The sequence below is a fragment of the Staurois parvus genome, unplaced genomic scaffold, assembly GCF_062004578.1.
Source record: "Staurois parvus isolate SC_StPar_1 unplaced genomic scaffold, SC_StPar_1.0 ptg000726l, whole genome shotgun sequence".
Classification (NCBI taxonomy): Eukaryota; Metazoa; Chordata; class Amphibia; order Anura; family Ranidae; genus Staurois; species Staurois parvus.
In genome coordinates, this window is record NW_028318522.1 from 792,825 (window position 1) to 864,913 (window position 72,089).

General features: G+C 44.3%; 2 protein-coding genes across 2 annotated transcripts; both read right to left on the reverse strand.

Moving 5' to 3' along the window:
- Positions 1-7,875: 7,875 nt before the first annotated feature.
- Positions 7,876-53,427, reverse strand: LOC149445356 (uncharacterized). The gene is made up of 6 exons (XM_089653885.1): positions 53,372-53,427; positions 29,948-30,036; positions 25,569-25,637; positions 20,307-20,582; positions 11,900-12,086; positions 7,876-8,042 (listed from the first exon to the last, which is right to left on the reverse strand). Exons 1-6 carry the CDS (start codon positions 53,425-53,427, stop codon positions 8,024-8,026), a joined length of 696 nt encoding a protein of 231 aa, XP_089510011.1. The 3' UTR covers positions 7,876-8,023.
- A 13,287-nt stretch (positions 53,428-66,714) lies between these two features.
- On the reverse strand, positions 66,715-71,133 carry LOC149445357 (uncharacterized). Its single transcript, XM_089653898.1, has one exon. It carries the CDS (start codon positions 70,990-70,992, stop codon positions 68,890-68,892), a length of 2,103 nt encoding a protein of 700 aa, XP_089510024.1. The 5' UTR covers positions 70,993-71,133; the 3' UTR covers positions 66,715-68,889.
- Positions 71,134-72,089: the final 956 nt, after the last annotated feature.

Sequence of the window (72,089 nt, forward strand, 5' to 3'; positions counted from 1 at the left end):
AATCAGAAAAGAGTGCTAAAAAAAAACTCTCGAAAGTGCCCACGCCATCCGTGGCATCCAACTCACCAGATAAAATGGACTCTTAGCTGATATGACTTAAGAGTCAAACAGGTTTAAAGGTGGGGTATACCGGGCAAGGGCGGACTGACCATTTGGAAACTCGGGCACTGCCCGAGGGCCCGGGGTCAGTAGGGGGCCCCTGGTACCTTTTTCATAGGCTTTTTTGAGTTTGGGCAAGGACACAGGGGCCCCATGATCCCTTATTGCCCCAGGGGCCCCATGAGTTGTCAGTCCGCCCCTGATACCGGGCGATTCCGGGAAAAGACCTAAGGGACCTTTAAAACCACTGGCTCCTATGAGGGTACCGCTACATTCATGAAATCCCTTCTTCAGCTCTGTGTATACAAAGGAGCATGGGGGGGCTCTTGTCCATAATGGGGGGTGGTACTGACACAGCTCCAGATGATCCACATTGGCTCACAATTGATCTGATCCAGAAATATTTATATTCAAATGTTTTTTATTGAAAAAAAAAAAAAAATTTTCAACATACAAAAAGGTAAACATATTAACATGAAATTAGAAGGGTTCACTCGAAGGTCATAATGCATGAGTAGAGAAGTAGGAGTGGAAGATCCCCACCAATAGGCCGGGGATACTTTAGGTTCCAATTGTATACATGAGAGGTATGCTCATTGTCATGTGAACCATTCTAGAGAACGAAAGATTATAAGTAGGGGGGGGGAGTAGAAAATGGGGAGGGAAAGGAAAAGAAGGGAGAGGGCACCAGTGGATGACGAGTTACGTGTAATACAATGGGTAGAATTAGTAATCATTTTACAGAGCAGTTTGGGTTTTTTAGCCATCGAGACCATTGGGTATTAAATTTGTGAGAAGTGGAGTTTTGAAAGGCAATCCTTCTTTCCATTTCACATTGGAGATTGAGATCGGAAAAGAGTCGAGACAAAGGGGGAGTGGTGGTAGAGCGCCATAGTCTGGTAATATTGGTTTTTGCAGCTGCTAAAGTATGAATAACAATGGTCCGTGTATTCGTAGGAAAATTATCTACCCCAATATGCAGGAGAGCTAAAGCGGGGTTTGGTGTTACTAACGTACCTGTAATTGAGGAAATTATTTGAAAAACTTTGTTCCAGTAAGACTTAATTGACCTACAATTCCAGAGTATATGTAAAAGTGTACCAGACTCTCCGCAATGTCTCCAGCAGGCTCGCGAGTGTTGTGGATAAAATAATGATAATTTAGTGGGAGTTAAGTACCATTCATGTAAGATTTTTAAATATGTTTCCCAGTGGGAGGAACATTTCGAGGCCTTGTACGTAATGGTAAATGTTTTTTCCCACATGCTTGGGGATATTGATTGGTGGAAATTTTTCTCCCAGTTAAGGTTAAGGAGGAGGTATATGTTGCAAATTGCCTTTCGGTTATAAGTGTGTAAAAGATAGAGATTCCTTTTTTTGGGTATTTGGTTCTATGAAAGAAATGATGCGCAGTTGCAGAAATTTCTGTTGTGTGCGGGATACTTGTTTTGTGGAGTGCATGGGCTATGCGCATATATGTAAATTGTTCATTGCCAGGAAGGTGAAATTTGCTTTGAGTGGTGTAGAAGGAGTCCAATTTGCTTGAGGTGAATATGTCTTGAATGTAAAGTATACCAAGGGCCGTCCACTTTGTTAAATTTAGATGAGGTATGATGTGATGCAAGGACGAAAGTGGGGTAGGGGTTTGAACATTGTTTTTCCCTAATTTATTGTAGTCAACAAAATCGTGCCATGCCGTTAAGGAGGCCTGTATGCATGGGTGTTTGTGAAGCGCTTGAATCTGAGCCCCTCGAGGTAGACATAGTATGTCCGTTATCGCGTATGGAAGGTACAAAGATGTTTCCAAGGTGGTCCATATTTTTTCCGGTGAGGGGTGCCACCAGAAGAAGAGCTGGTCTAATAGAACAGCTTGGTAGTAGGATTTCATATGTGGGAGGCCTGCTCCACCTCTGGAGGTAGGACGTATTAGGAGATTCGTGGTGCATCTGGGTTTTTTTGAGTTCCATAGGAATTTGTTTAATATGGCCTGGAGGTTAGTGAAGAAAGAGTATGGGACTGGGATAGGGAGTGTACGGAAAATGTATAGTATCTTAGGAAGAATACACATTTTTAGGGTTGCTATTCTACCTAATGTCGATAGAGTAGAGGTGCGAAAGCTCTTGAGATCCCGTCGGATAGTTTCAAGTAGCGATCTGTAATTAGTTGGGTAAAGCTGAGTAGTATTAGGGGTGAGTCTAATGCCCAAATAAGGAATGCTGTGTTTTTCCCAGGTAAAAGGGAACTGTTTAGAGAGTAAGTCCTGGGTAATAGAAGGCGTATATAAACGTAATATTGATGATTTGGATTCATTAAGTTTGTAATATGAGACCGCTGAGTAGTCTTGAATGTGCGTACGAATCGTCTGGAGTGATTTATATGGATTTGTAATCATCAGTATAATGTCGTCTGCGAAGAGACTGATTTTGTGTTCAGTGGTGAGGTATTTGACTCCCGTGAAGTTTGGGTCGTTTCTAAGGTTAGTCGCTAGTGGTTCTATAAGTAAGGCAAAAATTATGAGGGACAGGGGGCAACCTTGTCTGGTTCCATTGGATATACAAAAGGGCTGTGAGAGAGTGCCATTAGTTAAGACTCTAGCAGAGGAGTAAAGGGCGAGGATCGCCGACAAGATCCAATCCGTAATGCCAAACTTTTGTAGTGTTAGCGTCATAAATTTCCAGTGAATTCGGTCGAAAGCCTTTTCCGCGTCTAGTGATAAAAAAAGGGAGGGACGTTTGTCAGTTTCAAGGTGGTGAAGTAGATATATAATTCGCCTGGTGGTGTCAGGAGCCTGTCTACCAGGTATAAAACCCACTTGGTCTGGATGGATCAATGTAGGTAGGTATGGGAGTAATCTTTGGGCAATTATCTTGGCGTATATTTTTATGTCTGTATTAAGTAGCGAGATCGGTCTGTAATTTTGAGCGAGTTGGGGGTCTTTGCCCGGTTTCGGGATGGTTGTGATTATCGATTGTAGCATGTCAAGGGGGAATTCCCCGTCAGATGCCACGTGATTGTAGAGGGCAGATAGGTGTGACTTAAGGTCGGGTGTAAATGTTTTGTAGAATTCATTAGTGAAGCCATCATTCCCTGGTGATTTATTTAAAGGTAGGGTGGTTATGACTTTTTCAATTTCTAAGGTTGAGATTGGTACCGATAGAGATTCGAGTTGAGAAGGGGTGATGTGGGCGAGATTGGTGTTATGCAGGAAGCGTTCAATGGAGGGAATCGTTGGTTGGGTTGTATTAGAGTCGTCTTTTATGTTATATAGCTTCTGATAATATGTTGCAAAAGCGTTAGCAATATCTTGTGGATTTGTAAGAGGAGAGCGTGTGGTTGGGTGTTGGATCGTAGATATTTTGGTCTTAAGTCGTTTTTGTTTAATGCTCTTAGCAAGAAGAGAGCTTGCTTTATTACCAAGCGCATAGAATTTGGTCTTTGTTTTTTGGAGGTTGGTGTCACAAGAGTGGAGTAAAAGGGTGCGTAATTTGTTTCTATCTTGGTTTAGAATTGCTGAAATAGAAGGGTTAGGGTATTTTTTGTTAATTTCCTCATTTAGGTTAATGGAGGTTAGGAGTTGGTCAATTTGTTGAGAGCGCTGTCTATTTATACGGGAGTTTAATTGTATGAGGATACCTCTCATGTAGGCCTTGTAAGTTTGCCAAAGTGTAGTAATTGAGATATCCGGAGTGGTGTTGGTAGCAAAAAACAAGTTGTGGGCTTCTAAAATATGTTTCTGATTGTCTGGAAGTTTCAGGAGTGAGGAGTTGAGTCTCCAAATCGGTGGGAGCGCCGAACGTCGATCGTCATCCAAGGATATACTGATTGGTGCGTGGTCTGACCAGGAAATGGTTCCAATGTTAGAGGAAGTCACTTGTTGTAATGACCATTTGTCAGTGATAAACATATCTATTCTGGAGTATGAAAGATGTGCTGGGGAGTAGTAGGTATAGTCTCTCTCAGAGCCATGTTGGCATCTCCATATATCATACAAGTCGTGATCATGTAGAAATTGATTAAAGGTATATTTAGTGGGTGGCTTCTTAGAGGATGAGTCCACGAGTGGGTTGCTCATAACATTGAGGTCTCCGCCAATTATGAGTTTGCCTTGTTTATGCTCAGAGATGGTCTTATAGAGCATTCGATAAAATTGCATTTGGTTGTTGTTTGGGCCGTATACATTCACCAATGTGTGGGTTATGTCATTTATCTGGCAGATGAGGATATAAAAGCGTCCATGTGGGTCGGCCATTTTCGAGATGAGGTGGAAAGGGAGAGAGTCTTTAATGGCTATAATTACTCCGTTTTTCTTTTTGCGATTGGTTGCCATAAATATTTGTGAGAAATGGTGCAGGTGTAGCTTAGGCGTTTTTTCTGTGGCGAAGTGAGTCTCTTGTATAAAGGGAATGTCGGCTCGGGATTTCCGGGTTTCTTTAAGGAGCAGCGATCTCTTGAAAGGCGAGTTTAGGCCTCTAACGTTAAGAGATGTTATATTAATCATTTATATAAGTTTCTTCGTTGAAAATATAATGTCGGGTTGTTGTTTGAGATGGTCGAGACTCGGTAATCTCCTGGGAAAGGAAAGTCATAGCATAGTCATGGTACCAGTAAGGCTCGAGTGAAGGTTTAGAGGAAGTGGCCCATGTAGCCTCAAGGACAACACGATTGGAAGTAAGGAGGGGTAGCTGATGGTGCCGTAGGAAAAAATGAGAGGAAACGCAAGGGATACTAAAAATAGTTTTGCAAAAAATGCAAATAGGCCAAGTAGCCAACATCGCTACTTTAGAGCTGGGGGGTATAAACAGGCTTTGACCGCCGAGAGGGTCATGCCACACGTAAACTTGGAGAGCGAACTTCATTAAATGTAGGCCGATCGCCAGAAGTGTAAGCATTGAAAAATAACCCCGGGGGGGGGGAAGGAAAGATGTCAGCACCTGGAATGCTCTATGTAACAGCTTGAGATGTCTCCATGCGTTGGGCAGAGTTAGAGGTGGTGTCATGTGTATCTGCAGGGAGAATGTTCCATGTCCTGAGCAGGTCTAAGCCTGCTTCCAGGTTCCTGACGGTGTATATTTTGCCTTGCCGTCGCACTATTAATTTAGTTGGGAAGCCCCATTGGTAGGCTATGCCATGATTCCTTAGGGCCTTAGTGATGGAAATCATTTTTTTTCTATTAAGGAGCGTGGCTTTGGATAGGTCCGCATAGAGGCGGAGATTTGCATGTGATGGCGGGAGAGGTGGTGGGTTTCTAGCCGCAATCATAATTTTTTCTTTAACGTGGTAAAAATGCACCCGGATCAGTACATCTCTCGGAATAGATGCCGGCAGAAACGCCAGTTTGGGCAGTCGGTGGGCTCGATCAATCGCGAGCTCTAGATCTGGAAGTGTTGGTAGGAGTAGTTTGAAGTACTGCTGTATGTAGGGTAGCAGATTTTCGCTCGGCACTGATTCAGGGATCCCTCTGAATTTAATGTTGTTGCGACGCGAGCGATCTTCTAAGTCAGCTAATTTTAAATTGATTTGCTCGATATCAGATGAGTGATCTGTATGAGCGTCAATCAAGTCGTTATGCGCTGTTATGATGTCACCTAGACTGCTTTCAATATGGCAAATTCTACGTTCTTGGTGCTGTACCACATTAGTTATTTGGTTTAAAGACGCAAAAATGTCATTTTGCAGAGATTGACGGAGTGACGTCAGCAGGTGTTTCATGGACACCTCTGTTAGCGGCTGATCTGCTGCTGGGAATGCATCTATATCTGGCAGGTTTAAAGTAGCGGGTGGAGGCGTGATATTTAGGGCTTGGTAGGAAATGTTAGGGTCCTGGTCCAAACGTGGCCTGGCTTTGGCAGGGCTGCTAGTTGTGGGTGACAGAGGGGGTGATAACTCACCAGGGTCCCCCAAGGTTCAGCGTGATTAGTGTTGTACCCCAAGGTTCAGTGTTAGTGGGGTACCCCAAGGTTCAGTGTTATTAGTGGGGTACCCCAAGGTTCAGTGTTATTAGTGGTGTACCCCAAGGTTCAGTGTTATTAGTGGGGGACCCCAAGGTTCAGCGTGATTAGTGTTGTACCCCAAGGTTCAGTGTTAGTGGGGTACCCCAGGGTTCAGTGTTATTAGTGGTGTACCCCAGGGTTCAGTGTTATTAGTGGGGGACCCCAGGGTTCAGTGTCATTAGTGGTGTACCCCAGGGTTTCGTATGTTATTAGTGGGGGACCCCAAGGTTCAGTGTCATTAGAGGGGTACCCCAACGTTCAGTGTCATTAGTGGTGTACCCCAAGGTTCAGTGTTATTAGTGGGGGACCCCAAGGTTCAGTGTTATTAGTGGGGGACCCCAAGGTTCAGTGTTATTAGTGGGGTACTCCAAGCTTCAGTGTTGGGACCCTTACTTTTTAATATATTTATAAACAATATGGGGTGTGAGATTATAAATCCCATTCCAGTCTTTGCAGATGACACCAAGCTGTGCCGGGGAATAACGTCCTTACAGGATGTCTCCCACTTACAAGCCAACCTCAATGCTGTGTAATTGGGGGACTATGGGGCCAATGAGGGTTAATGTTGATAAATGTAATGTTCTTCACTTGGGGGGCTAAGAATATGCATCATACATACTAGGGGGGTACAACTGGGGGGTCAACGGTGGAGAAAATCTGGGGGGGGGTCATTGGTGAAGGATTTGGGAGTTCTGGTAGATTACAAGCTTAATAATGGCAGCAATGCCAAGCTGCGGGTTCTAAAGTGAGTAAAATCCTCTCTTGTATTAAAGGAGGTATAGACTCCAGAGAGAGAGATATCATTCCCCCCCCCCAGTACAAATCAAGGGGGGATATGCAGGTGGATCCTACGGATCCTACAGTGGATCCAGGATCCACTGGATCCAGAGGATTATAACTTTTTTTTTTTAATGGTTGAACTGGATGCCCCTCAATGGCTGGGCGATGGAGACATCTTGTGACCAAATGAGGGAATTACACTATTTCCAAAAGTATTGGGACAGCCCTCCAAATCATTGGATTCAGGTGTTGCAATCACGTCCATGGCCACAGGCAGGGCTGCTGTTAGAATCCATGGGGCCGCATACAGCCCCCCTTAAAAAAACCCACAATGTGAATTTCAGACCCCTCCATGAGTTCTAAGTGGGAGAACTTGCAAAATCGCAGGGGGTTCAAATACTTCTGTTCCTCACTGTAGATGTTTTTATCTATTTCACTAATAAAGCACCCGAAGATAATGCGCCCGTTTCTGTTTTTGCTGTTGTAGGATTGGATTTCCCCAATTCGAGGAAGGCTGCACCGTCTATCCTTTCACTTTGGGTTGTTTGACTTTGGCTCAGGGGCGGACTGACTACTCATGGGGCCCCCGGCCAATAGGGGATCATGGGGCCCCTGTGTCCTTGCCCAAACTCAAAAAAGCCTATGAAAAAGGTACCAGAGACATCTCATGGGGCCCCCTATTGACCCTGGGCCCTCGGGCAGTTTCCAAATGGTCAGTCCGCCCTGCTTTGGCTTCTCTTTGCAGTATAAGACGGGGGCCTCAACCATTTCAGTGCTAAAGTCTCAAGTCTTCACTCCATTTTTTTTTTTTTTACAGCTGATCACATGGTAAAGGGCTGCTGTGATTGGCTGATGACTGAGATCTGTGATTAGCTGTGTCCATAGGAAAGGGCTGCCAGGAAGGGGGAGGGGGGTGGCGTGAAGGGGTTAAACAGGCTCTACTACAACGTGGTTTTGCGCTGCCTGTAATGCGATCGGCATAAAGATACAAAACGCATTATAAGAAATAAGAGGAAAAGTGTTTTTTATTTGTAATTTGTATTCCTATCACTGTTTACATGTTTGATTTTTTGGGAGGCGGATGTCTTGATAGTCCCCTCATTTCCTGGCTGTTCCTCCTCTTGGGGTGTGGGGATCGAGACATTGTGGAGGACGTCAAGCTCTGCGGCTTTGCCTGTTGATAAGTAAGATATACAGAGTCAGACAACGGGAAATCCAACCCCATCCGTCGTGCAGATCATCCACCGGACACTGAAATAGGACATTATCATTATATCTGCTCCCCCCGGACCCGCATTCACTATATCCGCTCTCCCCGGACCCGCATTCACTATATCCGCTCTCCCCGGACCCCGCATTCACTATATCCGCTCTCCCCGGACCCCGCATTCACTATATCCGGTCTCCCCGGACCCTGCATTCACTATATCCGCTCTCCCCGGACCCTGCATTCACTATATCCGCTCTCCCCGGACCCCGCATTCACTATATCCGGTCTCCCCAGACCCTGCATTCACTATATCCGCTCTCCCCGGACCCTGCATTCACTATATCCGCTCTCCCCGGACCCCGCATTCACTATATCCGCTCTCCCCGGACCCCGCATTCACTATATCCGGTCTCCCCGGACCCTGCATTCACTATATCCGCTCTCCCCGGACCCTGCATTCACTATATCCGCTCTCCCCGGACCCCGCATTCACTATATCCGGTCTCCCCAGACCCTGCATTCACTATATCCGCTCTCCCCGGACCCTGCATTCACTATATCCGCTCTCCCCGGACCCCGCATTCACTATATCCGCTCTCCCCGGACCCCGCATTCACTATATCCGCTCTCCCCGGACCCCGCATTCACTATATCCGCTCTCCCCGGACCCCGCATTCCCTATATCTGCTCTCCCCGAACCCTGCATTCACTATATCCGGTCTCCCCGGACCCTGCATTCACTATATCCGGTCTCCCCGGACCCTGCATTCACTATATCCGCTCTCTCCAGACCCCGCATTCACTATATCCGCTCTCCCCGGACCCCGCATTCACTACATCCGCTCTCCCCGGACCCCGCATTCACTATATCCGCTCTCCCCGGACCCCGCATTCACTATATCCGCTCTCCCCGGACCCCGCATTCACTATATCCGCTCTCCCCGGACCCTGCATTCACTATATCCACTCTCCCCGGACCCGGCATTCACTATATCCGCTCTCCCCGGACCCCGCATTCACTATATCCGCTCTCCCCGGACCCGGCATTTACTATATCTGCTCTCCCCGGACCCTGCATTCACTATATCCGCTCTCCCCGGACCCTGCATTCACTATATCTGCTCTCCCCAGACCCCGCATTCACTATATCCGCTCTCCCCGGACCCCGCATTCACTATATCCGCTCTCCCCAGACCCTGCATTCACTATATCCGCTCTCCCCGGACCCCGCATTCACTATATCCACTCTCCCCGGACCCCGCATTCACTATATCTGCTCTCCCCAGACCCCGCATTCACTATATCCGGTCTCCCCAGACCCTGCATTCACTATATCCGGTCTCCCCGGACCCTGCATTCACTATATCTGCTCTCCCCGGACCCCGCATTCACTATATCTGGTCTCCCCAGACCCTGCATTCACTATATCCGGTCTCCCCGGACCCTGCATTCACTATATCTGGTCTCCCCAGACCCCGCATTCACTATATCCGCTCTCCCTGGACCCTGCATTCACTATATCCCCCCCAGGTTGAATGTAATTCTTCATACAGAACAAAGCGATTGAAAAAATACCACATTATGGCCAGTGAATGCAGCTGCACATAATGAATAGCGCCACCATTTTAAAAAAAATAATGACATCCCTAAGTGTGGAAAGAGCTTATCTTCTCCAAACCACAAGAATAAAAAAAAAAAAGTTGCATAATAATTCACCCAGTGAATGTTTTTCTGTGTGAATGTGGGCAAAATTGAATGTTATCGGACTGTTTTCTCTCCAGGTTGAATGTTATTCATTCCTAAAAAGAGGGTCATTTAGGAGAATACATCATTATGGCCAGTAGAGGGAGCTTCTGCTCATAGGATTCATTCATTAGTCACCGGTCACACCGCTGCGATTTAAAATCACTTGATTTGTGTGCAATTTCAAGGGCGATTTCTGAAGGCTTTATCGCTACTTGTGAAGATTTTCAACGATTTCTTGTGATTTGCAGTGCGATTTCTATTGTATTCTATGTATGTAAGTCGCAGGATTTCAGAGTCGGATCGGTGTGACCGGGAGTGTTTCCAGTGAAGTCGCAGGATTTCAAAGTCGAATCGGTGTGACCGGGGGTATTTCCAGTGAAGTCGCAGGATTTCAGAGTCGGATCGGTGTGTCCGGGGGTGTTTCCAGTGAAGTCGCAGGATTTCAAAGTCAGATCGGTGTGTCCGGGGGTTTTTCCAGTGAAGTCGCAGGATTTCAAAGTCGGATTAGTGTCACCCAGAGTATTTCCAGTGAAGTCGCAGGATTTCAAAGTCGGATTAGTGTCACCCAGAGTATTTCCAGTGAAGTTACAGGATTTCAAAGTCGGATCGGTGTGTCCGGGGGTGTTTCCAGTGAAGTCGCAGGATTTCAAAGTCGGATCGGTGTCACCCAGAGTATTTCCAGTGAAGTCACAGGATTTCAAAGTCGGATCGGTGTGTCCGGGGGTGTTTCCGGTGAAGTCGCAGGATTTCAAAGTCGGATTGCTGTGACCCGGGGTGTTTCCAGTGAAGTCGCACGATTTCAAAGTCGGATCGGTGTGACTGGGGGTGTTTCCAGTGAAGTCGCAGGATTTCAAAGTCGGATCGGTGTGACTCGGGGTGTTTCCAGTGAAGTCGCAGGATTTCAAAGTCGGATCGTTGTGACCCGGGGTGTTTCCAGTGAAGTCGCAGGATTTCAAAGTCGGATCGTTGTGACCCGGGGTGTTTCCAGTGAAGTCGCACGATTTCAAAGTCGGATCGGTGTGACCGGGGGTGTTTCCAGTGAAGTCGCAGGATTTCAAAGTCGGATCGTTGTGACCCGGGGTGTTTCCAGTGAAGTCGCAGGATTTCAAAGTCGGATCGTTGTGACCCGGGGTGTTTCCAGTGAAGTCGCAGGATTTCAAAGTCGGATCGTTGTGACCCGGGGTGTTTCCAGTGAAGTCGCAGGATTTCAAAGTCGGATCGGTGTGTCCGGGGGTATTTCCAGTGAAGTCGCATGATTTCAAAGTCGGATCGGTGTGTCCGGGGGTATTTCCAGTGAAGTCGCACGATTTCAAAGTCGGATCGGTGTGACCCGGGGTGTTTCCAGTGAAGTCGCAGGATTTTAAAGTCGGATCAGTGTCACCCAGAGTATTTCCAGTGAAGTCGCAGGATTTCAAAGTCGGATCAGTGTTTCAGGTGAAGTCGCACGATTTCAAAGTCGAATCGGTGGGACCCGGGGTGTTTCCAGTGAAGTCGCAGGTAGGGGCGGACTGACAACTCATGGGGCCCCTGGGCAATAGGGGATCATGGGGCCCCTGTGTCCTTGCCCAAACTCAAAAAAGCCTATGAAAAGGTACCAGGGGCATCTCATGGGGCCCCCTACTGACCCCGGGCCCTCGGGCAGTGCCCGAGTTTCCAAATGGTCAGTCCGCCCCTGGTCGCAGGATTTCAAAGTCGGATCGGTGTGACTGTCATTAGATTTCAGGTGTGATTTAAATTCCCAAACTGCCCCTAAAATCGCCCCGATATGGCACTAAAAAAAACAAAAACGAATGTTTTGGGAAATGACTGCACTATGGCCACTAGATGGAGCCAATGATCACATGAAATAAATATTTACCATGATGATCAGCTCCATCTAGTGGCCATAGTGCTGTATTTTCCAGAACCACTCTTTTTTTTTTTTTCCATGAAGGAATATTTATCCTGGAGAGAAAATAGCCGAATAACATTGGATTTTGCCCGCATTTGCACAGGACGAATGACGTTTCACACGACGAAGCGCTCTACTATTTATTATAAAGAAGCCCCTATTTGGTGTTTTTTTTTTAGCTTACCTCTTGTAAACTGCAAACATGAAAACCAAAAAAAATGTTCCAGCCAAAATCAAAAACCAGTGATGATGACGTGTGGCTGTGGGTGGGACTTCTGGCTGTGGGGTAGTTCCATCTGCGAGAGGGGGTGTGGCCTGAGGAGCCTCCTTGGTCACGTGTTTCGGGACCCAATCCAGAACTTTGGAATCTCCTAGAACATAAAATGTTGTCACACACAATTCAAAGTGTTCCTGAACCCCCAACAGTACAATCAGTCTGTAGATGCCGCAAAGCACGCTTGTTATACTCACTGTGGAACCTAAGGGGTTAATCCTCCGCATTGTGTAAAAAGGCTGTTTGATCCCGACTTCTCTGATCCTCCCCTTCTTTCAGTGTCTACTAAATATCTCCTCATAGAACAGAGGCTCTGGGGCAAGCTGCACATGCTCAGTCTGGTGTGTATTGCTTTTGTTTTTCTTGGGAGAGTGCATATGATTAGCACAGGGCCTATCAGCACTGTCCAGACAGAGGGTCAGGGGTTCTGCATCCTCCTAGAGCAAAATGAAAACTCCTTCTACAAGCTTTAATTAGTTTTATAAATCCCAGCACTATCCTTCTTTGCTTATAACACCCCACCAAGTCACTTTAACAGTCCTTCCCCTGAAGTACATACATAAATAAATCAATCTTAAAGCAAACTTGATTACAATAAACCTAAATTTAGTGTTTAAAGTCCCAAAATAAAGTCCACATCAAAGTCCAAAATAAAAGTCCCAAAAATAGTGTTAGTCTTTATCGGTGATTCCTCATCTTCGTGTTTCCAACCAGTATTATTAATATAATCCAAGAAAGATCTTCATATACCTCAAAGAAAAAAACTAAACATAGTGTATTATCCCAAATATTATCATAAAAAGTGCCACACGTGTTACATGCAAGCAAAGACTACCGTGCCACAGCAACCGTGAAAAAGAAGAAATTCCTATGCCTTAAAAGTCAATCCACTGCACACAAATATCAGGAGTGCATAATTACCCTCACAATGATATCATAGGGACCATCATATAGATGAGATTATTTCCAACCTTTTGTTTCAGCCTTTCCAGCCACTTCCCACAGACCTCATAAACAGACCAGGGATCAGTGTATATCATAAATAATAATAACACTTTATTATAGCAACTTACATTAAAATATGATGAGATCAGCTTCCATACAGAGAAAATAATTCCAAAATCGTGCCCCTCCTCAGTAGTATTTGGGTATCCTCACCATACCACTCTGGAGGAGGAATAAGTCATATGTGGAAGATTCCCCAGATAAGCTTAACCATATGTGGAGGATTCCAGGACAAACACAAACACAACCGCGTGTTCCAGGATTAAAGATGGCCGCTACGGCACTTCCGGAAGAGCGTCACTACGTCACCACGTCACGTGCCCCGCCACGTTTCGTCACATCCGGACTTTGTCAACAGGGATACGGACGTGTCTCCTCACTCTCTTTAAATACCACTGGCTAGGGAGGTAAAGCCACAGCCGCGGCCATATTACATTCTTGAAACCTGGATATCCATACCGATATCCAGGTACGGGATTGTTATCCCTGTTTTTTGTTGGCCCGGGCACACCCTGTGTATATCGGTATGGATATCCAGGTTTCAAGAATGTAAGATGGCCGCGGCTGTGGCTTTACCTCCCTAGCCAGTGGTATTTAAAGAGAGTGAGGAGACACGTCCGTATCCCTGTTGACAAAGTCCGGATGTGACGAAACGCGGCGGGGCACGTGACGTGGTGACGTAGTGACGCTCTTCCGGAAGTGCCGTAGCGGCCATCTTTAATCCTGGAACACGCGGTTGTGTTTGTGTTTGTCCTGGAATCCTCCACATATGGTTAAGCTTATCTGGGGAATCTTCCACATATGACTTATTCCTCCTCCAGAGTGGTATGGTGAGGATACCCAAATACTACTGAGGAGGGGCACGATTTTGGAATTATTTTCTCTGTATGGAAGCTGATCTCATCATATTTTAATGTAAGTTGCTATAATAAAGTGTTATTATTATTTATGATATACACTGATCCCTGGTCTGTTTATGAGGTCTGTGGGAAGTGGCTGGAAAGGCTGAAACAAAAGGTTGGAAATAATCTCATCTATATGATGGTCCCTATGATATCATTGTGAGGGTAATTATGCACTCCTGATATTTGTGTGCAGTGGATTGACTTTTAAGGCATAGGAATTTCTTCTTTTTCACGGTTGCTGTGGCACGGTAGTCTTTGCTTGCATGTAACACGTGTGGCACTTTTTATGATAATATTTGGGATAATACACTATGTTTAGTTTTTTTCTTTGAGGTATATGAAGATCTTTCTTGGATTATATTAATAATACTGGTTGGAAACACGAAGATGAGGAATCACCGATAAAGACTAACACAATTTTTTGGGACTTTTATTTTGGGACTTTAAACACTAAATTTAGGTTTATTGTAATCAAGTTTGCTTTAAGATTGATTTATTTAAGCTTTAACTAGTGCTCTGCTGGACACTGATAGAAGTCACAAGACTGCTATATATTGCTGATGAGAAAATGGATTTAGCAGTTTAAATTTGTTAAAATAATTGCATTTCCATGTTGGGTGTACTGTGGGAAACCAGATATAGTGAATGCAGGGTCTGGGGAGAGCAGATATAGTGAATGCAGGGTCTGGGGAGAGCGGATATAGTGAATGCAGGGTCCGGGGAGAGCGGATATAGTGAATGTGGGGTCTGGGGAGAGCGGATATAGTGAATGCGGGGTCCAGGGAGACCAGATATAGTGAATGCAGGGTCCGAGGAGAGCGGATATAGTGAATGCGGGGTCCGGGGAGAGCGGATATAGTGAATGCAGAGTCCAGGGAGAGCGGATATAGTGAATGCGGGGTCCAGGGAGACCAGATATAGTGAATGCAGGGTCCGAGGAGAGCGGATATAGTGAATGCGGGGTCCGGGGAGAGCGGATATAGTGAATGCAGAGTCCGGGGAGAGCGGATATAGTGAATGTGGGGTCTGGGGAGAGCGGATATAGTGAATGCGGGGTCCAGGGAGACCAGATATAGTGAATGCAGGGTCCGAGGAGAGCGGATATAGTGAATGCGGGGTCCGGGGAGAGCGGATATAGTGAATGCGGGGTCCGGGGAGACCAGATATAGTGAATGCAGGGTCCGGGGAGAGCACATATAGTGAATGCGGGGACCGGGGAGACCAGATATAGTGAATGCGGGGTCCAGGGAGACCGGATATAGTGAATGCAGGGTCGGGGGAGAGCGGATATAGTGAATGCGGGGTCCGGGGAGAGCGGATATAGTGAATGCAGGGTCCGGGGAGAGCAGATATAGTGAATGCGGGGACCGGGGAGACCAGATATAGTGAATGCGGTGTCCAGGGAGAGCGGATATAGTGAATGCGGGGTCCGGGGAGACCGGATATAGTGAATGCAGGGTCCGGGGAGAGCGGATATAGTGAATGCAGGGTCCGGGGAGAGCGGATATAGTGAATGCGGGGTCTGGGGAGAGCGGATATAGTGAATGCGGGGTCCGGGGAGAGCGGATATAGTGAATGCAGGGTGCGGGGAGAGCGGATATAGTGAATGCGGGGTCCTGGGAGAGCGGACATAGTGAATGCGGGGTCCGGGGAGAGCAGATATAGTGAATGCGGGGTCCGGGGAGAGCAGATATAGTGAATGCGGGGTCTGGGGAGAGCGGATATAGTGAATGCAGGGTCCGGGGAGACCGGATATAGTGAATGCGGGGTCCAGGGAGAGCGGATATAGTGAATGCAGGGTCTGGGTAGAGCGTTCCAGATGCATTCTGAAAGTGCATTTTTGACACATTTTTGACACATTCTAGTGTATTTTTGATGCATTCCAGTTTATTTTTTCTTCTCTTTTTTTCTTCAATTTAAATAGGGATATGTGTGTTCCGGTGCATTTTGGTGCGTTTTACCGCGTTCCAGTACAGTTCTGTGCAGGAAAAATGCCGCCTGTTCTACTTTTTTTCTGCACCCAGAATGCAGTGGAACTGCAAGCACTGATGTGAACTATGACACTGACAACCATGTCACCGACTTTCTGTGCATTTTGAATGCAGAAAAAAGCAACCAAAACCAATGTAGTGTAAACTGGCCCTAAGGGCTGGTTCACGCTATAGAAACACAGTCCAGATGCGTTACGAATGCGTTTTTGCATGCGTATTTTTGACGCATTTTTGGTGTGTTCTGTTTTATTTTTTATGCATTTTTTGACGCATTCCGTTGTGTTTTTGATGCGTTCCAGTATATTTTTTCCTCTCTCTTTTTCTTCAATTTAAATAGTGTGGTTGTGGTGCATTTTGGTGTGTTCCAGTGCATTTTTGATGCATTTTGGTGGAGGGGGGATTATGGTGTGGGATTGTTTTTCAGGGATTGGGCTTGGCCCCCTAGTTCCAGTGAAGGGAACTCTTAAAGCAACATTTTGGACATTTTCATGCTCCCAACTTTGTGGGAGGAGTTTGGGGGTGGCCCCTTCCTGTTCCAACATGACTGCACACCAGTGCACAAAGCAAGGTCCATAAAGACAGGGAGAAGCCAGTTTGGGGTGGAGGAACTTGACTGGCCTGCACAGAGTCCTGACCTCAACCCCATAGAACACCTTTGGGATGAATTAGAGCGGAGACTGCAAGCCAGGCCTCCTCCCCCGACATCAGTGCCTGACCTGACAAATGTGCTTCTGGAAGAATGGTCCAACCTTCCCATAGACACCCTCCTAAACCTTGTGGACGGCCTTCCCAGAAGAGATGGAGCTCTTATAGCTGCAAAGGGCGGGGCCAACTCAATTTTGAACCCTACAGACTAAGACTGGGGGGCCATTAAAGTTCATGTGCGTGGAAAGGCCGGCTGACCAATACTTGGGGCAATATAGTGTAGTTTGACTAGTTTAGTGTGGTGGAAACTCTAGTGGACTTGCAAGAAATTTTAGATCTACAGCATACCAAGATAAGTTGAGTACATTGTGGGCTCACAACCCTGCAGTAACAGTTTGGTGAAGACCCTTTTCTGTTCCAGCATGGCTGTGACCCTATGTACAAAGACAACTCCATAGAGACATGGTTTGACCAGTTTGGGGTGGAGGAACTGGAGTGCCCAGACCTTAACGCTACTGAACACCTTTCAAATGAGCTGGAAGGCTGATTGTGATCCAGGTCTTGTCCTCATAAAGACATGGTTTGACCAGTGTGGGATGGAGGAACTGGAGTGCCGAGACATCAACCCTACTGAACACATTTGGAATGAGCTGGAAGGCTGATTGTGAACCAGGTCTTGTCCTCCATAAAGACATGGATTGACCCGTTTGGGATGGAGGAACTGGAGTGCTCAGACCTCAACCCTACTGAACACCTTTGGAATGAGCTGGTGGAATGATTGGGAACCAGGCCTTGTCCTCCATAAAGACATGGTTTGACCAGTTTGGTTTGGAGGAACTGGAGTGCCCAGACCTCAACCCTACTGAACACCTTTTGAATGAGCTGGAAGGCTGATTGTGAACCAGGTCTTGTCCTCCATAAAGACATGGTTTGATCAGTTTGGGGTGGAGGAACTGGAGTGCCCAGACCTCAACCCTACTAAACACCTTTAGAATGAGCTGGAAGGCTGATTATGAACCAGGCCTTGTCTTCCATAAACACATGGTTTGACCAGTGTGGGGTGGAGGAACTGGAGTGCCGAGACATCAATCCTACTGAACACCTTTGGAATGAGCTGGAAGGCTGATTGTGAACCAGGTCTTGTCCTCCATAAAGACATGGTTTGACCAGTGTAGGGTGGAGGAACTGGAGTGCCCAGACCTCAACCCTACTAAACACCTTTAGAATGAGCTGGAAGGCTGATTACACTGTTCAACAGGTAAAAAGTTTTGGGCATAAAATTAGCTAATCTTATATAATTTTGGGGTGCTGAAAACGAAAATGACCCTAAAAAATGTTGATTGGCTCTAGTTTCCATGATATATTCACCCATCTAATGACGTAAGCCATTCAAAATTATGATGCAACTTCAGCTGCATATTGCGCAATTGATACTGGTGACCAATAGAAAATGTCATGTATACTGAGATGATGCAATATTAGCCTTTAATTGCATCACTTCACTGCATAAAAGCTGCAGTATCTGTAGCTGATTGGAGTTCGTCTTTACATTTCGTTTTCTGCTTATATAGGCTACTCAGTAATGCCTCGAACTTGTGTGAATAAAGCAGATAATTTCTGCTATATCTGCGGTGAAATAACTTTTATCTCACAAAAAAGGAGGATAACAGGAATGATTAAGAAAGCCTACAACTTGTATTTTGGCTGCAAGATAGGAGACCAGGACAAGAGCTGGGCACCACATATATGCTGCAATTCTTGTGGGACGGCACTGGAGCAATGGTTGAATGGAAAAAAGGCATCTATGCCTTTCGCTGTGCCAATGATTTGGAGAGAGCCAACAGATCATGTTAGTAATTGTTACTTTTGTATGGTGCCTCCAATTGTAAAAGGGCTAAATAAGAAGAAAAAGTTATCTGTGCACTATCCAAATATTCCATCGGCAATACGTCCAGTTCCTCATGGAGAGGGGCTACCAGTTCCTAAAGCATCAGAATCCTTCGTGGTTGAGTCAAGTGAGGAAGAACCTGAAGCGTGTAGTCATCAACCATCAACCTCACATGACCCAGACTTTCTTCCATCCACACCCACTGAACCACACCTCATTACACAAGTGGAATTGAGCGATCTTATCAGAGACCTGGATCTTCCGAAGAACAAGGCAGAGCTTTTGGGGTCAAGACTACAACAGTGGAATCTCCTAGCAAGTGATGTTCGTACGTCTTTCTACCGTCATCGTCAGAAAGATCTGATCCCATTCCTCGTCCAGGAAGGTGATATTGCTGTATGTAACAATGTTCATGGTTTAATCTCAGCCATCGGCGTATGCTATGATCCCGATGAGTGGAGGCTGTTCATTGATGCTTCAAAGGCGAGTCTTAAAGCTGTTTTGCTCCATAATGGCAATCAGCTGCCGTCAGTTCCAGTTGCTTACGCAGTTTCAATGAAAGAAACGTATGAAAACTTGAAAGAGCTTTTAAGGTGCATCAACTATGATGAACATCAATGGTCGATTTGTGGTGACCTGAAGGTGATTGCTATCCTACTTGGACTTCAAGGTGGATATACTAAGTACTGCTGCTTCCTCTGTGAGTGGGACAGTCGTGCGAGAGAAATGCACTATGCCAAAAGAGACTGGCCATTACGCCAGTCATTGCAGCCTGGAGAAAAAAATGTTAACTATCCAGCACTTGTAGACAGCAATAAGATCTTATTACCTCCATTACACATCAAGTTGGGATTAATGAAAAACTTTGTTAAGGCAATGGACAAGAATAAAGCAGGTTTCAAGTACCTGATTAGCAAATTTCCAGCACTTAGTGCTGCAAAAATAAATGAAGGAGTCTTTGTTGGGCCACAGATTCGTAAACTTATTCATGATGATGAGTTTCTTTCTCTGTTGCGTGGAAAGGAAAAGGCTGCCTGGACAGCATTTGTATCAGTGACATCAAATTTTCTTGGAAACAATAAAACACCAGACTACAAGAGAGTGGTAGAAAAACTCATCCAGACTTACAGAAATCTGGGTTGCAACATGTCTCTAAAAATTCATTATCTACATTCGCATCTGGATTTTTTCCCACCAAACTGTGGAGCAGTGAGTGATGAACACGGAGAGCGCTTCCATCAAGACATTGCAGCTATGGAAAGAAGATATCAAGGTAAATGGAGCCCATCAATGCTTGCTGACTATTGCTGGACAGTTGTAAGAGATAGCCCTTTCCTCCAATACAAGAGAAAAGCCAAGAGAAGCAAAACCGACACAAACTGAAGACAAAACTAGTGAGAATCCGAAGTATTAAAATGATTCAACTTAGCTTATGGCTATAATTTTTCTTGGTAATCCTATGCAATATATTATGCCATTTAGGCTTTGTTATGTAGTCAATATCACTTGCTTTATATTTGTGGAAAGACATCTATCTATATAATTATTGTGCATTATGTAGTCATTACACCTATAGTAGAAAACTTTCCGTTTACAGAAAAACTAGAGCCAATTGACAAATTTCATTGTTATATTTGAACTCAGAATGTGAAATTCATTAAGAAATGGATCCTTTTGTTTCCAAAACTGGCAAAAAATAAAAATTTGTTGAACAGTGTTATGAACCAGGTCTTGTCCTCCAACATCAGCACTTGACCTCATGCACGGGTCAAATTCCCACAGACACCTTTATGGAAAGCTGGAAGCTGAAGGCTCTTGTAGCTGCAAAGGAGGGGGAGGGGAGGGCACAACACCCATATTAATACAAAATGCCATCACTATACCTTCATATATTGCAGGTTGGTTTGTCCAGTTCCCGTTCTCCAAGAAGAATTGTGTGTCCTTCAATTCAGTGAGTAGGACCAGGTGGGTTTCGTTGAAGATGTAAACCTTTGATTCATTGTCAGTGCACATTGTAGGCTCCCTGCTGTAGTTTGTTGGTGCAATATCGCAGAAATCCTCCAAATCCTTCTTGACGGTTATCTGAACGTTGTAGAAGCTTTCGTTGGTGGTAAACCTGTACACTGACCATGGTTGTGGCATGTTGGTCACTGGAGAGGCTGAAAATAAAATTGTGTAAAGCTCAGAAGTCTGAGAAGAAGAACACTCTGAAGTAACTGAAACACGATTCCATTGACACTCAGCAACTGTTACATTGTTACTCCGTGAGGAATGTCGAATGCCGGTCCTAATATAGGTCTGCGAGGCCATGGTTTTCTCTGAGTCTTCTCTGTTTCAAGCACTCCTTCATGCATTGACATACCTTCTTTAGACCTTGGTCCATCCGGCCAGTATTGTCACCTGCTGAATAAGCAGTCTCCACAGACAGCTTAACTCTCCAATAAGACACGGCAGTTTCATCCAAAAGTAGTTTTACTTGTTAAAATGCAGAACATGGATGTTCACCAGTCGAATCAAAGTGTGTCCCAACTATGGCCCTCCAGCTGTTGAAGTACTACAAGTCCCATCATGCATCTGCCTCTGGGTGTCTTACCTGTGGTTGTCAAAGTCTTGCAAGGCCTCATGGGACTTGCAGTTCCTCAACACCTGGAGGGCCATAGTTTGGACACCCCTGGTGTAAATGATCAGGTCTTTTGACCACCATGAAGGCTGGAAACTAACGGAGGGAACGTGAGGAAGAAGAGAGGAGGTCTAGCTAAGGACTAAGGGCTAGTTCACATTGGATGCAGTCCAGTGCACTTTTTTTTCTGCATCAAAAATGCATGCACAGTGTTTTCCATGTATTCCATTGGCCCTAGTTCACACCAGTGCAGTCAGTTCCAGTGTGTTCCGGTGGCAGGAAAAAAAGTAGAACAAGCTGCATTTTTTCTGCACAGAATTGCAGTGGAACATAACAAACTGCATCAAAACTGCACCGGAACGGAGTGTGGTGTGAACTATAAGTAAAAACGTACCTGGAATGCGCCTGGAGTGCGTTTTTGTGATGTGAACGGGCACTATACCAACTAACTCATACGTGCGGGTAAACTGGAATGTACCATTTTACAGACATTACATTACAAGTTGCAGTTACACTGAATCTCCGCTAGATGGCAGTTCAAAGGTCCATGGCTGCATTACATGGTTATGAAGGCTGAAGGTGTTTTACCTTCATGGATTCTATGCATGAAGGTAACAAAAACCTTCTGTGTGCAGCATCCCCCCCCCCCCCCGGCTTAATACTCACCTAAGCCCCTTCTCGATCGAGCCATGTGCACTAGAGTCTCGGCTATCCTGGGACTCCCTCTCCTCATTGGCTGAAACAGCAACAGGAACCATTGGCTCCCGCTGCTGTCAATCACAGCCGGTGAGCCAATGAGAAGATAGAGGGGGCAGGGACGAGCCGCAGCTCCTTGTGTGACTGGACTGGAGCAGGTGCCCCTATAGCAAGCTGCTTGCTGTGGGGGGCACCTGACAGGAGGGAGGAGCCAGGAGCACCACTGGGGGACCCGAGAAGACAAGGATCTGGGCTGCTCTATCATAATGCTGCGCCATCACCCCTTATATAACATCATTCAACTCTGGCTCCAGTTCTTGTGAATCGGCTCCTCCCATTTACCGGTAGGCGAACCTAATATCTAGAGGGTGTGCTCTAAATGTTGAGTATTTTAGAGCACAGCATTATGAATAGGGTCTGAGGAAGAGGGGATTGCCCCTCGGAACGCGTCAAAACGCATCAGTAACTTTGAAGCATCATCTTGCTTTGTCGCTCATGATACGCCTGTGTACATTTGTTGTTTGTGAGTGTATTCCACAAGCAAGAGGATGCTTGAAAGTGGCTGACATGTTTCGAGGAGCGATCCCCTCTTCCTCCGAGCCTATTCATAATGCTGCGCAATCACCCCTTATATAACATCATTCAACTCTGGCCGCAGTTCTTGTGAATGGGCTCCTCCCATTTACCGTTGGGTGGACCTGATATCTAGAGGGTGTGCTCTAAATGTTGATTATTTTAGAGCACAGCATTATGAATAGGCTCTGAGGAAGAGGGGATTGCCCCTCGAAACGCGTCAGCCTTTCATGCATCCTCTTGCTTTGTGGGACTTGTGCACCATTTCAGACCATGGGGTGTTGTTGGCCATGATACACCTGTGTACATTGTTGTTTGTGAGTATATTCCACAAGCAAGAGGGTGCTTGAAAGTGGCTGACGTGTTTCGAGGAGCGATCCCCTCTTCCTCAGAGCCTATTCGTAATGCTGCGCAATCACCCCTTATATAACATCATTTGACTCTGGCCACAGTTCTTGTGAATGGGCTCCTCCCATTTACCGGTGGGCGGACCTGATATCTAGGGGGTGTGCTCTACATGTGGAGTATTATAGGCTCTGAGGAAGAGGGGATCGCCCCTCGAAACGCGTCAGCGCTTTCAAGCATCCTCTTGCTTTGTGGGACTCGTGCACCATTTCAGACCATGGGCTGTTGTTGGCCATGATACGCCTGTGTACATTGTTGTTTGTGAGTGTATTCCACAAGCAAGAGGATGCTTGAAAGTTACTGACGCGTTTCGTGGGGCGATCCCTCCTTCCTCAGAGCCTATTCATAATGCTGCGCAATCACCCCTTATATAACATCATTTGACTCTGGCCGATAGGCTCTGAGGAAGAGGGGATCGCCCCTCGAAACACGTCAGCACTTTCAAGCATCCTCTTGCTTTGTGGGACTCGTGCACCTTTTCAGACCATGGGCTGTTGTCGCTCATGATACGCCTGTGTACATTGTTGTTTGTGAGTATATTCCACAAGCAAGAGGATGCTTGAAATTGGCTGACGCGTTTCGAGGGGCAATCCCCTCTTCCTCAGAGCCTATTCATAATGCTGCGCATTCACCCCTTATATAACATCATTTGACTCTGGCCGCAGTTCTTGTGAATGGGTTCCTCCCATTTACCGGTGGGCGGACCTGATATCTAGGGGGTGTGCTCTAAATGTTGAGTATTTTAGAGCACAGCGTTATGAATAGGCTCTGAGGAAGAGGGGAAGAGAGTGTATTTTCTATGACCATCCACACCGCCTAGTGGCCATAATGAAGTATTTACCTGATTGTGATAGTTTAGGAAAATACAGTATTATGACCACTAGATGGCGCTGATAAACATAGGAAAAACCTATATTAGACACATTACGGCTTTATAAATGACAGCTATTCGGTTCTGTTCGGAATTTGGTATTAATAGACCCCTTTGTGTAGTAGTAAAAAAAAGAACCTACAAAGTCCTTCAAGGTGTATGTAAACCCTAAAAATGAACATTTTGGCCCCTTTTGGCCTGTTATTATACCTTTTGAAGGTATTTCATAATAACTCATTGAAAAAAAAACACATGTTGATCCTGCCAAAAAAAAAAAAAATACCTGGGTTTAATAATTCTGTAACAAACAAGTCACATTGTAACCAGATATCTCTACAGAGGTCTACAGAACAACTTCCTTGTATGAGCAGACGAGGAAGTGTTTTGTAGTCCTAACGTGTTTCATGTCCTAGGGTGACAACGTTTTTGTTAGATACAGTATAATGAGTGAACGTTGTCACCCTAGGACAGGAAGTGTGTTACTGGCAGGATCACCAGGTCAAAGTAAAGTAAAAAAGGCCTGACAGAAGAAAACGAATGCAGCCGCCGCATCTAAGGACTGCTATGCTGAAGTATAGGCAGTTGCGTCCCGAGGTAGGTGCAGGGGGTGCGGCCCACACCGGGTGACACCAGACCCACTCCACAAAAAGGTAAGTTGTAAAGCAAGCCGACGATCCCTGCAAGATGGATCCGATCCATCCTGCGGGAATCATCGGTATGCAACCTATACGGGGTGACACCAGACCCACTCCACAAAAAGGTAAGTTGTAAAGCAAGCCGACGATCCCTGCAAGATGGATCCGATCCATCCTGCGGGGATTGGCAGCTTTCTTTACAACTTACCTTTTCGTGGAGCGGGTTCGGTGTCACCCCGTATAGGTTGCATACCGATGATTCCCGCAGGATGGATCGGATCTGCGGATTGGGCAGCATAATAGACCAGACTCCGACCCATTATGCTCAATCCGCAGATCCGAACCATCCTGCGGGGATCCTGGGTCGGCTTGCTTTACAACTTACCTTTTCATGGAGCGGGTTCGGTGTTACCCCGTATAGGTTGCATGCCGACGATCCCTGCAGGATGGATCGGATCTTCAGATTGGGGAGGTTAATGGATCGCAAATAGATCCCTCTGCAGCCAACAATAATAGACCCCTCCCTCAGGAGTAGATCCCTTCCAGAAAACAAATGACCCCCCAGCAACAATAGACCACCATGCAAATATTGATCCTCTCCAGTGACAATAGATCCCCCAGCAGCCAGAAATAATAGACCCCTCCTTCAGAAGTGGATTCCTTCCAGCAACAATTGACCTCCCCAGCAACAATAGATCCCGAGCAGCAACAACAGATATCTCAGCAGCCAGCATCAATAGACCATCTAGCAACCAGCAACAATTTGCCCCTCCCTCAGTAGTAGATCTCTTCCAGCAACAATTGAACCCCCCAGCAACAATAAAGCCTCCATGCAAAAATAGATCCTCTACAGTGACAATAGTGACAATCATCCCCCAGCTGCCAGCATCAATAGACCTTCCAGTACACCCCAGCTGAACAAAATCCTGCCTCTATGTGAACAGTGTCTCAATCCAGAGCACCAAGTGTCATCTCCGTCTGCTGCTTCCTTCCTCTGCTATCAGCTTGAGTCACTTCTGACAAGTTTTCCTGACACCAAGAGAAAAATGGTGACCGGGGAGGGAGCTCCAGCACACAACCTGTGATTGACAGCCTCAGCTCTGTTCCTGTGTGCTGCATGTAGGGGGTGTGTCCCTTCCCTCCAATCAGCTCTCACTGAGCGCTGCAGAGTGTAACTTCAATTTCCATTGGTTTTGATCTACTAAGAGCAAATAGGCTGTTCCCTTAGCTTAGTGAAAGAGGCAAAGGTCTGCTGACTTCCATCATCCAATCACAAAAATACTATATTTTTTCAATAGCTGCATGGACATGTAATACAAATATCTCTCATTATAAATCTACTCACCTTGTGCGCCAGCAGGGAGGATGGAAAACCAAAGGAGCAGCAAACTGATAGAAAATGTCATCGATGTACCTGCCCACCAATGGATAAAATCAATACAAATTACACAACCTGATAATATAATGTATGTAGTACACTGTTTCCCCTATATATAATATCCTCAAATTTATCAAAATTTGATGCGGCATTAATATTTTTTTTAGAATTTTTTTCTTTTTTCGACTGCAACATGGTAGACTCATTAAAATTAAACATTTGTGTAAATGCATTTTATACCCATACAGATAAATTAGGTGTAAACTCTAATCCAATACCATTTAGTTGGCTAAAACATTGTGCATTATGAAAAATTGCTTTTTTGTTTGTTTATTTAAATAGATTTGTTGCCCCTTGTTGCATCACCTGCAGCCTCTTTTCATCCACTTTCTAGGTACATGCACTCCAGGTTTATATTCGATTTTGGTGATTGGATTTACATACACTTCAAACTTAGGATGTCCATCTATACCAGCAAAGGGCAAACTACGGCCCGCGGGCCGTATACGGCCCGGCTGACCTTTTAATCCGGCCCGCGGAGCGTGATACATTGGCTGTCAGGATGTGTGTAGGCGGGGCAGCGTGAGGAACGTGAGGGGAGCTAGGCTCCTCTCACAGTCCGCCCTGAAGACCGGAACGGCGCGGGAACACGGCGAGAGGAACGCGCGGAGCAAAGGTAAGTGAATTGACACAGGGGGGACTTGGGGACTTAATATGGGGGATGAATTAATATGGGGAATGAATTACTATAGGGGGGATGAATTACTATGGGGGATGAATTACTATATGGGGGATGAATTACTATGGGGGATGAATTACTATATGGGGGATGAATTACTATGGGGGATGAATTACTATGGGGGATGAATTACTATATGGGGGATGAATTACTATGGGGGATGAATTACTATATGGGGGATGAATTACTATGGGGGATGAATTACTATATGGGGGATGAATTACTATGGGGGATGAATTACTATATGGGGGATGAATTACTATATGGGGGATGAATTACTATGGGGGATGAATTACTATATGGGGGATGAATTACTATGGGGGATGAATTACTATATGGGGGATTAATTACTATGCTTACTATGGGGGAATATTACTATACTTACTATGGATGACACATACACATCATTCATCTACTCTTGGTCCGGCCCCCAGGTCCAATATATGAACCCATTGCGGCCCTCAAGTCAAAAAGTTTGCCCACCCCTGATCTATACTCATCCGTGACCAATGAAAATAACATCTTTTCACTTTCATTTTCTCAACCTCATCCAACCCTAGTTTCACTAAGCTTGAATTCTGTTTGCTGTTCCCCATTAAAACTGGAACTGTGAAAATAATACCCAGCCACCTGGCTTCCCCTCTGCATCAGCGTTGTTGCTTAGGCATTAAACCTTGGCCTTTGGCTTTTGGCTGGTCCCTCAGCCCATCTCACATAGAACCTTTGTGTTCCTGTGCCCCTCTCTCAGCTTACCCAGCTCCCCTGGATCTCTCATTCATTTTATTGCAAGTGCCTGTTGTATGGGCCCACATCTTGGCCTCTTGATAGGGAATCTCCTGATACCCCAGGATCTCTCAGTCCACTGGGACCTCTAGGTTCCCTCAGTCCTCTGGACACGCTTAGTCATCTAACTTTCAGTCCTCAATTCTAGTTTAGCCGTTTCGGCTCTCTCAGCCTACTGGACATGGAACCTCCTGTCTTCCGCATGGAGTACTGTCTCCTGAGTAGAGCAGACCTGTCTGCTAATTGGAACTCTGAAGTCGATTGTTATAAATGCTGTGCACACCTGTACACAAGAAGACCTGGACAAGCACACCCGGCTTTCTTGACTCTCTCAGCCTTTTTAGTTGCAGTTACCTGCTGCATGAGCCCATAGCCTAGCCTCCAATTAGGGGATTTCCTGACACCTCAGGCTCTCTCACTTCTCTGAGACCTCTAGATTCCCGCAGTCCCCTGAACGTGCTCAGTCATCTCAACTCTCTCATTCCTCTAGTCTCTAGTACGTCTGAGGTTTACCCATTCCTCTTGACTTGCTTAGTCATCCTAACTCTCTCATTCTTGTAGTCTCACTTAACTGTCTCAACTCCCTCATCCATCTGGAAAGGGAATGTCCTGTATCCCTGAGACCACTAGGTTCTCTCAGTCCTCTGGGCTGACTCAGTCGTCTTGACTCTCTCAATCCTCTAATCTGGTTTAGCCATCTATACTCCCTCGGACATCTGGAAAGGAAATGTCCTGTATCTAGCATGGAGCTCCCCTGAGACCTCTAGGTTTCCCCATTCCTTTGGACTTGCTCAGTCATCTCAAACCTATCATTCTTCCAGTCTTAATTAGCTGTCTCAACTCCCTCAAACATCTGGAAAAGGAACCTCTTGTATCTAGCATGGAGCTCCCCTGAGATCTCTAGGTTTCCCTGTTCTTTTGTACTCGCTCAGTTATCTCAACTCTCTCAGTCCCCTGGGACCTTTAGGTACCCTCAGTCCTCTGAAATCACTCAGTCATCTTGACTCTCTCAGTCCTCCAGACTTGTTTAGCTGTCTCAACTCTCTCAACCATCTGGAAAAGGAAACTCCTGTATCTATATCGTGGTGTTCCCCTGAGACCTCTAGGTTTCCCCAGTCCTCTGGACTTGCTCAGTTATCTCAACTCTCTCAGTCATCCAGACTCACTTGTCCCTCTCATTTCTCTCAGCCTTCTGGAAAAAGGGACCTCCTGTACAGGGGCGGACTGACAACTCATGGGGCCCCCAGGCAATAGGGATCATGGGGCCCCTGTGTCCTTGCCCACACTCAAAGCACACCCAAAAAAGCCTATAAAAGGTACCAGGGGCATTTCATGGGGCTCCCTACTGACCCCGAGCCCTCGGGCAGTGCCCGAGTGCTTAAATGGTCCGCCCCTGCTCCTGTATCTAGCATGAAGTACTGTCTCTGAGCAGAGAACACCTGTCTCCTAGTGGGAGCCCTGAGCTATGCCCGAACCCGTTATTATATATATATTATAATGGGTGTTCACACCTACACACACACACCCTGCTGGTCTCCTGCAAGACCTGGACACTGGATTGGAGACTTCTTTCCTCCCAAAGCTCTTCAAAGTCTCCAAACTCCAGAACCCAATATGGGAATACCAAAGCCTGGAGAAAACCAAAAGACTAGTTACCTCTGCTCAAAATCAATATTCTGGAGCCCCGCATTCTGCTTTTGTGTGAGTCCTATGTCACTTTTACCTGCACTTTCACAGTGGCAGGGCCTTGCATTGTCACTATCTATCTATCTATCTATCTATCTATCTATCTATTAGCTATCTATCTATCTATTATCTATCTATCTATTATCTATCTATCTATCTATCTATTTTCTATCTATCTATCTATCTATCTATCTATTATCTATTTATCTATCTATCTATCTATCTATCTATCTATCTATCTATCTATCTATTATCTATCTATCTATCTATCTATCTATCTATCTATTATCTATCTATCTATCTATCTATCTATCTATCTATCTATCTAATCTATCTTTTATCTATTATCTATCTATCTATTATCTATCTATCTATCTATCTATCTATCTATCTATTATCTATCTATCTATTATCTATCTATCTATCTATCTATCTATCTATCTATCTATCTATCTATCTAATCTATCTTTTATCTATTATCTATCTATCTATTATCTATCATCTATCTATCTATTATCTATCATCTATCTATCTATTATCTATCTATCTATTATCTATCTATCTATCTATCTATCTATCTATCTATCTATCTATCTATCTATCTATCTATCTATTATCTATCTATCTATTATCTATCATCTATCTATCTATCTATCTATCTATCTATCTATCTATCTATCTATCTATCTATCTTTTATCTATTATCTATCTATCTATCATCTATCTATTATCTATCTATTATCTATCTTTTATCTATTATCTATCTATCTATCTATCTATCTATCTATCTATCTATCTATCTATCTATCTATCTATTATTTATCTATCTATCTATCTATCTATCTATCTATCTATCTATCTATCTATCTATCTATCTATCTATCTATCGTATCTGTACCTTATGAATTGCATATCCTCTTATGTTTTTTAATTTGTCAGGCTTTTTACATTTTATAGAGCAGTGCCTGCCGAAGTATTTTATTTTATTATAAAGGAATACCTTGGATTCTTTATGGTTTTATGACATTTCTTTGCTGAAGTCCCTAAGAACATATGACTGTTGTGAGCTGGGGAGCTCGGGTCAATGCCAACCATGTCCCATAAATTGGTCTATACCCTTTCTGTTATTTCCTTTTACCTTTTACAGCACGCATTGATTCCTTTGTGGTTTCTGAACAATATCCTTCATGTTCCTTTTCTGTTTCCTTTACAGTTGGGTTTTGGTTTCTGAAACAAGAGTTCAAATTGGCAACTCCAAGATGGATATACACTTCATTTCACTAAAATATAGGCTTTCCATTACTTGAAAGTAAGTATATTGAACCTTTTTATTGTGGTCGGTAGTTCTGCTTTGGAAATTTTCCCTCGTTGTGTGTTTTGACTATTACCAGGACTGAATTTAGGAGAAAATCCAAAATTTTGATTCATCAATACCAGAAGAGAAGATGGGAAATTTTCCATAAGAAATCCTGGAATCCTTCTACTGGCAAAAACTTTTTAAGGGCTCACGACGCGTGCGCACGTCCTACCAGGGCCGCCATTCGCAGTCTCGGCTGTCAATCACCGGGTCTTGGCTGGTGACTACTGTCCGGCACCCGGTGATCGCCGAGTATTACCAACGGGAAGAGAACTGTATGTAAACAAGTTCTCTCCCCTGTCAGCTCCTGCACACTGCTTTGTATGGCTCTACATAGCAGATCCATACAAAGCAGTTTGCTTACAGTGGAAAGCACACACACCGCCCCCTAATAAAACAGCACACAGTTAACCCTTTGATTGCCCCAGATGTTAACCCCTTCCTGCCCAGTGCTATTAGTACAATGTCAGTGTTTTTTATTAGCAGTGATCACTGTATTGGTGTCACTGGGGATGTCAGTGACACCAAGATAGTTCCCCCCAGTGTCAGAATATCTGCCGCAGTCCCGCTATAAGTCACTGATCACCGCCATTACTAGTAAAAATAAAAAAATAATTCAGTATCTATACCGCCATTTGTAAATGCTATAGCTTTCCCATAAACCAATTTATTTCCACGTATTGGGAATTTTTTTTTAGCAGACATGTCGCAGAATACATTTTGGCCTAAATTTATGATGAAATTTGATTTTTTAATTTTTTTTACTGCACATGCTTATTAGAAAAAAGTTAAAAAATAAATTTTTCCCAAAACTGTCTTTTTTTGTTTACAGCGCAAAAAATAAAAACACACAGGCAATAAAATACCACCGAAAGAAAGCTCCATTTGAGGGGGGGAAGAAGGCCATGAATTAAATTTTTAACTTTTTAAAAAATTTAAAAAAATTGTATTTAGCTTTTGGGCTTCTAAATATGTTACCCATAATCTCATTGAACAAAAGTGTAAAAATGGGCAAAAATGGACATAAATGGGCAAAACTAAGCAGTCTGTCTTTAGAGTTAACACAGCGGGATTGTGGTGGTGCGCTCCCTCCGCATAGCGACGCCACTGGTAGGCAGCTGATTTGGCTACAGAAAGGGGGGGGGGGGGGAAGGCCATGAATTCGTTTTTTAATTTTTTAAAAATTAAAAAAAAAATTTTAGCTTTTGGGCTACTAAATATGTTACCCATAATCTCATTGAACAAAAGCGTAAAAATGGGCAAAAATGGGCACAACTAAGCAGTCTGTCTTTAGAGTTAACACAGCGGGATTGTGGCGGTGCGCTCCCTCCGCATAGCGATGCCACTGGTAGGCAGCTGATTTGGCTGCAGAAAGGGGGGGGGGAGCGATGCGTGTTTCAACAAGCTGTTCTCCTTTTTCCTTCTTTTTTTGTATAAACTTTATTTGAAGTGCACAAAATCATTCATATCACCACACACCGGCTCGGTACTTTATTTGGTGACTAATGGGACCTTCATGTGCACTGCAATAAAATTCAGCATGTCTGCATTTTATTGCAGTTCACTGCACCACCTCCAGGCAGCACCGCAGTGTGGAAAAGGACACAGAAAACAATTGTTTTCTGTGGGTCCTAGTGAGGACCACCGGTTGCCCATGTTGAAGATGTCGGTGTCTGGGAGAGAGGATGGACTGTGGTGAGCACACCGCTGGATAGTAGGACAAGTGAGTGGCTGGAGAGACTGGAGCTCTGCTCAGGGGCAGACTGACAACTCATGGGGCCCCCGGGCAATAGGGGATCATGGGGCCCCTGTTTTCTTGCCCAAACTCAAAAAAGCCTATGAAAAAGGTGCCAGGGGCATCTCATGGGGCCCCCTACTGACCCTGGGCCCTTGGGCAGTGCCCTAGTTTCCAAATGGTCAGTCCGCCCCTGGCTCTGCTTTAAAAAAAGCAAATTAAAAAAAAAAAAATGCAGCTATACACACACTCCCCCCCCCCCATGTACTATATATGAGGCCCTACGTGCACATGGCTGTCTGCATTTTACTGAAAATATGCACATGATTTTTTCTGGAACAAAGTTCCTGTGTAAATTATCAGTTAAATACTTGTGTTTAGATTATTATTTTATGTACTGATATAGCGCCATCAATTTACATATATATTGTACATCCAAATCAGTCCCTAACCCTCAAGGGGCGTACAATCTAAGGTCCCTAACCCTCAAGGGGAGTACAATCTAAGGTCCCTAACCCTCAAGGGGCGTACAATCTAAGGTCCCTAACCCTCAAGGGGTGTACAATCTAAGGTCCCTAACCCTCAAGGGGTGTACAATCTAAGGTCCCTAACTCACATTCATACATACACATACTAGGGCCAATTTAGACAGGAGCCAATTCACCTACCAGCATGTCTTTGGAGTGTGGGAGGAAACCGGAGTACCCGGAGGAAACCCACGCAGGCACAGGGAGAACATGCAAACTCCAGGCAGGAGGTGCCATGGTTGGGATTTGAACCAATGACACTAGTACTGCCAGGCAGAAGTGCTGACCATTTAGCCACCGTGCTGCCCACTCGATGAAATTAAATAAAGACACATATGCGTTTAAATGTATAAAATATTAGTTTTCAATTTTTGTTCTATGTCAGCAGTATGTCTAGTTTATATATCTAATTCTATATATTTATGATTTTTTTTTTAAATTTGCATGCATATATGAGTATGTGCCTATACCAGGGGCGGACAGACCATTTGGAAACTCAGGCACTGCCCGAGGGCCCGGGGTCAGTAGGGGGCCCCATGAGATGCCCCTGGTACCTTTTTCATAGGCTTTTTTGAGTTTGGGCAAGGACACAGGGGCCTCATGATCCCCTATTGCCCGGGGGCCCCATGAGTTGTCAGTCTGCCCCTGGCCTATACATCTGTTCCCACATGTAAACATGCATGTCCTCAGGTGCAGATTTTTCCATTTTTAGTTATGGATCTGTACATGTTTTCACATCTGTGTGCATATCCCCAATTACAAACAATACACCTGCATTCAGATCTGTAAAGAAATAAAAACACGTGGATTGCAACTTTTACAGCCATGTGCACAAGGCCTTGCAGCTCTGAGCACGTTGCTGCATTACAGACCTGTACAGGGGCGGACTGACCATTTGGGCTCTTGGGCACTGCCCGAGGGCCTGGGGTCAGCAGAGGGCCCCATGAGATGCCCCTGGTACCTTTCATAGGCTTTTTTTGGGTGTGGTTTGAGTGTGAGTGAAGACACAGAGGCCCCATGATCCCCTATTGCCTGAGGGCCCCATGAGTTGTTAGTCCGCCGCTGGACCTGTATACAGCGGTGTGCATTTTCCCATAGACAACAATGAGCCTGTGCTCAGATTGCTAAAAAAAAAAAAAAACTATACATAGTTATTACATTACATACAGTACATATTACAAATATGGCCTTTTTTCATCCAACAGATGACCTTAATTTGCACGCAGCTCTTATTCTCATTTCCTGAGATATTACAGATTGTTAGGATTCTAAGCAATACAAAGTAGATGCAAAGTAAATTAATACAGTGACACAAACACACGATAGATGTCAAATGAAATAATACAGCTAGAAAGATATAACGTGATATAAAAAGATGCAACATAGATACTGCGCAATGGTAAATAATACAGTTAGAAGGATACAAGTGAAATAAAAAGATAAAAAAAGAAAATACAAAGTTAAATATTAGAGTTTGAAAGATGCAAAAATGAAATAAAAAGAGGCAAAGTGAAATAATACAGTTAGAAGGACACAAAGTAAAAAACAGATACAAAGAAGATACAAAGCGGAATAATACAGTTACGTAGAAGGAAACAAAGTAAAAAAGAGATACAAAGAAAATACAAAGCGGAATAATACAGTTAGAAGGACACAAAGTAAAAAACAGATAAAAAGAAGATAGAAAGTAAAATAATACAGTTAGAAGGAAGCAAAGTAAAAAAAAAAAAGATACAAAGTGAACTAATACAGTTAAAAGGACACAAAGTAAAAAACAGATACAAAGAAGATACAAAGTATACTAATACAGTTAGAAGGACACAAAGTAAAAAACAGATACAAAGAGGATACAAAGTGAACTAATACAGTTAGAAGGACACAAAGTAAAAAAAAAAAAAGATACAAAGTTAACTAATACAGTTAGAAGGACACAAAGTAAAAAACACATACAAAGAGGATACAAAGTGAAATAATACAGTTGCATAGAAGGACACAAAGTAAAAAAAGAGATATAAAGAAAATACAAAGCGGAATAACACAGTTAGAAGGACACAAAGTAAACAACAGATACAAAGAAGATAGAAAGTGAAATAATACAGTTATGTAGAAGGACACAAAGTAAAAAACAGATACAAAGATGATACAAAGTAAAATAATACAGTTGGAAGGAAGCAAAGTAAAAAAAAAAAAAAAGATACAAAGTGAACTAATACAGTTAGAAGGACACAAAGTAAAAAACAGATACAAAGAGGATACAAAGTGAAATAATACAGTTGCATAGAAGGACACAAAGTAAAAAAAAGAGATATAAAGAAAATACAAAGCGGAATAACACAGTTAGAAGGACACAAAGTAAACAACAGATACAAAGAAGATAGAAAGTGAAATAATACAGTTATGTAGAAGGGCACAAAGTAAAAAACAGATACAAAGATGATACAAAGTGAAATAATACAGTTAAAAGGACACAAAGTAAAAAACAGATACAAAGAAGATACAAAGTATACTAATACAGTTAGAAGGACACAAAGTAATAAACAGATACAAAGTGAAATAATACAGTTATGTAGAAGGGCACAAAGTAAAAAACAGATACAAAGAAGATACAAAGTGAAATAAAAAGTTGGATAACTAAGGATACACACAATAGCACACAAGGCTCTTACTTACAACATTGCGGAGCGTTGCTCACTCATCTGCCTCATTAGCTGTCTTGCATCTTAGTATATGAAAGGGAGCGGGGCAATGGATTTGAACATCACTTCCGTGGTGGCAAGATATCATAGCCAAAAATGTTCTCTGCAATGATTATAAGATTCATCTCCAACTTCCTTGATATAGACTTGTGGTTTAAGCTCAAGGTCGAGATCGAGAACCATAAATGGTCTCATGACAGGCAAAGCTTAGAAGTGAAACTTGTGGCTTGTACTTAAAGAGAAAAAACTCAACTCTTGTCTGCACTACCATAGATGTCATCTGAGACATGACAAATACTGGCATTTTATTTATTTATTGTAACGTATCTTTCAAACCACTTTGTTCCTGCACTGTCATTCCCTTCCTGCCCATGCCAATCTTGCACCTTGACTGAAAATTTCGAGCTCATGCAATTCTGTACCCGTATGACATTTTTATTGTTTTTTGTTTTTTTTTGTTTGTTTTTTTTTACACATATAGAGCTTTCTTTTGGTGGCATTTAATCACCACTGGTTTTATTTTTTATTGCTAAATAAATGAAAAAAGCCTGAAAATTTTGAAAACATTTTTCTTCATTTTCTGTTATAACATTTTGCAAATAAATAATCTTTTTCATGATAGGCCAACATGTATTCTGCGACATCTCTTTGGTGACAATAACCCAGATCAGTGTATATTATTTAGTCTGTAGGAGATTTATAGAGTCCACAAACTATGGGATATACGAGGGGTCTTCAAAATGTTTCTGCACTTTTTTTTACTCTAATATAATGAAATAAAAGTTTGGAAAATCAATCAGTCCTGATTAACTGATGGCCTATCTCATTTCTTGAGGCCCGGAAATGCCAGAGCAGCACAAATATCCCTCAAATTATCCCTTTTTGGAATGTAGATAGTATGAGGTATTCAGTAAGAGGCCTGGTGAGTTTTTTGAAGTTGTAATTTTTTTGCCACAATTTTTTGGAAAATTAACCGCATGCCGCCCAGCCACTGTACATGTACGGCGGCAGGGCGGCACTGGTAGGCAAAATGACGTTTTAAAACGGACCCCGCAAAACAGGTAGGGGGCGCCCGCCCTCCCTGTCCCGCGGGTGTCCGCAGCGGGTGTCAGCCGCCGGGTCCCGCGATGAGCTGTCATCACTGTCACAGAGCAGAGCTGCATTGTTTACACACAGCCTGCTCTGTGACAGTTCCCCAACAAGCTGAAGAGGGAGAGAAATTCTTCTCTCCCTCGATCAGCTCCCCCCTCTCTCCCCCCATCCAGCACACCCCCCCACCCCCTAGTAAAACACTCCCCTTACACAGTAAACTCCTAAAAATGTTAACCCCTTCCTCCCCAGTGACATTAGTTTTTTTTTCACTGATCACTGTATTGGTGTCACTGGGGATGTCAGTGACCCCAAGTCAGTTCCCCCCCCCCCCAGTGTCAAAATGTCCGCCGCAGTCCCGCAGTCCCGCCATAAGTCGCTGGTCGCTGCCATAATTCACTGATCGGCGCCATTATTAGTATAAATAAAAATTAAAAATCCCAGTATCTTTCCCGCCATTTGTAAACGCTATAACTTTCACGTAAACCAATTAATTTACACGTATTGGGATTTTTTTTAGCAAAGACATGTCGCAGAATGCATTTAGGCAGAAATTTATGACTAAATTTGATTTTTGCATTTTTTTTACTGAACATGTTTTATAGCAAAAAGTCCAAAATATTGTTTTTTTTTCCTAAAAATTGTTAGCCTTTTTTTTTATAGCGCAAAAAATAAAAACCGCACAGGCGATCAAATACCACCAAAAGAAAGCTCAATTTGTGGGAAAAAAAGGATGTAAATTTAATTTATGTACCGTATTGCATGACCGCGCAATTGTCCGTTAAACTAGCGCAGCGCTGTATAGCAGAAAAATGGCGTAAATTGCAGTATCTATCCCATAGTTTGTAGACGCTATAACTTCCACACAAAGCAATCAATATACACTTATTGGGATTTATTTTACCAAAAACATGGAGCAGAATACATTTTGGCCTAAATTTATAACCAACTTTGAGTTTACTATATATTTTTTATAGCTGAAAGTAAAAAATATTGTTTTTCGTCAAAATTTTTGGCCTTTGTTTGTTTATAGCGTGAAAAATAAAAAGCGCACAGATGATCAAATACCACCAAAAGAAAGCTCTATTTGTGTGAAAAAAAGGACGTAAATTTTGTTTGGGTGCAGCATTGCATGACCGCGCAATTATCAGTTGAATAAGTGCAGCGCCGAGTAGCAAAAAGAGGCCTGTTTTTTTTTCACATTTAAAAATAAATGTTTTGCATTCTGTTACCACTGCAGTACAGCATCATCCTATTACTGGCGTGGTGGAGATCAGAGACAAAGACTGGTGACAGTATGAAAAAAAAAATCAAATTTGTAAATATTTTCTTCTTTTTTTTGTTAGTTTTTTTCTTTTTTAAAACATTTTTTACACACTGTGACCAGAGCAATACAGTGTTACCACAGTAGCACTGTACTACTCTGGGGAGGTGATCAGGATTTTTTTTTAAAACACTACGATTGCCTATGAATGCTTATAACAGTGAATTTCACCGTTACAAGCAACAATTTTTTCTGAATTAAATCTATTCATTCAGTGTTTACTGTTGTGATTAGCTGTGATTGGACACAGCCAATCACATGGTACAGATGGGCTGTGATTTGCCTTGTTTGGGCTATGTGATCACTATGACCAATCACAGAGATCAACACATTAGTACATAATGAATGGCGTGAATCAAAAAAGCCATTAATACTGTACAATTGTCATGTGATCTGCTGTGATTGGTCACAGTGATCATATGGTACTGGCAGTGGGTGACAGATCGGACTGGAGAGAGACCCAGTCTTGCGGGGACAGCACATGGCATCCACCGAGGATAATAGGGCTCCTGCCCATCAGCACAGCCCAATGGTCATCAACACAGTTCGTGCTCCTCCTTTTCTTTCCTCTCCTTTCCCCTTTCCCCTTAAATTTACATCCTTTTCTCCCAAAAATTTGATTGGCTGTGCATTTTTTATTTTTTGCGCTATAAATAAAAAAAGACCGACAATTTAATAAAAAAAAAAAAAAAATTTACTTTTTGCTATTAAACACGTCCAGTTAAAAAATATTTAAATATCAAATTTCGTCATAAAATTAGTCCAAAATGTATTTTGCTGTCGTGCAAGAAAAAAAAATCCCAATATGTGTAAATTAATTGGTTTACGTGAAAGTTATAGTGTTTACAAATGGCGGTATAGATACTGGATATTTATATTAGTAATGGTGGAGATCAGCGACTTATAGCGGGACTGTGGGACTGCGGTGGGCATTCTGACTCTGGGGGAAGGGCCGTATCTAATCTGTCTGCTGTGGGGGTGCAGTAAAAAATGTCATGTGAGGATGCGAGGTCAGCAGGGCAGAGGATAGGGTCAGCAGTTTGTAGGGCAGTGTACAGGTGGTTATCAAAGCAGTGTATAGGAGGCAGCAGGGCAGTGTGCAGTGGGTCAGAAGGGCGGAGGATGAGGGCAGTGTACAAGAGTCAGTAGGGCAGGGGATAGGGGTCAGAGGGGTAGAAGATGGACCAGTAAGACAGAGGACAAGGATCAGCAGGGCAGGGTACAGGGGGTTAGCAGGTATGAGATCAGGGGAAGGCAGAAAGGAAGGACAGGATCACATCTGGCAGAGCTCCCGGGCACTCAGTAGAGCTCCTCCTTCCCTACGCTGCTCACAGCCCGGGCACTCAGCAGAGCTCCTGCTTCCCTACGCTGCTCACAGCCCCGGCACTTAGCAGAGCTCCTGCTTCCCTGCGCTGCTCTCAGCCCGGGCACTCAACAGAGCTCCTCCTTCCCTATGCTGCTCACAGCCCGGGCACTCAGCAGAGCTCCTCCTTCCCTACGCTGCTCACAGCCCGGGCACTCAGCAGAGCTCCTCCTTCCCTATGCTGCTCACAGCCCGGGCACTCAGCAGAGCTCCTGCTTCCCTACGCTGCTCTCAGCCCGGGCACTCAACAGAGCTCCTCCTTCCCAGCGCTGCTCACAGCCCGGGCACTCAACAGAGCTCCTGCTTCCCTACGCTGCTCACAGCCCGGGCACGTAGCAGAGCTCCTCCTTCCCTACACTGCTCACAGCCCGGGCACTCAGCAGAGCTCCTGCTTCCCTACGCTGCTCACAGCCCGGGCACTCAGCAGAGCTCCTGCTTCCCTACGCTGCTCACAGCCCGGGCACTCAACAGAGCTCCTCCTTCCCTATGCTGCTCACAGCCCGAGCACTCAGCAGAGCTACTCCTTCCCTATGCTGCTCACAGCCCGGCACTCAGCAGAGCTCCTGGTTCCCTACGCTGCTCACAGCCCGGGCACTCAGCAGAGCTCCTGCTTCCCTACGCTGCTCACAGCCCGGGCACTCAGCAGAGCTCCTCCTTCCCTACGCTGCTCACAGCCCGGGCACTCAGCAGAGCTCCTGCTTCCCTACGCTGCTCACAGCCCGGGCACTCAGCAGAGCTCCTGCTTCCCTGCTCACAGCCCGGGCACTCAGCAGAGCTCCTCCTTCCCTACGCTGCTCACAGCCCGGGCACTCAGCAGAGCTCCTCCTTCCCTACGCTGCTCACAGCCCGGGCACTCAGCAGAGCTCCTGCTTCCCTACGCTGCTCACAGCCCAGGCACTCAGCAGAGCTCCTCCTTCCCTACGCTGCTCACAGCCCGGGCACTCAACAGAGCTCCTCCTTCCCTACGCTGCTCACAGCCCGGGCACTCAGCAGAGCAGACTGATCTGCTTCGTGTCTGGCTTGCTACTACAGCTACACTGCCATTCTAATCAGGGAATTTCACAGGTTAGAACTGTAATATAGCAGCCAGCTATGCTCTGTGTAGGTGGAGGCTGTGTCTGTAAAGGTTATTTAGAGTTTATGGCGAAGACAACAAACTGCCCCCCCCCATGTGTGAGCATCATGTCTCAGCAAAAAAAAAACCCGTCACTTATCAGCACGCTCACCCCCTAAGCAAAAATTACCTCTGCAAGCTATGATTCTCCCATCCTGTCATTAGAGCGCTCCTCTACACAGCAGATGAGAAGGGATCGCTCTTACATTGGATCGTTCACACTCTATCCTTACCTGCAAACAGCAGCAGAACACATGTGTAGGGGTCGGGTACAGACAATGTGCAGCACGATTAATGAGCGATCTCTTCGCATCTGCGCTCTTATGACTGAAAATGAGAGCACAGCACGCCCCGCACTTCCTGCTGTCTGGCGCTGACGGTTGTCCTGTTACCTTTTCACCTCACTGTACCACGTTGCCCTCTGCTTCTATTATATTATATATATACACTGTATGTTGAAATGCGTTTTTTATATACTACAAAACATATGAAAAATATTTTCAAAAATGTGTATTTTTTAAATATATTCTTCAGATTTTTTTTTAACATATAAAAAGTCATTTTAACATATATTTGTAAATGCATTCCAAAAATGTAGAATAAATGTATTTTTAAAGACATACGGTATATTTGAAAATGCGTGTTTTACTAGGGAAACGTGCTGCTTTGTATCGCTCTGCTGTGCATGTCGGTGCTGACATGGGAGAGACATGTGTTGTTTACACACAGACCTCTCCCCTCCAAAATGGAAGAAAAATATATTTTAAATATATTTTTAAAATATTCTTCCCAAATATATTGACATATATTTGAAATACTACAATTTTGGCAATATTCAATATATTTCAAAATATATTCGTACATATAAATGTATCTATCGATAGATGGATAGATAGATAGATAGATAGATAGATAGATAGATAGATAGATAGATAATAGATAGATAATAGATAGATAGATAGATAGATAGATAGATAGATAGATAGATAGATAGATAGATAATAGATAGATAGATAGATAGATAGATAATAGATAGATAGATAGATAGATAGATAGATAGATAGATAGATAGATATGAGATAGATAGATAGATAGATAGATAGATAGATAGATAGATAGATAGATAATAGATAGATAATAGATAGATAGATAGATAGATATGAGATAGATAGATAGATAGATAGATAGATAGATAGATAGATAGATAGATAGATAGATAGATAGATAGATATACTGTATATTGAAATGTGTTTTTTATATACTACAAAACATCTGAAAAATATTTTCAAAAATATATATTTTTTAAATATATTCTTCAGATTTTGTTTAACATATAAAAAAGTCATTTTAACATATATTTGTAAATGCATTCCAAAATGGAGATTAAATGTATTTTTAAAGACATACAGTATATTTGAAAATGTATTTTAAAAAATATTTTTCATATATTTTGTAATATATAAAAATCGCATTTCAACATACAGTATATATATATATATATTTTGAAATATATTTAAAATGCTACAATTTTGGCCGTATTCAATATAAGGGCAGCACAGTGGCATTTCCACCTGGCAGTACTCGGGTCGTTGGTTTGAATCCCAGCCATGGCACCACCTGCCTCAAGGTACTCTGGTTTCCTCCCACCCTCCAAAAACATGCTGAAATGTTAATTGGCTCCTGTCTAAATTGTCCCTAGTATGTGTATGTATGAATGCAAGTTAGGGACCTTAGATTGTACGCCCCTTGAGGGTTGGGGACCTTAGATTGTACGCCCCTTGAGGGTTAGGGACCTTAGATTGTACACCCCTTGAGGGTTAGGGACCTTAGATTGTACACCCCTTGAGGGTTAGGGACCTTAGATTGTACGCCCCTTGAGGGTTAGGGACCTTAGATTGTACGCCCCTTGAGGGTTAGGGACCTCAGATTGTACACCCTTGAGGGTTAATGACCTTAGACTGTACACCCTTGAGGGTTAGGGACCTTAGACTGTACGCCCCTTGAGGGTTAGGGACCTTAGACTGTACACCCTTGAGGGTTAGGGACCTCAGATTGTACACCCCTTGATGATCAGGGACTGATGTGAATGTACAATATATATGTAAAGCACTTCGTAAACTGACGGAGCTATATAAGTACCTGAAATAAATAGAAGTGAGACTTTTTCATGTGGCTATACAAATGAGGTCACAGTCATTGATGTAGAAGCAGTAGGCCAGGTGGTTACATAGATACCTTGGCATGTGGCTTGTGGCTTCCACATGTATTTGCGAACATGGGGCGTACAATCTAAGGTCCCTAACTCACATTCATGCATACACATACTAGGGGCCAATTCACCTCCCAGCATTATCAGATTGATGTGTGATTGGATCAAAACAATCAAATCTGCAATTAATCATATCAAATAGCTATAACTTCCCTTCCAACTAATTTAAGCCTGGTTACAGCTTGTAGGAGGAGTTTTCATTCTGCCCAGATTGTTCTATGAGGCTTCATGACCCCTGACCCTCTGCCTGGACAGTACTGATTGGCCCTATGCTGATCACAAGGAAAAAAAAAAAAATCGGGAAAGGTCCCAATTGAAAGAGGAGATCGGGACCTTTCCATGAGTACCAGACATGTGTGCTGGGAGCGGGCAGGGCACGCGCTCTCAGCACATATGTTTTTTTTTTAATAGAACGCAAATGTGCAGCCGCTCGGCGTCAAGGCCCAGACGCCGGGAAGCCGCACATTTGCGTTCGGCTGGTGCAAAGAGGTTAAAGTGGTTGTAAAGGCTTGAGGTTTTTTTACCTTCATTCATTCTAGGCATGAAGGTAAAAAATCTTCTGTGTGCACTATTGCCCCCAGCCCCCTAATTACTTACCCTGAGCCCCATCACAATCCAGTGATGTGCACAACAGCCTCAGCTGTCCCGGGTCTCTGCCTCCTCATTGGCTGGACAGCAAGCAGGAGCCACTGGGTGTCAATCACAGCCAGTCAGCCAATGAGGGGAGAGAGAGGGGGCGGGCCAAGCTGCAACTCCGCGTGTGAATGGACACATGGAGCAGCCCGAGCTCGGGTGCCCCCATAGCAAGCTGCTTGCTATGGGGGCACCCAATAGAAAGAAGGAGCCAGGAGCGCCGGCGGGGGACCCAAGAAGAGGAGGATCTGGGTTGCTCTGTGCAAAACCACTACACACAGCAGGTAAGTATAGACGTATTTGTTATTTTGAAAAAGAAAATAAAAAAACCTTTAGAATGGCTTTAATGAATACATAGGTATTATTTTGTAGCTTTTATATCAAGCTTCCAAGGGCGGACTGACCATTTGGAAACTTGGGCACTGCTTGAGGGCCTGGGGTCAGTAGGGGGCCCCATGAGATGCCCCTGGGACCTTTTTCATAGGCTTTTTTGAGTTTGGGCAAGGACACAGGGGCCCCATGATCCCCTATTGCCCGGGGGCCCCATGAGTTGTCAGTCCGCCCCTGCAAGCTTCTGTTATGTAGGAGAGGCAGAGGGTTTATTGGTGTCACTTACACCCTGCGCACCGCTAAGTGGTGTCATGTTCTTCCCCTCCGTCGCAGATGGCTGCACTTGATCACAGCTGACTGAACATCTGTACTTGGAAAGGAAGCACAATGGAAAGTGTGGTCATAAATCTTTTGATGTGACATTTTCTGTAGTATGTTTGATTTCACTGAACGAATCTGATCCGACCGCTATTTCTTTACATAATAGAAAATGAGGAAACGCGGCACGTGGCCCGTCACAACACGAGAAGAGTCCCATTACACCTCCTAGACCTGGAAAGTGAGCGGTTCTTGCAGAGGACTGGCTACACCGAGGTAAGAATTCTATATATCAATAAGCACTGATTGGGCCTAACTATGGGAAGCACAAATGGTTAGCATGGCAGTACTCGGGTCGCTGGTTCAAATCCCAACCACAGCACCACCTGCCTGGAGTTTGCATGCTCTCCTTATGCTTGCATGGGTTTCATCCCACACTCCAAAGACACGCTAGTGTGTTAAATAAATATATTTTAAAAATATTCTTCCCAAATACATTGACATATATTTGAAATACTACAATTTGGGCCGTATTCAATATATATATATAAATATATTGAATACGGCCAAAATTGTAGTATTTCAAATCCAGGGGTGGACTGAGAACTGATGGGGCCCCGGGCAATAGGGGATCATGGGGCCCCTGTGTCCTTGCCCAAACTCAAAAAAGCCTATAGAAAAGGTACCAGGGTCATCTCATGTGGCCCCCTACTGACCCCGGGCCCTCAGGCAGTGCCTGAGTTTCCAAATGGTCTGTCCGCCCCTGTTCAAATCAAACCCGGGTCAGCTGCTTGGAAGGCAGCTCTGCTCACCACTATATACAGTGAAGGAAATGCGTATTTGATCCCCGGCTGATGTTGAATGTTTGCCCCTCACACAGAAACAATCGGTCTAAACATTGAATGTTCGGTGTATTGTAACACTGAGAGACAGAATGGCAACAAAAACTCATGCAATGCATGTCTAAAAATTGATGACTGATCTGCATGTTCATGAGGGAAAGAAGGATTTGATCCCCTATCATTCAGCAGGATTTCTGGCTACCAGGTGTCTTTCATACAGGTAACAAGCTGAGATTAGAAGCAGTCTCTTAAAGGGAGTGCTGCTAATCTCATTGTGTTACCTGTATAAAAGACACCTGTCCACAGGAGCAATCAAACCATCAGATTCCAAACTCTCCACCATGGCAAAGACCAAAGAGCTGTCCAAGGATGTCAGGGACAAGATTGTAGACCTACACAAGGCTGGACTGGGCTACCAAACTATGGCCAAGCAGCTTGGTGAGAAGGTGACAACAGTTGGTGCAATCATTCACAAATGGAAGAAACACAAAACAAGTGTCAGTCTCCCTAGGTCTGGTGCACCATGCAAGATCTCACCTTGTGGAGTGTCAATGATCATAAGAACAGTGAGGAATCATCCCAGAACTACACGTGAGGATCTTGTCAATGATCTCCAGGCAGCTGGGACCACAGTCACCAAGAAAACAATTGGTAACACACTACGCCGACAAGGACTGAAATCCTGCAGTGCCCGCAAGGTCCCTCTGCTCAAGAAAGCATGTCCAGGCCCGTCTGAAGTCTGCCACTGAACATCTGAATGATGCAGAGGAGGACTGGTTGAAAGTGTTGTGGTCAGATGAGACCAAAATCCAGCTCTTTGGCATCCACTCAACTCGCCATGTTTGGAGGAGGAGGAATGCTGCATATGACCCCAAGAACACCATCCCAACTGTGAAACATGGAGGTGGAAACATTCTGCTTTGGGGGTGTTTTTCTGCTAAGGGGACAGGACAACTGCACCGCATCAAAGGGACGATGGACGGGGCAATGTACCCTCAAATCTTGGGTGAGAACCTTCTTCCCTCAGCCAGGGCATTGAAAATGGGTCGTGGATGGGTGTTCCAGCATGACAATGACCCAAAACACACGGCCAAGGCAACAAAGGAGCGGCTCAAGAAGAAGCACATTAAGGTCCTGGAGTGGCCTAGTCTCCAGACCTTAAATTGATTGAAAATCTGTGGAGGGAGCTGAAAGTTCGAGTTGCCAAACGTCAGCCACCACACCTTCATGATTTGGAGAGGATCTGCCAAGAAGAGTGGGCCAAAATCCCTCCTGAGATGTGTGCGAACCTGGGGGCCAACTCCAGGAAACGTCTGACCTCAGTGATTGCCAACAAGGGATTTGCCACCAAGTACTAAGTCATGTTTTGTGAAGGGGATCAAATCCTTCTTTCCCTCATGAACATGCAGATCAGTCATCATTTGTTAGGAATGCATTTCTGCTGAATTTGTTGTTGTATTCTGTCTCTCAGTGTTACAATACAGCGAACATTCGATTTTTAGACCGATCATTTCTTTGTGAGTGGGCAATCGTTCATCATCAGCAGGGGAACAAATACACATTTCCTTCACTATATAGTGGTGAGCATAGTTGCCTTCCAAGCAGTTGACCTGCGTTCGATTCCCGGCCAATGCAATCTCCTTCTTTGCGGCCTTGACAAAAGACCTGAGAGCTCCAGGTCCTTGAAGAAAGCTCCTAAGATGTCTTGTCTTAGCGACAACTGTGGAAATACAATCGATAGCCTAATAAAAAAAATTTGCCCCATTCTCACTTGGTGAATTGCTGTGCACATTTTTTTTTTTTAAATACACTGCTTAGTGATCATTAGCCAAAGCACTGTGTATTATAAATCCACTCACCGGTCACTTTGTTAGGTCCACCTTGCTAGTGCTAAGAAAATCTCCCTCACACCATGACTCCACCACCACCAGCCTGAACCATTGATACAAGGCAGGATGGATCCCCCACACCATGACACTACCACCACCAACCTGAACCATTGATACAAGGCAGGATGGATCCACCACACCATGACACCACCACCTCCAGCCTGAACCATTGATACAAGGCAGGATGGATCCACCACACCATGACACCACCACCACCAGCCTGAACCATTGATACAAAGCAGGATGGATCCACCACACCATGACTCCACCACCACCAGCCTGAACCATTGATACAAAGCAGGATGGATCCATGTTTTCATGTCGTTTATTTTGACCCTACCATCTGAATGTTACAGCTGAAATCCAGACTCAACGTTTTCCCAATCTTCTATTGTCCAATTTTGGTGAGCCTGTGCGAATTGTAGCCTTTGTTTCTTGTTCTTAGCTGATAAGAGTGCTATCCGGTGTGGTCTTCTGCTGCTGTAGCCCATCTGCTTCAAGGTTGGACGTGTTGTGCGTTGAGATGGTATTCTGCATTCCTCGGTTGTAACAAGAAGTTGTTTGAGTTACTGTTGCCTTTCTATCATCTCCAACCAGTCTGCCCATTCTCCTCTGACCTCAACAAGGCATTTTCCTCCACACAACTGACGCTCACTGGATATTTTCTCTTTTTCGGACCATTTTCTGTAAACCCTAGAGATGGTTGTGTGTGAAAATCCCAGTAGATCAGCAGTTTTTGAAATACTCAGACCAGCCCGTCTTGCACCAACAACCACGCCACGTTCAAAGTCACTTAAATCCTCTTTCTTCCCCATGCTGATGTTTGGTTTCGAACTGCATTAAGTCATCTTTACCACGTCTAGATGCCTAAATGCATTGAGTCGCTGCCATGTGATTGGCTGATTTGTGTTACCAAGCAATTGAACAGGTGGATCTAATAAAGTGACCGGTGAGTGTAATTGTAATGTGAGGATACATTTTAACAATTTTTTATCCTTTGTTGCAGCAATCTGTTGTGCCTCTGCATGAAATTTCTCAGTCCGGGTTTCCTGATGATGAAAACAGTGGACCAGGCATGCGTCATGTGTTTTGGAGTGGCTACTGGTGGTCTCCATCAGACAGGTTGACAGTTCAGGAGCACTAATGGGAGACGGGCAGAACGTTGTCACCCTATAACTGGAAGTGCCTGAAAAAGGATAAGCTGCAGGTTTAAAAGTGAGACCTTGAAGACCCTTGAAGGTGGCCAGCAGAGGACAACCTGTCTCTACTCTCACGAACAAACTCTGAAATAAGTCAGGCAGGGCTTGGATTGAGTTGTATTACTAATAGATTGGGTTACAATCAAGCTACTAATTTACGTCTTTGTTGTCACCATTATTGCATCTCCATCCTTGTTGGCCTGTCTCTACCCTAGCTACCCTCTCTATGGTCTATCACGAATGTTACGGCCAGACTCATCCACTCTACCAACCACTCTGTGTCCATCACCCCTCTCTGCCAATATGTCCGTTGGCTTCTGATTGCCCAACAAATAAAATTCAGAATTCCCACAACAACATGCAAAGCCAACCCACAACTCTGCCCCCAGCTACATTGCCAACCTCATCTAAAACAAATCCCCCACACTATCCTCTCCCCTCCTCCCAAGACCTTCAGCTTTGTAGCTCCCTCAGCATAACCCTCCTATGCTCACCTTCAGGTCCTCTCTAGAGCCTCTCCTATCCTCTGGAACTCCAACCTATCCAGCTATCTTCTACACTGTCCAGATATAGGAGATCCATGAAAACTCATGTCTTCAGGGAGGCCTATGCTACCTCCACCCAATAAACTGAACTTTTAGTTTTTCCATGAGCTCATGCCTCACAGTTATTATCACTCACCCTTTTCTTAGACATGTATATTTATTATTACGATCATCACACCCACCGCAAATCTTCTCTTCTCAAGGAGGAACTGGGTTGTTTCCCCTTTTTTTATTGTTTTGATTCTCATTAGTCAGACCAATTCCTGGAAGTCGTGTTCTGAACTGACAACCAACACTGAATTGTACATTCGAAATAAGTTCTCACTGAAGATTTTTACATTGGAAAAGGAAGTCTTTTGTATCCTTCTTACAGTCCCTTATCTCTGCCTCCCTCCCTCTCTGCTATCCCACTCTTCTTTCCTCCTTCTCTCTTTTATACCCCGTTCCCTCCTCTCTACCAATTCACACAAACCCTTCTCTCCCTTTCCCTTTCCACCTACCTATTCTCTCTCTCTTTCTACCTCCGTCTATCTATAGCACTCCCTCTTTGTTACCTTCTCTCTCCTCTCCTTTACGCTGCTCTCCTCTCAACTTTCCTCTCCTCTCCGTTCCGCTCCTCTCCTCTGTCCTCTCCTCTCTCTTCTCCTCTCCTCTTTCCTCTCCTCTTTCGTCTCCTCTTTCCTCTCCTCTTTCCTCTCCTCTACTTTCCTCTCCTCTCCGCTCCTCTCTCCTCTCCTCTGTCCTCTCCTCTCTCTTCTCATCTCCTCTTTCCTCTCCTCTTTCCTCTCCTTTCCTCTTTCCTCTCCTTTCCTCTTTCCTCTCCTCTTTTCTCTTCTCTTTCCTCTCCTCTTTCCTCTCTTCCTTCCTCTCCTCTCTCCACTTTCCTCTCCTCTTCGCTCTCCTCTTTCTTTCAACTCTCTCCTATTCTCTCCTCTTTCCTCTCCTCTCCTCTTTCCTCCCCTTTTTCCTCTCCTCTTTCCTCTCCTTTCCTCTTTCCTTTCTTCTTTCCTCTCTTCCTTCCTCTACTCTCTTCTCTCCTCTTTCCTCTCCTTTTTGCTCTCCTCTCTCTTTCAACTCTCTCCTCTCCCCTCTCCTCTTTCCTCCCCTCTCCTCTTTCCTCTCCTCCTTCCTCCCCTCTCCTCTTCCCTGTCCTCTCCACTTCCCTCTCCTCTTCCCTCTCCTCTTCTCTCTCCTCTCCCCTCTCCTCTTCCCTCTCCTCTCCTCTTCCCTCTCCTCTTCCCTCTCCTCTTCCCTCTCCTCTCCACTTTCCTCTCCTCTTCCCTCTCCTCTCCACTTTCCTCTCCTCTTCCCTCTGCTCTCCACTTTCCTCTCCTCTTCCCTCTCCTCTCCACTTTCCTCTACTCTTCCCTCTCCTCTCCACTTTCCTCTACTCTTCCTTCTCCTCTCCACTTTCCTCTACTCTTCCTTCTCCTCTCCACTTTCCTCTCCTCTTCCTTCTCCTCTCCACTTTCCTCTCCTCTTTCCTTTCCTCTCCTCTTTCCTGTTCTCTCCTATTTCTTCTCCTCTTTCCTCTCCTCTCCTCTTTCCATTCCTCTCCTCTCTCCTCTTCTCTCCTCTCCTCTTTCTTCTCGTCTTGTCTCCTCTCCTCTCCTCTTTCCTGTTCTCTCCTCTTTCCTCTCCTCTCCTCTTTCCATTCCTCTCCTTTTTCCTCTCCTCTCCTCTTTCCTCTCCTCTCCTCTTTCTTCTCGTCTTCTCTCCTCTCAACTTTCCTTTCCTTTTTCCTCTCCTCTCCTCTTTATTCTCGTCTTCTCTCCTCTCCACTTTCCTTTTTCCTCTCCTCTTCCCTCTTTCTTCTCCTCTTTCCTGTCCTCTCCTCTATTTTTCCCTCTCCTCTTCTCTTTCCTCTCCTCTCCTGTTCCACCTTCTCTTTCCTCTATCTTCCCTCTCTTCTCCTCTCCCTTTGTTCCCTCTTTTTTTCCTCTCCTCTCCTTTACTTTCCTTTCTCTTTCCATCTCAACCCCACCAACTTTTTCTGCCCCCAAAAACCCAGAACAGGGTTGAAAAATACTGAAATCAATCATTCCTGGATGAATGTGCTCTATGCTGTCAGCTCTGTGGGGTGATCTCTGGGCCTGTGGTTAGTTGTATGCTCTGTCTAATTTGCACATCAGTTATAATTGATTATCGCTGACCACATCAGAGAAACCACAGTGAACGTAAATCTGACACAGTCGCCCTCAAGCAGCACATTTACGGAAGTCTTTAAAGTGGTTGTAAGCCTCAGACATGAAATATGAACAAAGCATATCCCTCTATGGTGTGTGCTTGTCCCAATCCAGAGCGCTAAGGGCTTGATTTTCTAAAGGCAAATAGACTGTGCACTTTGCACGCGCAGTTTCTCCAGAGCTTAGTAAATGAGCGGAAGCTCTGCTGACTTCCATCATCCAATCAGGTGCAAGCAAAAGTGCTTTTTCTTTTTCAATTTTCCTTGGTTGGGTATTCCTTGAAAAGTGAATCTTTATTTCATTTACAATTTTCTGGAGCAATTGCAACTTGTATGCTGAACAGTTTACTCGCCTTTAGTAAATCAACCCTTAAGTGTCATTTCTGTCTGCTGCTTTGTTCTTCTGATATCAGCACGAGTCACTTCTGACAAGTTTTCCTGACACCTGGAGGGGAGGGACCTCCAGCAGATTGACAGCCTCATCTCTGTTCCTGTGTGGAGGGGGGTGTATCCCTTTCTTCCAATCAGCTCTCAGAGCTCTCCTCACTGAGCTCTGCAGTGTGTAATTTCAGCTCTCCGCCCCATAAGTGTCATTTCTGTCTTCTGCTTTGTTCTTCTGATATCAGCACGAGTCACTTCTGACAAGTCTTCCTGACACCAAGAGAAAAATGGGGACAGGGGAGGGACCTCCAGCAGATTGACAGCCTCATCTCTGTTCCTGTGTGGAGGGGGGTGTATCCCTTCCTTCCAATCAGCCTTTAGAGCTCTCCTCACTGAGCTCTGCAGTGTGTAATTTCAGCTCTCTACCCTATTTTTTCTGAACTCTCTTGTCTGAGAGTTCAGAAAAAAGGGGGCCTGCTCAGAGTCCTGACCTCAACCCCATAGAACACCTTTGGGATGAATTAGAGCGGAGACTGTGATCCAGGCCTCCTCCCCCGACATCAGTGCCTGACCTGACAAATGTGCTTCTGGAAGAATGGTCCAACCTTCCCATAGACACCCTCCTAAACCTTGTGGATGGCCTTCCCAGAAGAGTTGAAGCTGTTATAGCTGCAAAGGGCGGGGCCAACTCAATATTGAACCCTACGGACTAAGACTGGGGGGCCATTAAAGGTCATGTGCGTGGAAAGGGCGGGGCCAACTCAATATGGAACCCTACGGACTAAGACTGGGGGCCATTAAAGGTCATGTGTTTGGAAAATCCGGAGGCCCAATACTTTTGGCAATATAGTGTATGTACATACAAACTTGTGACAATAATAAACATATAAAAACATAAAAAAAAGATGTAACCCTACGTGAAAGCAGTCCACATTAAAGGTGTGTTCAAAATCTTCATTATCACAAAGATTTTTTTTTTAAAACCAAAATTTCACTCCCACACACGCTAAATGATTAGCACTTCCACCTGGCAGTACTAGGGTCACTGGTTCGAATCCCAACCACGGCACCACCTGCCTGGAGTTTGCATGTTCTCCCTGTGACTGCATGGGTTTCCTCCAGGTGCTCCATTTTTCTCCCACACTCCAAAGACATGCTGGTAGGTTAATTGGCTCCTGTCTAAATTGTCCCTAGCATGTGTATGTATGAATGTGAGTTAGGGCCCTTAGATTGTACGCCCCTCAAGGCTTAGGGACCTTAGATTGTATGCCCCTTGAGGGTTAGGGACCTTAGATTGTACTCCCCTTGAGGGTTAGGGACCTTAGATTGTACGCCCCTTGAGGGCTAGGGACCTTAGATTGTACGCCCCTTGAGGGTTGGGGACCTTAGATTGTACGCCCCTTGAGGGTTCAAGACCTTAGTTTGTATGCCCCTTGAGGGTTGGGGACCTTAGATTGTACGCCCCTTGAGGGTTGGGGACCTTAGATTGTACACCCCTTGAGGGTTGGGGACCTTAGATTGTACGCCCCTTGACGGTTAGGGACCTTAGATTGTACTCCCCTTGAGGGTTGGGGACCTTAGATTGTACGTCCCTTGAGGGTTGGGGACCTTAGATTGTACGCCCCTTGAGGGTTGGGGACCTTAGATTGTACGCCCCTTGAGGGTTGGGGACCTTAGATTGTACGCCCCTTGAGGGTTAGGGACCTTAGATTGTACACCCCTTGAGGTTTGGGGACCTTAGATCGTACGCCCCTTGAGGGTTAGGGACCTTAGATCGTACGCCCCTTGAGGGTTAGGGACCTTAGATCGTACGCCCCTTGAGGGTTGGGGACCTTAGATCGTACGCCCCTTGAGGGTTGGGGACCTTAGATCGTACGCCCCTTGAGGGTTGGGGACCTTAGATCGTACGCCCCTTGAGGGTTGGGGACCTTAGATCGTACGCCCCTTGAGGGTTGGGGACCTTAGATTTGTACACCACTTGAAGGTTAGAGAACTTAGATTGTATGCCCCTTGAGGGTTGGGGACCTTAGATTGTACGCTCCTTGAGGGTTGGGGACCTTAGATTGTACGCCCCTTGAGGGTTAGGGTCCTTAGATTGTATGCCCCTTGAGGGTTGGGGACCTTAGACTGTACGCCCCTTGAGAGGTGGGGACCTTAGATTGTACGCCCCTTGAGGGGTGGGGACCTTAGACTGTACGCCCCTTGAGGGTTAGGGACCTTAGATTGTACGCCCCTTGAGGGTTGGGGACCTTAGATTGTACGCCCCTTGAGGGTTGGGGACCTTAGATTGTACGCCCCTTGAGGGTTGGGTACCTTAGATTGTACACCCCTTGAGGGTTGAATGTACAATATATATGTAAAGTGCTGCGTAAATTGATGGCGCAATATAAGTACCTGAAATAAATAAGTAATACACACAGAAAAATAAACTGCAAAATCTAGCGGCACTATCAGAATACAATACCCCCTCTGTGATCCCACTTTTCAAGCGATACCATTTAGAGATAGATGAAGGGTTGGCCAAGGTACCATATCCACAGATATGCAGTATAGCATCTCTCCAAAAATTTTTTTGGGGAAAGACAGACTTTCATGGTGTCACACAGTCATTTCTATAAAACAAACATTCATTTTTATCAGAATCACTTAAAAACAACATAAACAAGCAAGTGATCTGATGACATTTTACTTCAGTTTTTTGATGTTAAAGCAATTCATTCGCAACATTGGCCACGTGTGGGTGACCTGAAACCTCCTTCTACTTACGAAGAGTAACCCAGGAACAAAGAGGAAGCACAGCTCATGAGATTCATCCTCGCCATCCTTCGAGAAGAGAACTTGTATTATCTGGATTGCTGATTATAAAAATAAGAAGGGTCTTACCCCGGTAGAGGGATAAATGAAGCCAAAATGTACCCAGATAATGTACTCTGCGTTGTCTGCGTCATACAGACTTCCTGTATAAAACCACAGCAGTAAGGAGGTACTTCTACTAGAACATTGCATCTGGTGTGTGGTGGAGAAGATGCCGGAGACGGGTCCTAAACACAGTGACGCATTAACCGCGAGGCAAACAAGGTGTTTGCCTAGGGTGGCAATTTTCAGCGGGGTGATGCCTCTCCTGGAAGAAGGGAAACAAGTGGCAGGGATGGGGATCTGGTCAGCTCCGGCATGAGATCCGCCAGGGCCGTGGATAAGGGGGTACCACCAGTCCTCCTGTACCAGCAGGGGGGCCCAGGAGGGGCTATACAGCCTTCCTCATAGCTTTCCTGCTACGAGGAAGGCTTTTACACTGCTATGAGGAAAGCTTTTACACTGCTATGAGGAAGGCTTTTACACTGCTATGAGGAAGGCTGTACGGCCGAAACACGTTAGCATTTTATTACTGTATTTTATTACTGTATTCATATCATGTAGCCAATAAAGAGTAACCAGAAGAGCAGACTGGGTTGCCAGCGTCTTTTTGGATTTCCTAGTTTAGCTCACCACCCATCAGGGGCGGACTGACAACTCATGGGGCAATAGGGGATCATGGGGCTCCTGTGTCCTTGCCCAAACTCAAAAAAGCCTATGAAAAAGGTACCAGGGGCATCTCATGGGGCCCCCTACTGACCCCGGGCCCTCGGGCATTGCCCGAGTTTCCAAATGGCCAGTCCGCCCCTGTCACCCATCCTCCCATTTATTTAGGGATCGTTGAGGTTTTGACAGTTAGGGTAACACTTCAATGGTTTTCACTTTATGACGACTTTCACTTTTTATAATCGGCGCTTTATTACAGAGTGTTACTTTCAAGATGTTAAAACGCAAGCAGAGTGTACTTTTAGTGAACGCGTTTGATTTGTTATTGCTTTGATTCATTGTTGCAATATTTATTGTAAAGACAAAACCGTTTCGCAGCCCTTCCACCTTCATTTAAAAACTAAAAAAAAAATTTGAACATTTATTGGGGACTACTAGTTTAAAACGGCTTTGCATCTACTTGTGTGGAATGCGTGGCCAGATCTAGGGGGGTGCTGAGGTGGGAACCTCCCCAGATCTTAGTTTGCCCCCCCCCCCAAAGCCAACTCTAACCAGCCACTATACAACCCTAACCTGCCACCATACTGCCCTAACCTGCCACTATACTACCCTAACCTGCCACTATACTACCCTAACATGTCACTATACAACCCTAACCTACCACTATACTGCCCTAACATGTCACTTCACTACCCTAACCTACCACTATACTACCCTAACCTGCCCCTATACTACCCTAACCTGCCACTATACTACCCTAACCTGCCACTATACTACCCTAACATGTCACTATACAACCCTAACCTACCACTATACTGCCCTAACATGTCACTTCACTACCCTAACCTACCACTACACTACCCTAACCTGTCACTATACTACCCTAACCTACCACTATACTACCCTAACCTGCCACTATACTACCCTAACCTGTCACTATACTACCCTAACCTGCCACTATACTACCCTAACTTGCCACTACACTACCCTAACCTGTCACTATACTACCCTAACCTGCCACTATACTACCCTAACCTACGACTATTCTACCCTAACCTGCCACTATACTGCCCTAACCTGCCACTATACAACCCTAACCTACCACTATACTGCCCTAACATGTCACTTCACTACCCTAACCTACCACTATACTACCCTAACCTGCCCCTATACTGCCCTAACCTGCCACTATACTACCCTAACCTGTCACTATACTACCCTAACCTGTCACTATACTACCCTAACCTGCCACTATACTACCCTAACTTGCCACTACACTACCCTAACCTGTCACTATACTACCCTAACCTACCACTATACTACCCTAACCTGCCACTATACTACCCTAACCTGCCACTATACTACCCTAACATGTCACTTCACTACCCTAACCTGCCACTATACTGCCCTAACCTGCCACTATACTGCCCTAACCTACCACTATACTACCCTAACCAACCACTATACTACCCTAACCTGTCACTATACAACCCTAACCTACCACTATACTGCCCTAACTTGCCACTATACAACCCTAACCTAGCACTATACTGCCCTAACCTGCCACTATACTACCCTAACATGCCACTATACTACCCTAACCTGCCACTATACTGCCCTAACCTGCCACTATACTACCCTAATCTGCCACTATACTACCCTAACCTGCCACTATACTACCCTAACCAACCACTATACTACCCTAACCTAACACTATACTGCCCTAACCTAACACTATACTACCCTAACCAACCACTATACTACCCTAACCTAACACTATACTGCCCTAACCTAACACTATACTACCCTAACCAACCACTATACTACCCTAACCTAACACTATACAACCCTAACCTACCACTATACTGCCCTAACCTGCCACTATACAACCCTAACCTACCACTATACTGCCCTAACCTGCCACTATACTGCCCTAACCTGCCACTATACTAACCTAACCTGTCACTATACTAACCTAACCTGCCACTATACTAACCTAACCTGCCACTATACTGCCCTAACCTGCCACTATACTGCCCTAACCTGCCACTATACTGCCCTAACCTGCCACTATACTAACCTAACCTGCCACTATACTGCCCTAACCTGCCACTATACTGCCCTAACCTGCCACTATACTGCCCTAACCTGCCACTATACTACCCTAACCTGCCACTATATTGCCCTAACCTGCCACTATACTACCCTAACCTGTCACTATACTACCCTAACCTGCCACTATACTACCCTAACCTGCCACTATACTACCCTAACCTGCCACTATACTGCCCTAACCTTTCACTATACTACCCTAACCTGTCACTATACTACCCTAACCTGCCACTATACTACCCTAACCTGCCACTATACTACCCTAACCTGCCACTATACTGCCCTAACCTGTCACTATACTACCCTAACCTGTCACTATACTACCCTAACCTGCCACTATACTGCCCTAACCTGTCACTATACTACCCTAACCTGTCACTATACTACCCTAACCTGCCCCCTACTGACCCCGGGCCCTCGGGCAGTGCCCGAGTTTCCAAATGGCCAGTCCGCCCCTGTCACCCATCCTCCCATTTATTTAGGGATCGTTGAGGTTTTGACAGTTAGGGTAACACTTCAATGGTTTTCACTTTATGACGACTTTCACTTTTTATAATCGGCGCTTTATTACAGAGTGTTACTTTCAAGATGTTAAAACGCAAGCAGAGTGTACTTTTAGTGAACGCGTTTGATTTGTTATTGCTTTGATTCATTGTTGCAATATTTATTGTAAAGACAAAACCGTTTCGCAGCCCTTCCACCTTCATTTAAAAACTAAAAAAAAAATTTGAACATTTATTGGGGACTACTAGTTTAAAACGGCTTTGCATCTACTTGTGTGGAATGCGTGGCCAGATCTAGGGGGGTGCTGAGGTGGGAACCTCCCCAGATCTTAGTTTGCCCCCCCAAAGCCAACTTTAACCAGCCACTATACAACCCTAACCTGCCACCATACTGCCCTAACCTGACATTATACTACCCTAACCTGCCACTATACTGCCCTAACCTGACATTATACTACCCTAACCTGCCACTATACTGCCCTAACCTGCCACTATACTGCCCTAACCTGCCACTATACTGCCCTAACCTGCCACTATACTGCCCTAACCAACCACTATACCGCCATAACCTTCCACTATACTGCCCTAACCTGCCACTATACTGCCCTAACCTGCCACTATACCGCCATAACCTTCCACTATACTGCCCTAACCTGCCACTATACTACCCTAACCTGCCACTATACTGCCCTAACATGTCACTATACAACCCTAACCTACCACTATACTGCCCTAACATGTCACTTCACTACCCTAACCTACCACTATACTACCCTAACCTGCCCCTATACTGCCCTAACCTGCCACTATACTACCCTAACCTGTCACTATACTACCCTAACCTGCCACTATACTACCCTAACTTGCCACTACACTACCCTAACCTGTCACTATACTACCCTAACCTACCACTATACTGCCCTAACCTGCCACTATACTACCCTAACCTGCCACTATACTGCCCTAACATGTCACTTCACTACCCTAACCTGCCCCTATACTGCCCTAACCTGCCACTATACTGCCCTAACCTGCCACTATACTACCCTAACTTGCCACTATACTACCCTAACCTGTCACTATACTACCCTAACCTACCACTATACTACCCTAACCAACCACTATACTACCCTAACCTGTCACTATACAACCCTAACCTACCACTATACTGCCCTAACTTGCCATTATACAACCCTAACCTAGCACTATACTGCCCTAACCTGCCACTATACTACCCTAACATGCCACTATACTACCCTAACCTGCCACTATACTGCCCTAACCTGCCACTATACTACCCTAATCTGCCACTATACTACCCTAACCTGCCACTATACTACCCTAACCTAACACTATACTGCCCTAACCTAACACTATACTACCCTAACCAACCACTATACAACCCTAACCTACCACTATACTGCCCTAACCTGCCACTATACAACCCTAACCTACCACTATACTGCCCTAACCTGCCACTATACTGCCCTAACCTGCCACTATACTAACCTAACCTGACATTATACTAACCTAACCTGTCACTATACTAACCTAACCTGCCACTATACTAACCTAACCTGCCACTATACTGCCCTAACCTGCCACTATACTGCCCTAACCTGCCACTATACTAACCTAACCTGCCACTATACTGCCCTAACCTGCCACTATACTGCCCTAACCTGCCACTATACTACCCTAACCTGCCACTATACTGCCCTAACCTGCCACTATACTAACCTAACCTGCCACTATACTGCCCTAACCTGCCACTATACTGCCCTAACCTGCCACTATACTACCCTAACCTGTCACTATACAACCCTAACCTACCACTATACTGCCCTAACCTGCCACTATACAACCCTAACCTGCCACTATACTAACCTAACATGACATTATACTAACCAGCCACTATACTGCCCTAACCTGCCACTATACTAACCTAACCTGCCACTATACTGCCCTAACCTGCCACTATACTACCCTAACCTGCCACTATACTGCCCTAACCTGCCACTATACTACCCTAACCTGCCACTATACTGCCCTAACCTGCCACTATACTAACCTGCCACTATACTGCCCTAACCTGCCACTATACTGCCCTAACCTGCCACTATACTGCCCTAACCTGCCACTATACTACCCTAACCTGCCACTATACTGCCCTAACCTGTCACTATACTACCCTAACCTGTCACTATACTACCCTAACCTGCCACTATACTGCCCTAACCTGTCACTATACTACCCTATCCTGTCACTATACTACCCTAACCTGCCACTATACTGCCCTAACCTGCCACTATACTACCCTAACCTGTCACTATACTACCCTAACCTGCCACTATACTAACCTAACCTGCCACTATACTGCCCTAACCTGTCACTATACTACCCTAACCTGTCACTATACTACCCTAACCTGCCACTATACTACCCTAACCTGTCACTATACTGCCCTAACCTGTCACTATACTACCCTAACCTGCCACTATACTGCCCTAACCTGCCACTATACTACCCTAACCTGTCACTATACTGCCCTAACCTGCCACTGTACTACCCTAACCTGTCACTATACTGCCCTAACCTGCCACTATACTACCCTAACCTGTCACTGTACTACCCTAACCTGCCACTATACTGCCCTAACCTGCCACTATACTGCCCTAACCTGTCACTATACTACCCTAACCCGCCACTGTACTACCCTAACCTGTCACTATACTACCCTAACCTGTCACTATACTGCCCTAACCTGACACTATACTACCCTAACCTGCCACTATACTACCCTAACCTGTCACTATACTGCCCTAACCTGACACTATACTACCCTAACCCGCCACTATACTGCCCTAACCTGCCACTATACTGCCCTAACCTGCCACTATACTACCCTAACCAACCACTATACTACCCTAACCTGCCACTATACTACCCTAACCTGCCACCATACTATTTTTTTTTGAGTTTGCTATTACATTATACAGGAATGGGTTCAAGAAACATGAAACGGTTTAGTTTTTTAAAGCTGAAAAATGTAAAAAAAAAAAAGTGTGACAGTGGCATCCTCACTCCCTTCATTTACCACAAAAATAAAAGAAATAAAAATTAAATGTCTTTTGTGTACACATCCAGGGTGCATTATACATATCAGAACTTCACCAGAGCCTTTCCCATCCTCTGGAATTCTCTACCCAATCTTTCCGGCTACCCCCTACTCTGGGGATCCCTCTTCAGGGAAGCCTATCATGCTTCTGAATAGACATTTATCCCTTCCATCAGCTCCTCCCCCACAGTTATAAACTTTTGTACCACTTGCCCCGCCCTATTAGATTGTAAGCTCTTATGTGCAGGGCCCTCCTAATCTTCTTGTTCCGATTGTATCGTTGCAGTATTGTCTCCCTCAGGGGTGGACCAGGGGCGGACTGACAACTCATGGGGGCCCCGGGCAATAGGGGATCATGGGGCCCCTATGTCCTCTCCCACACTCAATCCACACCTAAAAAAGCCTATGAAAGGTATCAGGGGCATCTCATGGGGCCCCCTACTGACCCCGGGCCCTCAGGCAGCACCCGAGTTCCCAAATGGTCAGACCGCCCCTGGTCTCCCTTTATATTGTAAAGCGCTGCGCAAGCTCTATAAGTCCTGTATATTAATAAAAACATTAATAATATTAATCAGTTAAAGAAACATCGTGAAACAGTTTAGTTTTTTAAAGCTGAATTCAGAGAAAAATAAAAATAAAAAAAACAGCTGAATTCAGAGAAAAATGGAAAAAAAAAAGGGCTGAACTCAGAGAAAAAAAAAAAGTGTGATATTGGCATCCCCACGCCCTTCTTTTACCACAAAAAAAACCCCAGAAATAATAATTAATATTCTACAAGAAATAAATGACCCACCTCGTTTGCCTTGTAGGAAAAAACAACATTTGGTTTGTAAGTAGCAATTAATATTAGAAACTCCCACTTGTTTTTGTCTTTCATTTCCCAGAACGTAGTCACCCTTCCGTACATGCCCATACACGCTCGCTTTGGGGGCTTTCTGAAAATGATTGTCAGCACAAAGTGGTTTTTTATTTTTTATTTTTAAACGCCGATAGAGCTTGTGGTTTGTTCAGGTTGTTTTTCTCTTGATATTCCCTTCAGATATGTTGGTGATGATCACATTTTTACCATGAAGCTGAGATTAAGAACTGGGGGGGAGGGGGCTCAAATCAGCAAAGGGAAAGTTTGAAACCTACCATAAGCAGGCCATAGATGGGTCAAACATCGGACGATTTTTTAAAAAAAAAAGAAAAATCGGTCGCTTGATCGGCCAACTTTACCACCAGCGTTAAAAAAATTGTCCGATTTTTGTCTCGTCTATGGCCGGCATTAACCCCATAACTTCTGTCCCTTGCAGAGACAGGGGAGCGCACCGTACCATGTGACAGGGGAGAGCACCGTACCATGTGACAGGGGAGCGCACCATACAATGTGACAGGGGAGCGCACCATACCATGTGACAGGGGAGCGCACCATACAATGTGACAGGGGAGCGCACCATACCATGTGACAGGAAGAAGAAGAATTCCAGTCCGCTATTATATTTTATATGAAAAAGTCTTGCGGTTGCAACAAATGTATCCATTTGTATCCATTTTGGATACAGATGTTTTTATTTGGATACAAATGGATACATTTGTTGCAACCGCAAGACTTTTTCATATAAAATATAATAGTACAAACCGTACATCCCATACACCCCGTACATCCCGTACACCCCGTACATCCCATACATCCCATACATCCCATACACCCCGTACACCCCGTACATCCCTTACATCCCATACATCCCATACACCCCGTACATCCCCCGTACATCCCATACATCCCTACATCCCATACATCTTCCGTACATCCCATACATCTTGTAAACTCCGTACACCCTGTACACCCAGTACATCCCGTGCACCACGTACATCCCGTACACCCCGTACATCCCATACACCCCGTACATCTCGTACACCCCGTACATCCCATACATCCCGTACACCCCGTACATCCCATACACCCCGTACATCTCGTACACCCCGTACATCCCATACATCCCGTACACCCCGTACATCCCATACACCCCATACATCCCGTACATCCCATACATCCTGTACACTCCATACACCCCGTACACCCAGTACATCCCGTACACCTTGTACATCCCGTGCACCACGTACATCCTTTACACCCCATACATCCCATACACCTCATACATCTCATACACCTCGTACACCCCGTACACCCCGTACAACCTGTACACCCCATGCACCCCGTACACCCTGTACATCCCATACACCTCATACATCCCATACACCTCATACATCCCTTGCACCCCGCACATCCCGTACATCTCGTATACCTTGTACATCTTGTACATCCCATACACCCCATACATCCAGTACATCCTGTATACTCTGTACACCCCGTACATCCCATACACCCTGTACATCCCGTACATCCCCATACACCCCGTACATTCCGTACATCCCTGTACATCCCGTACACCCTGTACATCCCCATACACCCCGTACATTCCGTACATCCCTGTACATCCCGTACACCCCGTACATCCCGTATACCCCGTACATCCAGTACACCCCATACATCCTGTACACAGGGTTGCTGTTAGAGCCCATGGGGCCCCAACCTGACAGGACTGCCCAACCCCAAATAAAACAAAAAAACAAAAACACAGTATACTATGCTTCAGTTATGAATGAACACAGTGTGTGATAGATACCGATCACTCATTGTGTTCCTTTAGGAAAAGAAGGGGCCAGTAAATGTAACATATTTACCAGAACCTTCCCCCGCTCTCCATCCTGAAAGATCCTATCCTGTGCTTGCAGTTGCAGAAAGGAGAGGTGGGAAGCCATTAGCACTGTGGAGGTAGAGGCACACAGGGGGGCCTGGGCAGCAGGGGGAAACATATGGTGCACAGGGAGGGTAATGGGTGCGCCGGGGGGGGTAATTACTGGAACCGCTCCCCTGTATGGCTCTCTCTGCAGCAGCTGAAAGCCAGCAGGAGGAAGAGGAGAAAAAGCCAGATTTCAGCTGCTGTAGAGAGAGCCATACAGGGGATCGGTTCCAGTAATTACTCCCCCCCCCCACGCCTTGCAGATCACCCTCCCTCCCCACCTCCGATTCAATGATGGGTTGGATGCAGGGGTGGACTGACAACTCATGGGGCCCCCGGGCAATAGTGGATCATGGGGCCCCTGTTTCCTTGCCCACACTCAAAAAAAGCCTATAAAAAGGTACCAGGGGCATTTCATTGGGCCCCCTAATGACCCCGGGCCCTCGGGCAGTGTCCGAGGGCTTGAATGGTCAGTCCGCCCCTGGTTGGATGATAGGTCCACTCTTTTAATAGGCTTGCAAGATTCTCACGGTTCCAGACCATTTGCCAACATGTCAGCAAACAGGGAAGAGAAGGCAGATTCATATATTCAAAGCAAAAAACAATTTTAAAAAATTTATATATATCTATATTTGATTTGTTAAATAGTTATACTGGACATGTTAAATAGCAAAAAGGCCAAAATATATTTTTTTTCTCCAAATTGTCAGTCTGGGTTTTTTTTATACCTCAAAAAATAAAAAATGCACAGGAGATCAAATACCACCAAAAGAAAGCTCTATTTGTGGGGAAAAAAAGGACAAAAATTGCATTTGGTTGCAGAGTTGCACGACCGCGCAATTGTCAGTTAACCATTAGCCGCCCGGCCAATGGCCGTTTGGCGGCTTCAGAAGTGTCTCTCCGTTCCGGGTACACGCCATTTGGCGTGCTGCCGCACATGCGCCGTTTGCGCTAATGCAGAGCGGCGCAGCAGTGCGATCTGTCACCGGCCGTGCACCTCGGACACGGCCGATGACAGATCCGAGTACCGGCTCCCGTTGCTGGTACCATGTGACCTGCTGTGACCAATCACAGCAGGTCACATGACAGTTGTATACAATGGATGGCTTCATTCATGCCATCCATTGTATACTAGTGCCTAGCTGTGAATGGTCACAGCTAATCACATGCACATGTCATGTGATTAGCTGTGACCAAATCACAGCTAAGCACAAAAAAAAAAAAAAAAAAAGCTGAATGAATCGATTTTATTCAGGTAAATGCTTGCTTATAGCAAAGTAATTCTTTGCTATAAGCAAATTGTGTAAAAAAAAAAAAAAATACTGATCACTTCCCCAAAGTAGTACAATGTTACTATGGTAACATTGTACTACTTTGGTCATAGTAAAATATGAAAAAAAAATCTTAAATTTTTTTAAAAAAAATGTAATAAAAAATTAAATATAATAAAAAAATAAAAAAAAATAAAAAAAAAAATATATATATTTTTTTTCATACTGTCACCAGTCAGTGTCCCTGTTCACCGCCATGCCAGTTATATGATGACGCTGTACTGCACTGGTGACAGTATGTAATAAAAAAAAATAGTGAAAATAATTGTTTTAATTTTTTCATTTTCCGAAAAATTATGACAAAAAAATACAACTTCAAAAAACTCGCCATTCCTCTTATGAAGTACGTCGGACTGTCTACTCTGCAAAAAGGGGTCATTTGGGGGATATCTGTACCGTCCTGACATTTGGGGGATATCTGTCCTGTTCTGACATTCTTGGACCTCAAGAAATTAGATTGGCTGTCAGTACTTCAGGATCGATCAATATTCAGATCTATCCCATAGTTTGTGAACTCTATAACTTTCCTACAAACTAAAAAATACATCCTAATTTGGGTTATTTTCACCAAAGACATGTAGCAGAAAACATCTCGGCCTAAATTTATGAAGAACAATTATTTATTTGTAAACTTTTATAGCAGAAACAAAGAAAAATGTGTTTTTTTTTCAAAATTTTTGGTCTTTTTTTGTTAATTTAGCAAAAAATAAAAACCCCAGCGATGATTAAATACCACCAAAAGAAAGCTCTAGTTGTGTGAAGAAAATAATAAAATTTTAGTTTGGGTACAATGTTGTATGACCGCGCAATTGTCATTCAAAATGTGAGAGCGCTGAAACCTGAAAAATGGCCTTGGCAGGAAGGGGTAAAATTGCACGTTATTGAAACGGTTAAAGTAACGCAGTTCCGTAACAAAGGAAATGGGCTGGTCAGGAAGGGGGGATCCTCTGGAGGGAAAGTGGCTAAACAAAACAAAAAACAAAAACTGAACAAAACAAAAAACAAAAATTAAACAAAACAAAAAACAAAAATTAAACAAAACAAAAAACAAAAACTAAACAAAACAAAAAAGACCTAAACAAAACAAAACCCAAAAACTGAACAAAACAAAAACTAAACAAAACAAAAATTAAACAAAACAAAAAAAAACTAAACAAAACCCAAAAAATAAACAAAACAAAAACTAAACAAAACAAAAATTAAAAAAAACAAAAAAAAAACAAGAAAAACCAAACAACCCTCCCCCCAAAAAAACAAAAAACAGGCAGAGTCGATGGACCACTCAGTCTTTTTCCGCCGTCACTTTTTTATGTTTCTATGTTCTATGAATGCAGAGGGAGAGAGCGCATTTCCTTGAACCTTGCTCTAACGATGTAAGATGGGACAAAGGTTTATTGAGCTGCATTCCGCTAAAAGTATCATTTATTTTTATGATTTAATTGCAGTCTTGTAATACCCTTCAAAACGCCTTCAATCTCCTATTTTTGTGTCAACCAATCAATTTACACGTATTGGGATTTTTTTTTTAGCAAAGACATGTCGCAGAACACATCTTGGCCTAAATTTATGAGGAAATTAGATTTTTACATTTTTTTACTGGACATGTTAAATAGCAAAAAGTCAAAAATATTGTTTTTTTTTTCAAAATTGTCAGTCTTTTTTTTTTATAGCGCAAAAAATAAAAAAGTGAACTAATACCAAAAATGAAAGTGCAAAAATGATTAGTGCCGTTCCCTATGGGGTATACAGAACAATTCACTATTTTTGTGAAAACCAATCAATTTACACATATTGGGAATTTTTTTTTTAGCAAAGACACGACGCAGAGTACATTTTGGCCTAAATTTATGAGGAAATTAGATTTTTTTTTTTTTTTTAGTGGACATGTTTAATAGCAAAAAGTCCAAAATGTTTTTTTTTTCCAAAATTGTCAGTCTTTTTTTTTATAGCGCACAAAAATAAAAAAGTGAACCAATACCAAAAATAAAATGAATAAATAAAAGGAAACTTTGTTTCTTTTAACCCAGGGAAACAAACTAAAAGGAAACATTGTTCCTTTTAACTCAGGGAAACAAACTAAAAGGAAACATTCTTTCTTTTATCTCGAGAAATAAACTAAAAGGAAATATTGTTTCTTTTAACTCAATAAAGAAAATAAAAGGAAACATTGTATCATTTATCTTGGGAAACAAACTAAAAGGAAACATTGTTCCTTTTAACTCAGGGAAACAAACTAAAAGGAAACATTGTTTCTTTAAACTCAAGAAAACAAACTAAAAGGAAACATTGTTTCTTTTAACTCGGCAGAAACTAAAAGGAAACATTGTTTCTTTTAACTCGGGGAAACAAACTAAAAGGAAACCTTGTTTCTTTTAACTCGGGGAAACAAACTAAAAGGGAACATTGTTTCTTTTAACTCGGGGAAACAAACTAAAAGGAAACATTGTTTCTTTTATCTCAGGAAATAAAATAAAAGGAAACTTTGTTTCTTTTAACTCGGGGAAACAAACTAAAAGGGAACATTGTTTCTTTTAACTCGGGGAAACAAACTAAAAGGAAACATTGTTTCTTTTATCTCAGGAAATAAAATAAAAGGAAACTTTGTTTCTTTTAACTCGGGAAACACACTAAATGGAAACCTTGTTTCTTTTAACTCGGGGAAACAAACTAAAAGGAAACTTTGGAGACTGAGGTACACCTGTAATCATATAACAATAAAAGAGGTGCCTTTCATAGTGCAGATAGTTTAAAAAACATTTATTAAAAGGAGAGAAACGCACATACAAGCATCATGAACTTTACAGCAATAAAAAAAAACCTCAGGCAGCAAGAAACAGCTATTTGTTTTTTAGGTTTTTTTTTTTGAACCAAAGAAATATATCAGAATACAGTTCGGTGATACTGTACTTTATGGAAAAAAAAGTATTTATTTGATCTATGATGCACACCAGAAAGTAAACGAAACAGGTTTATTTTTCAAAATGTTTATTTTTTTTTTGGATAAAGTTAAAAAAGCAGTGGTTAAAAAAACATCAAAATAAAGTTCAATCTATCTATCTATCTAAAAAAAAAAATGATAAAAATGAACTTGGATACAATGTTGCGTGAGTAATTGTCAGTCAAACTATCACAGCACTGAAAACCAAAAAAAAAAAAAAAGAAAGTATTTGTGAAGCAAACTAAAAAATATCCTAGCATAGCATTCCGCATAACCGGCATTTTTGGACTTTTTTTTACATTAAAAAAATTATTTTTTTAGCGTTTTTGCATTAGCGTTTAGCGACGTTTTCCCACGTTTTGACACTTTTGCACTTTTTAGCGGTTTTTTTTTTAGGAAAAAAATATTTTTTCAGTCAAAAAAAGTCAAAAAATGCCGGTAACATGTCTATATAAAGTCATGTTAAAAATTTGAGTTTTTTAGCATTTTTGCATTAGCGTTTAGTGACGTTTTCCCGAGTTTTTCCACTTTTGCGGTTTTAAGCGTTTTTTTTTAGCAAAAAAAATATTTTTTTTTAGTAAAAAAAAGTCAGAAAACGCCGATTTATAGCATTTTACTGCGTTTTGCCACATTTTTCAGTGTTAGAACATTTTTGGCAGTTAGCAGCGTGTTGCTGCGATTAGCGGTGTTTTTTTTCCCCGCATTTGCATTGTTTTGCATTTTTTTAACCAAAATAAAATATTTTTTAGGGTTTAGCTGCGTCTTGCTGCAATTAGCGGCCTTTTTTTGCACATTTGCATTTGCATTTTTTGGTGGTGCATTGTTTTGCATTTTTTCAACCCAAAAAAAAATTTTTTAGAGTTTAGCAACGTCTTGCTGCGATTTAACCAAAAAAAAATCCAAACACTCATTTTACTGCATTTTGCCACATTTTTCAGCATTTTTACAGCTGAAAAACTCTAGAAACCCACTGGTCCTGGGTTTTTTTCCAGCCAAAAAACATTGAATACAGTCTATGTGTGCATGAAGTCATGTTAAAAATGAGAGTTTTTCAGATTTTTTTTAGCATTTTTGCATTAGCGTTTAGCAGCGTTTTCCCGCGTTTTTCCACTGTTGTGTTCTTTAGCGTTTGTTTTTTAAAAAGTTACAGCTGAAAAACTCCTCTAGAAACCCACTAGTTTTGGATTTTTTTTCCCAGCCAAAAAACGTTGATTCCAGTCTGTGTGTGTATGGACCAGGGGTGGACTGACAACTCATGGGGTCCCCGGGCAATAGGGGATCATGGGGCCCCTATGTCCTTGTCCAAACTCAAAAAAGCCTATGAAAAAGGTACCAGGGGCATCTCATGGGGCCCCCTACTGACCCCGGGCCCTCGGGCAGTGCCCGAGTTTCCAAATGGTCAGTCTGCCCCTGGTATGGACACATTGGAGAACATGCAGGGGGGTTAACTGGCTATAGAAAAAAAACATCAAAAGCCGAAAACGGCTGCTGTAAAAACGTCTCGTGTGCGTCCCGTGTCCCGCGTGCATCCCGTGTGCGTGAGGACTAATACAAATCTATTGTATACTTTATTTATCTTTTTTTTCAGTGGTTCCATAACCAAACAGCCTCCCATTCTGTCTTCTGAGTGCGACCGGTGTGTCTTCTCAGGCGAAAGGGAAGGACGTATCTAGTATGTTACTCTTATAGAGAAGACAACCATGCCCAGGGGTGGACTGACAACTCATAGGGCCCCCCGGGCAATAGGGGATCATGGGGCCCCTGTGTCCTGCCCACACTCAAACCACACCCAAAAAAGCCAATGAAAGGTACCAGGGGCATCTCATGGGGCCCCCTACTGACCCCAGGCCCTCGGGCAGTGCCCGAGTGACCAAATGGTCAGTCCGCCCCTGCCCATGCCTATTTCATTTTCTATTGCCCCCATGCAGATGGCTGCTGAACTCGTACTATAGTTGCTTTGGAACCCCCTCCCCCCCTCTATGTTCCACCTTCTTCAACGCACTTTAAGATCTTCACCCAACAACTCCCTTGTATACTGATTAAAAGAAGGAGGGGCTGAGTGAAGGTGGTGGTGAAGGTGTGCAAATGCTCTACGGGATCACACAGATCATAAAAGGACAGCAGTCCAGCCTCATAATCCAAGTACAGTTTTTTCCTCTTTGAAAATGGGTTTGCCAACCATTTAATCCGATGGTTTTCAATGACCGAGTGATGAATATCATTGATCCATATTCCCCAGGTATTGCTGTTATCTCCAGTCAAAGCCTGGGACCCTCTTCGATCTATACTGGCGTAACCCATCCCTATAAACAGAGAGTCGCCACTACGTTCCTCTATATTACTGACCTCCATCTCCAGAACATGCCTCCCGGAAGAAATCCCTCTGGTGCTTAATACCTGAGGACATTGAAATCTCTCCGGGGTTTCTGGTCGGCCTAAGTAGATGTCTGACCTGGAGACAGTTTTGAGGTCCTCTGAGATAAGTAAATAGTTGCTAGCCGTGTTGACATCTAGTAAAACATCTAGGGTGTGGTTAGTACCAGGAATGCAAGGAACATCTTGAGGCTTAGCTGTGGTTGTCTCCGTTTCGGGTTGAGTAGACTTTCCATACTCAAGACCTTTTGCTTTTGTCTGTGACTCATTAGAAACATTGCTATCGTCAAACTTTCCATGATCATAGGCTGTAGATAGTGAAACGTTTTGACTATCCTTCACACACTTGTCTCTCGGAACATCCATCACAATATTTGGCTCATTCCGAATTCTGATGTTGACATGATCTTGGGCTGTAGAGGGTAATCCTTTCTGTAGACCCTTCAAATGGAAGTCTTTCTCAACCCCCGTCACAATATTTGGGTCATCAGTAGCCTTCCGAATTCTGATGTCGACCTGATCATGGGCTGTAGAGGGTAATCCTTTCTGCAGACCCTTCAAATGGATGTCTTTCTCAACACCCGTCACAATATTTGGCTCATCAGTAACATTCCGAATTCTGATGTTGACATTATCATGGGCTGTAGAGGGTAATCCTTTCTGTAGACCCTTCAAATGGAAGTCTTTCTCAACACTTGTCACAATATTTGATAACTCTGAATACAAAGTCCCCAAGATTTCGTCCTCTTTCAGATCACCTACATCAGAGATGGTTTTGACAGCCATCCCTCGAATCCAATCATCATCTGAGACATCAAACAAAGCGTCTGGTGTCTCTAAGGCGAATGACAAGGGAACATTTTTACCCTGCTCCTCAATTTGAAAGATCTTTTCAAGCAGCTCCGTCTTTTTATTTTCCAGTTGTTGGATATAGTTGGAGACTGGGGATAACATTTGTTGTTCCTGCCTGGAGATCTCAATCATGACTCTCTTCTCTAGATCCTCCAGTTGTCTCCTGAGGTCTCTCAGTATGGCTGTCACTTTCTCTGTCGTACCAGAGGTTTTTACTTGTACCTTTCTCTCTTGATCCTGCAGACTCTTCAGCATTGCTTCGGTTTCTTCCACCTTCGAGGACAGTTTCTCCAAAACTGGTTTCAAACGTTCAGTCTTTTGTTGGAAAAATTCGCTCATTGTGCTCACTCTGTGTCCGTTGTGATCCGAGGTCAGGCAGTGTAAACAGATACAAATATTATCCACAGTGCAGTAATACTCCACAATCTTTTGGTGGAGCGGACACTTTCTGTCCTCCAGGGAAGTGGTGGGATCCGTGAGGACGTGTTCCGGTGACTTGTTATGAGTCTGTTTATGAACGTCACAAAGAAAAGCTTCACAGTGTAGACACAACGTAACAGCAGGTACGGGAGAGTTGACACAATAGGTGCAAAGTTTATCAGGATGGTCTACCTTTAGTCCCTTTGGATGGAACTGATCAGCGATGTTGGATGATCTTGGATTCTTCTTTACTTCTGGATGGCTCCTACACTTCTCTTTGCATTTCGGACAGACATTGTTCCCGTCATTTTGATTGTCTGATGTCTTGCTAATGCGATAATGGCAGTTGTGTTCACATATCAGAGCGACAGGATCTGTAGAAATGTCCGTGCTGGTAGAACTCGTTACCTCAGATCTAGGTTGAGCAGTAGCCATCGCTCAAGACAAAACGAAAATAAAGTACACTGGTCAAGGAAGACTAAAAAGAAGAGCAGACATAAGGTGGACCTTGCCTCTTGGCGTGTCTTATCTTCAGTGAACCTTGTCCTAACAATATAACATATGGCAGGGAGTGGTACAAATCTAGAAAATGAGAAGATATGAGTTTTATGGAGGTTCGCTCTTTGAACCATACACTTTGGTAAAATAATTGTAGTCCTGTGATATCCTTCAACATTCCAGGGAAGAAAGAGAAGAGAATGATAAGTTTAACCACTTCCAGTCCGGACACTTTCACCCCCTTCCAGTCCGGACACTTTCCCCCCCTTCCAGTCCAGACACTTTCACCCCCTTCCAGTCCGGACACTTTCACCCCTTCCAGTCTGGACACTTTCACCCCCTTCCAGTCCGGACACTTTCACCCCCTTCCAGTCCGGACACTTTCACCCCCTTCCAGTCCGGACACTTCCCCCCCTTCCAGTCCGAAAACTTTCCCCCCCCTTCCAGTCCGGACACTTTCCCCCCTTCCAGTCCGGACACTTTCCCCCCCTTCCAGTCCGGACACTTTCCCCCCTTCCAGTCCGGACACTTTCCCCCCTTCTAGTCCGGACACTTTCCCCCCCTTCCAGTCCGGACACTTTCACTCCCTTCCAGTCCGGACACTTTCACCCCCTTCCAGTCCGGACACTTTCACTCCCTTCCAGTCCGGACACTTTCCCCCCCTTCCAGTCTGAACACTTTCACCCCCTTCCAGTCCGGACACTTTCCCCCCTTCCAGTCCGGACACTTTCACCCCCTTCCAGTCCGGACACTTTCTGCCCTTCCAGTCTGGACACTTTCCCCCCTTCTAGTCCGGACACTTTCCCCCCCTTCCAGTCCGGACACTTTCCCCCCTTCCAGTCTGGACACTTTTACCCCCTTCCAGTCCGGACACTTTCACCCTCTTCCAATCCGGACACTTTCCCCCCCTTCCAGTCTGGACACTTTCACCCCCTTTCTGTCTGGACACTTTCCCCCCCCTTCCAGTCCAGACACTTTCCGCCCCTTCCAGTCCGAACACTTTCACTCCCTTCCAGTCCGGACACTTTCACCCC

Coding starts and splice junctions, on each gene's coding strand:
- LOC149445357 (XM_089653898.1), bottom strand. CDS start 70,992: ATGGCTACTGCTCAACCTAGATCTGAGGTAACGAGTTCTACCAGCACG.
- LOC149445356 (XM_089653885.1), bottom strand. CDS start 53,427: ATGGCGAGGATGAATCTCATGAGCTGTGCTTCCTCTTTGTTCCTGGGT. Junction 20,583..25,568: donor CCTCCCTGCTGGCGCACAAG/GTGAGTAGATTT, acceptor TTTTATTTTCAG/CCTCTCCAGTGACCAACATG. Junction 12,087..20,306: donor CCAACCTGCAATATATGAAG/GTATAGTGATGG, acceptor TTTATGTTCTAG/GAGATTCCAAAGTTCTGGAT.